The following is a 60,948-nucleotide window of genomic DNA, read 5'->3' on the forward strand; positions in this document are numbered from 1 at the left end:
TATGATTCAGAGTTTGGCGACATCCTTATCATACAGAGTTCCGTTGGCTGAGTTGGGGAAAAGTTCTCAATAGAGTTTTTGAGCTCAGCAAAGAAATCTGTCAGTTCATGGTGTGAGATTATTATATTATCTTATGCCACGTTATACCCCTAATTAAAGATAGTGAAATTATTATGTAGTTTTAGTTTGCATTATTCTCCTGACTTTGAAGAAGGTGACAACTATTACAGTTATTAAACTGATTTGTATTACATTAGACTGCTGATTTATTGTGAATGAGTGATATTGTTTTATGATGCATTATACTGCTGAGGTATAAGAAATACTGTTTTCAGAGAGTCATGGCCTTATTTGTCTGATTAGAAGAGAACAGAGCATACCGGAGAGGTTTTCTGCCCCATCTCATCAGGAGGAGATAAAACAGGGAGCCAAGGCCGTCACTTAGGCGCCGTAAGAGAGAAAGAATGTGAATGTTTAGGTTTTATGACTAGGTGGAGGGGGGCTGAAGCTATAAGAATGTGAGAAACACTCAGACGCTTCGAGATCAGGCGGACACCCTCCCGCGCTCATCTCCCCTCCGGATGGTTTATGCTCAAAAGTGTTGAATTGTATGGAATAAAAGATTGTTGATTGAGCATTTATACACCGAGTATTGTCCTTCCTTCAGCCCAAAGATCAAAAGAATTGGGAGATTTAACAATGGACATGGCATGTATGATGCAGTGAAGGCATTTCAAGTGAAGCTGTCACAAATGCACCAGTGCAACCTGTCTCACTTTCCCTGTTGCCAAGTAATGTTGAACCAAGTCGGCGCACTTTGCTGATAAACTGAGCGCACTGAGTTCGCGGCGCTTTGGTGACTGTGAAGCACAAAAAGAGAATTTCAAGCTTCTTCTTTACGTGGAAACTGCACCTGTGCAGATTCAGATGGAGCTGCAGTGTAATGGTACACTCAAGGCAAAGTACGACACTGAATGGCCTGCACAGTTTATTAGTTCCATTCCTGCAGCAATGCCCCAGCTCCGTCTACATGCAGCTCCAACCTTGTGTATGTTTTCATTTATTTTTTCTGGGGTTTTTGCAGCATGTTCATATTTCTAACTTGCATAATTTTGACAGGATATATTTTTATGAAGATCAAAACATTTAAAGTTAAAGTTGATTTTTTAAGTTTATTTATTCTGGAATAAAATTCCTGTCTGTTTTTATTCATATTTCTGTTTAAAAAACATGGTTTTAGTGTGTTCAATAAATGTTTATCTTGTTTGGCCCGCGACCTAAAGTGTGCCTTGAGTTTTGCTCCCTGTGCAGTTGAGTTTGACACCCCTGGTGTAGAGGATGGAAATCAGCCAGGACAACTCATGAAACATCTGCAGACATCTGGTTGAATTCAGTTGTGTACATCCACAGAGAGCAGCAGGTCAGCTGATCACATCCTGTACATTAAGAGCATCGACTGGAGCTCTCAATAGAAATGATTGTGAGCTGTGACTCTTTTCCCCACACTGAGCCACTACAGCTGATTTTAGGGTTGAATCCTGCTGAATCCCACTTTAACCTCTTCCCTGCCCATTTTCCTCTTTAGAGGCAAAGTCACCCTCTACAATGTAGGCATTGTATTATTACATGAATATTACATTACATTAATATAGCACAAGGTTCAGTTAGTTTTGCATAATATATATATCAGTACTTCATCTTTTACCCCTTTAAGACCTACCATAGAACCAAGAGCTTATGTTTATATTTTTACTAGAGATGGCACGATACCACTTTTTTATGTCCGATACCATAAATTTGGATATCTGCCGATACCGATATGAATCCGTATTTTTTAATCAACAGAACTGTTTTTTTTTAAATATCTTGCTGTTTTTGTATAAGTTCATACTCAAGTTAAAAAACAAAACACTAAAGCTATTCTGTTATACCTGTATGCAAAAAATACACAGCACCCAAATATTTCATAGTTCAGTAATAGTGATCAATCTAATACACTTAATCCTACTCCATCCTCCCTATTCTGGTATTTTAAGGAGTAAGTAACCTAAATAATAGGGCTCTAAAACTCCCAGCAAAAAAAAAAAATAGATAGGGAATCACCCACCCTCCACTTCATGATGCTTAATCAACATAATCAACTTTAATTTGATGCAGTGTGAAAAAAGATTCACAGAAATCAATTATTTTTCAAGAATAATTAAATAGATTCAACATCTTTCTTCAACAGAATTGCAGACTGCACAGATGGTACCTTCCCAAAGGAAAAAGTAGTAAAGCTTACTAGGGTATATTAGGCTTAGTTACTATATACAGTCATGGACTTCTATACATTTTACATCAGATTAAAACTTTGGGTGTAAGATTCAGATAATTATTTATTAAAATCTAGACATTTTAAATGAGAATAAGAAAGAAAAGGATGTCTTTGTGCCCCCTTTTCACTGTTAATGCCCTATCGGCCACCCTGGCTAAACTTTGCTAGATCCGCCCCTGCACAGTTACCAGCCGTCAGCTAGAAAAGGATCCTGGTGTAGAAAGTAATATTAAATAAATTCTAACAACAGCTTATCAAGGTTAAACGTGCTGCTGTTGTTCAGCTGCTGGTTTCCTCTTTCTGGCGCGAAGTGGGCAATAAACAAACAAGAGAGACGGACTCGCGACAGAAAAGCCGATCAGCTGATCATGATTTCATGACTGAAGTAGCAGCAGGAGAGGGAGGGAGAGAGAAGAGGCAGTCGCTCCATATATGTTCCATCGCAGGAATGCTTTACAAACATTCAGAGACGAACTTACACACTTGCTTTACTTCTCTCTGGGATAACTTCCTCGGAGATGAAATGCCGGATTGGTAGCGAGGCTACAAATACACACAGCCGCTCTATCACGTGAGCACACTGCTCCGACGTGCTACGGTTATGAGCCGAGTTACGCCATGTCGCAAGTTTTGTGAGGTGCTTTTTTGAAATTTAATGGATCGGATTACATTTTTTATTTCTCTCCGATATCAGATCCAGTAATTTACGTCAGTATCGAACCGATACCGATACGTGATATCGGATCGGTCCATCTCTAATTTTTACATGCCCTTAATGCAGGGCTCTAGAGTGCGACCAATTTGGTCGCAAATGCGACCTGCGAACTTTATATGCAGAACATTGTAGAATATTTTGAAGGTTATCTGCTATAAAAAGCCAGACAAGGAAAATCTCCTTCATGTTTTTCTGTGTTTTATTCTCAGTTACTTTCACACAAAGGCATCTGCTGTGATGTTCACAATTCTGATGAAGTCAGTACTGATAAATGATCAGAATTATAATATTTCTGACTGTCTGAGGCTAAGTTGCATCGAATCGGGACTTTGAAAACCGGAATCGAATGGATTATAGAAATCAGTGATGATACCCAGCCCTAGTGAGCAGCCTAGGCACGACAGAAGTGGATGTAGCTGTAATAGGAAAAGAACTATTGCTAACTTTTCTGTTAAGTTAAGGCCTGATCCTTCTGAAATTCATAGCCAGTGCTCTGACACGGTGTCATCAATCTTTGAATGCTGAAAAAGCACAGTGTATCCAGAAAAACACATTATATTATATAAATTATTATAAAATTTGTGTGCGCCTAACTTTTGTGCTGGTACACCTAACTTTTTAAAGTTAGGCGTACCGGCAAAAAGTTAGTCTAGAGCCCTGCCTTAATGCCATTTTGGGGAGCATTTCAAGTTGCTATACATCAATATGACCATTATATCCCAAATGTTAATAATATCTATGCATTAAGTCCATAGTAACTACATAAAGTGCAAAAAAACTGCAATAAAATACAAAAAAATTTAAATTGTTTTTGTTTTGTTTTTTACACATATTTGTAGTTAGAAAATTGTATCCCTCAAAACTGTAAATTTAAAAAAGTTGCACATTGTTTCCAACCACAGGAAATTTGTTTTTGAGCATTTTTGAGGAAAAACAAAAATAAATATTATAATGCAAATTTGCAAACAAACAGCATGTGCATCAAAATAAACTATTACCAACAGTGCAGTTTGAGTTCTAAGCATCCCAGAAACAATACAGAAAAGAATAAAGTCAAACATGACTTTTAAAAACACCAGTATAGGTGTCGCTGAAGGCAGGTTTTGGCAGGTAAAGTCGGACATGTGATAGTTCGCGCTGGCATCTATTCCAACATAGGAAGTGCTATGAACAGCAAAGCGTGTTTCTGGTATATTATGTTTTTTTGCTGCAAGTGCTTTTTATGCAATTTCTGCAAATACATATGTGGAAGGAAACGTGACCTAGGGCAAGCTGATGGCATAAGATGTAAGTACAACTATTCCTAAATAAAATAATTGTGTTAGCTTAAGTGCAGTTCTACCGGGATTTTAAAATTGTTACGCAAAACGGAGCATTCCTGCTCCAATAGGCCTTAAAGGGTTAATGGAGTATTTCTTAACACTAGTATCTGTCACCTTCTTTGTCGAACTCATTGTTTTCTCTGCAGTGGCTGAGCTGAGTCCAAGTAGCGTAAATGTTCCCCTGCTGCTCCATCAGACTCTTCTCCTCCTCCTGATCAGCTGGGACACAAAACAGAACTTTGTTAGGCTCCACACTGCACTGAAGAGTCAAAGTGTCTCATATGTTCATCTGAGAGCACAAACAACAAATTTTAGCTTCCCTGGGTGAGCAACTTGTTTAAAACATACACAAAAGGTTTGAGCACCGATACCAAATTCAGCAGTATGGCACACCAGTACCAGGAGAGCAATTCCTCTTTAAAAAAAGCCCTGGCAAAGAACAAAAACAGAACAATCGATGGACCTGCATAAACGAGTACAGTGTTTCCCAACCACTGTGCCGCGGCATATATACGTGTGCCGTGAGAACTGATCAGGTGTGCCGTGGAAGATTATCCTATCTGAGTGGGTGTAGAAATCTGAGCCATGATCTGAGTAACCCTCATCACTCAGTCACACTCCGATTCTCTACTTATATCAAGTCCATTGCACTACTTTCAAGCATTCTGCAACCTGTCCTCTAATTTATTCTTACTGTCTTACTATTTATATTGTTTTCCATGCACAGTTGGTGTGGAGCACCCACAATTTAGTTGAATATGTACAAAGACAATAAAAGACTATTCTATTCTATTTTAAAAACTCTGCAGTACTTTTAAAACACAGATCCCCTCTTGGGGTTCGAGGCTGTATTTGTTTTAAAAATGAATCTCTGGTATCTCTGGCCTATCATTATTATTTTGCTAACAGTTAATCAGGCTCATTTACTGAATACTGATCAGAATTTATCAAATTATCTTTGAAATGATTCTAACAACAGGCCTCTCAGAGTGAGGCCAGTTTTTACAATCACATGCCCTGTGGGCTGACACAACTTTGCGCTGATAAGACAAAGGCAGCTGTGTTTTAGTCTGGAATACATTTATTTTTTACCTTTCTTTTAAATTGATTTCATTATAGCACTTTTACCGCCAACATATTTGGATTTTTTGGCGCTGGAAGTGACCTTATATTGATGATGGCTGGCGTTAGCTAGCTAGCTAGCTAGCTTGGATAGCACGCTGCATTCAAAAACTATGCAGGTGCCACACAGTGACAGAGATGCTAACTAGCGCTTAGTAACAGACTAATAAAATAATAGAAACTCTGATTACACTTAGCTAATTTAAAAGCTTTCTTCTAATAATAACACTGTTTTCTTCTCTGTGTTTCATTAGCATTTGTTAATATTTTCTTGTAAATTAGTTTATAGCAGCTTGACTTGATGTAGAGGCTTTTTCTTTCAACTGGTTCACAAATAACTGACAACAGAGACCGAGGAGAGCAACAGAAAACTTCACTCAGGAGCTAAATTCAAGATTGACTGAACTCAGATCAAAGTTACCTTAGTGCTTCACTTTAGATGAGGAAGAAAAATAAACTAAAACACAAACACAATGAAGCGGGAACTTCGCGGCTTCTTCTTCTTTGGGGTTTTTCTTTGGCGGTTAGAGCTTTAAGGTGCATTACCGCCACCTGCTGGACTAGATGGTTCTTAAACTAAAACTAGACATTTAAAAGTATTTTAATAAACAATAAAAACAAAGACAAAATGTTTCAGTGTGTTATATTCATGAACATAAACATCAGATGGCTTCAGCTTACGCTTACCCCCATTTATTTAAGAGATTTTGCTCTCTGCAGGCGAGGATTTTTTGTTTAGAGGATCTTTGTAAGCCTGTATTTACTTTAAAAGAAGGGAAGCACTTCTTCATTCTACAGAAAAGGTGACACATTACAGATGAGTTCATAAAAAGTGTCTCTGTCACTCTTTCAAGGCTCTGTCACTTTTTCTTTTTGACTGGAACAGCATGGTAAAGTAGGCCTAGGCTGCCATCTTGTGGCAGTGTGTTGTTACTACAACATATGAAATTGTGTTTCTATTGGAAATATAATTCAGCACCACTGAGCCGCTCTCTCAGTTACAAACTGAACCTGTTTCTTAGACATATAAATCACCAAGTACAGTGAAGCTTTTGGTTTTGTAAAAGTGTTTCTTATTCTAAATGCATGTTGATTTTTATCAGGGTGAAGAGCAGTTAGCAGTGCATTCATGGACATCTTTAAACTATTATTTGAAGAATCTTTGGTGATGATGGCATGAACTAGAAGCGCGAGCTCCAGGTGAGACTGCACAGAACAACAAGTGTCCTTAAACTGCATCAACTGATGACTTCTCACAATTTTATTCCACTGTGTGTTTTTATCATTGAACGTTTCTGTCTTCAGGTTTCTCTCAGACCAAGATTGAATGTGATGACAAGGGTGATGAATGGTGTGACATGTGCTGCTGGCCCACAGAACCAGGTGAGTAAGCTGTCCATGTGCTCTGCAACAATGAGGACATCCAACACTCTCAGTTAAGATTAGTTTTCATGATTGTTGCCTCAAGGCCTGAGATCATGGTGGTGGGCTTGTGATGGACACACATGGCTGAAACCTCTCCTGTAGAGGCTAAGCCCAGGCTTGAAACCACTGGGGTGTTCGTTGGCGGGGGTGACGCGATGTCACTGGTATGCATGAATTTATTAAACTTGATACAGTCCAATAACTCCAGCCTTACTCATCTTGTCCTTCAGATTCTTTATTTCTAGGATTTAACAGCAGCGCAGCGGTCACAAACTGTTTGCTTCCTCCCGATCAACAACACAGCTGCCGCTAATTACGTGTGTCTACCTTAAATATCTTCACAAACTCAAAATGTGACCTCTAGCACCAAACGCTTGCTGCAGTTCTTGGTGTCAGAGGTGACACACAAGGTATAGCACAGATGTCGTTATACTGCTCCAGCTGTGTATTGCTAGCTGTGGGGAGGCTTTTTATCTTGTTTACAGCATCTCTCCTGAGCAGGAAGCTCTGCCAGCCCAGCTCGGCTCTGAGCCAGACGTTATAGTATGAGTGGACCAAGATGATGGTGCTTCCCATCATACTCCACTCGCCAAATACACTCTCTGATGCACCACAGCACACCGCAACCTGGTGAGGTAACAAATCACTGACAGTGAGGCAGAGACAGTGCTGATGCATTACATGACAGTGTTGGTTTACAGTCAGAACTTAGCAAAGAGTTGCTGTACGTGTGTGTGACACATACCAGAACCTCCAGCAATCTGTAGGTCCCATTTACACAATATATGACTTCATCCATGTTCTCCACTGGAGCTTTATGAAACTCCTCCACCATGAAGAGAACAACAGGTCAACAGAGTGCCAAGCACCTGGCGGTAGAGTGTTTCAGAGTTATTATGGAATTAAAAAACAAGCAAATATACATGTTTAATTATTATTGGCCTGAACTGTTTGGGTAGAGCAAGTTTAAACTATTTAATTTAATGTTTTTGCACACTGCGATGCGGTTGTGTGTTACCTGGAGAGAGGTGAGGATTGAGGAGGAGATGATGATGAGAAGCCAGAAGTCCGTGTGGAAGAACTGGCAGATCATAAAAGCCATGTACGCTGGAAAGATCAGCAGGAAGGGACAGAGAGAAACTGCACGGAAGTGCTTCCACAAACTCCTACGGGACGGGCAGCAAAACCAGCGTATGAGAAAGCAGTCAGGTTGATAACAGGCTTTGCAAACACACATTCAGTCAGATTACATTTATTGATGTCAAAAAGACAAACTGCCTGTTTAAGAATGAAGAAAGAAGGACAGTACACCGTAGTATTACTTAACTTATGATGTTAGCATGAGTTGTACTGATGACCATAAATAATGAATTCTGTGATAATTAACTAACTGCCCATAGTTATTAATAGTTGTTTATGATCAGTACAAAATAAAACAAACAGTGGGACACAGAGTTTTCTTAAAAATAAACACATGAAAAAAGTCTTTGGTATATTATCTTAATTGCCTCTAGATGCTCCCAGGGCTAGGACTCAGCTATCTCCAGCATGGACTGCAGGATGGAAGCAACAACAATAAAGAGGATGATAGAGAGGAGGAAGGCTCTGTGGATGACCTGCAGCTCAATGAGGCCAGTTTGGACAGCAAGGATTAGCAAGGTGATCCCTTCAGTCATCCCCCTGCACAGAGAGGAAACAAATTAGAGCAACACACCACAATTATATGCCTTGGCTTTGCACTCAAGTTGGAGATCATATACACGTTTATCCAGACTTGACCTTTGGGTATACAATGTCAATTATTTTATCCTATTAGACAGTTGTGTGAAATGCAGACATCCTTAAAGAACAGTGTAGTAGCGGCCGGTAATAAACCAGTCCTCATAAAGGAACAGTGCTCTTTAATGAATTCAGCACAGACTTTACATCGTAGAGGTAACAGGGAGACACAACAAGTTATCAGTTAGCCATCTAACTATACTCTAACTCTAAAACTTTTCCAACTCCACTTTACTCTTATTTCACGACACCACCCTCTAGTGGTGCAATATGGTACGATCATTACAGGACAACATCTCCTCTCTCTTTATGAAAAGAGTTCACCAAATAGCGTAGTACAGAAATAAAGTAATTCACTGTTTAGCAAGTCACACATACACTTGTGAACTTAAATGTCGCAATAGTTATACCATCAGAATACTACAACTAGCAAAGTTTAATAAGCCTGAAACTATATTGCACTCCTACGTAAAATGAAAAGAAATTATTATTCCAGTTTTTCCATGACAATTTTTTCTTAGTGCATTGGTGGCAGAAAATCAGTTCTTTTTAAACTCAAGATAGAACAAGTAATAACATTTCTCTAATGTTCTTTTTCAAGCAACCTATTATGCTACAATATAGTCTTTGTGCCAGCGAGGCTTGTACTTGACGCGTGGCAGTCTTCTGGCAGTAGGTGAGCCAGTCTGAGTGTGGTGCAGCCTAGCAGCTCAGTAGGTAGAGTGGTGGCCCCATGATCGGAAGGTCGGGGGTTCGACTCCACTGAACGGCTACCCTGAGGTACCCCTGAGCAAGGTACCGTCCCTACACACTGCTCCCCAGGCGCTGCACTGGTGGCTGCCCACTGCTTCACTGGGTGAATGGGTTAAATGCAGAGGAATTATTTCCCTATGGGGACTAACAAGCTCACTTTACACTTTACTTACTTTTACACAGTGTCAGCGTTCTTTTCAGTCACTGGGCGACAGCGTGCTAGATGAGTGGCATTCCAACTCTTTCCATCACTCAGCAAGAAGGCATTCAAGCCTTTGGCTTTTGTTACTGTTACAGGAGGGGTAAATCTGGGATGTCCTTTGGGAACATGGTGGGGTTTCCTTATCCTCACACTCTCTCCTGGTAGAAAAGAAGGTTTCCGTGCGTGACGCCTACCATCAGTGTAACGTTGCATTTTCAACTGATATTTCTGAACTGAGTGACGTGCAACGTATCCAGTGGAGACACAGCAGGAGGCAAAGGGAGTACATCCAGTATAGTACGCATCTTCCTGCCACACAGGAGTTCTTAGGGAGAGGGAAGTAGAGGGAAGTAGTTGCATGCGGTGTTGCACAGTAAACTTGAAGCCAATCCAGCACAGTCGCCTTCCATGGTTTCGACTGCTGGATTGATGTCTGGATACAGGTGCGGAGGGCACGATGAAACCGTTCGATTGCTCCGTTTGCAGCTGGGTAGTAGACAGCGTAGGCTTGAAGCCACTGAGGTGGTTGTTAGCGGGGGTGACGCGATGCTTCTGGTATGCATGAATTAATTAAACAGTCCAATAACTCCAGCAGTACTTATCTTGTCCTTTTTGGTCTTTGTTCCAAACATTTTAAGATAAAAGCGCAGCGGTCACAAACGTTTTGCCTTCTTATGATTAACAACACACCTGACGCTGATTACGTGCGTCCACCTTAAATACCTTACATAAACCTACCATACAGGAACTTAAAAAGGTGGAATCCTCAGTGGTGCTTGGTGCCACACCCTCAGGGACTTTAATGTTATATAAAAACACTGGCAGCTCAATATCTGCCTCAGTCACTCTCCCTGATCCAGCTGAGTCACCAATAGGAAAAATCTGCTTTTCACAGGAACTTGGTAACAGCAATAAGAGAATACGTAGTTTATTCCAAGAAGATATCGTCTCTCTCCCATATATAACATCTTATTGGAACCGATATGTTCCAGATATCAAGTGGAAGACAGTCTGGATGGTCCCCCATAAATATTTGATTGTAAATGAGGTGAAAGAAGTCTCATTTAAAATTCTACATAAATGTTATCCAGCCAGTCACTACATGGTCAAATGTAAAAGGGACATAAATACTAATTGTACTTTCTGTGGGGATCATCCAGAAACTGTGACGCATCTTTTTTGGTACTGTTCTTTTACACAGAGATTCTGGAAGGAATTTAGCAGGTTTGTTATTGTCCATATTTTAAGGGAGTTTTCTTTACGATGGGAAAATGTTTTATTCTGTTTGTTTAAGTTCCCCAAGAAGTATGAGAAATGTTTTTTATGATGAATTTGTTCATACTTTTAGCTACATTTTTTATCCATAAATGTAAGTTTACTAACAAAACACCATATTTCTGTCATTATTTTAAGGATGTGGAAATGTACATACAATCAATATCAGACTCCACCAACACAAAGGCTCTCAAAACAATACATGTATGTGTATTCTTATAATTGTTACCTTTTTCTTTTACTCTTGGCTTTTTGTGTTCATGTTCTGTTGTTTTGTATACTTCATCTGTTCGTATGTTGTATACTCATTGTTTGTTAAATAAAGTTTAAAAAAAAAAGAAAAAACTTAAAAAGGTTACCTCTAGCGGCAACATGAGGTATCAACCCAAAAATGGCTCCTACAAAAATAATGTCTTCTTTCAACTGGGATTAAGATTGTCTCATTTCCAGCAGGTGGCACCACAGTCCTATAACCCTCATAGAAAGTCCTTGTATCCTATTATTATAGATGGTAGATTTATAAATGGCCTGTATTTGTATCGCGCTTTTATAAAAACAATGAATGAATTTCCTGCTGCACTTAAGATAATATAAAGATATAGAATCAATAGCAGCCAATCCTAAATGGGCCTGAAAAATAAAAATATGTTAAAGACACAAGTGATCAAAGTAGAAGTACCCATCACATAATATAATAAGAATAGAAGAATTGGCCTGCTATTTACAGCAACATACGTTTCATGGTTTTATTAATAGCATGAAACCAAACAGTAAAACCCAGAGATAGTGCTGCTTAATACTGAATAGAAATTAGACTGGAAGAACTGGAAACAGAAAATAATGTGGACGGTGGACAATCCGGTAATAATGTCTCAACTGAACACAACACAACTGATCCCCAAGGATTTACAGTGGAGATCATTTAAAGTTACATTATGCTTACCTTGTGTCTGCTTCTCCACCCAGCTGTTGATGTGGACCCTGGCCTCCTCTGCATTTCCTTTGAAGTCCACAGACTCGAGCTCAGCGTTGTAATGCTTTTTGGTGCCTTTTAAAAATTCCTGGAATTGTGAAAATAAGTCACTCGAAACAGATTCAACAAACTACGGAGACTTCAATCAAGTTCAGTCACTGTGTTAAAACATTTTCAGTCCTTTGGATGCAGTTGAAGCTTGAACTAACCAGTCAGCCTTTGTCTAATAAAAGATTAAAGCAAATAGCTTGTTGGATGCCAATTTAAGTAGCCAGCATAGAAAAATACACAGATTGTGGGTAAGCTGGTTTGTAACGTTTCGGTTCAGATGGCAGCAGTTTTTGCTGACAAATGTAAGTTTTAGTATTTCTAAGTATTAATAAATTACTGTTTTACTTCTTTATATATTTCTTTATACTATTTGCAAATATTTTAAAAGTTTAATCTGCTGTGATGACTGGAACACAAAGGAGAGAAATGGTGCCTTGTCTCTTGTTATGAACTGTAAATAGCTAAGTGCTTAGAGCAGCTGGTCCTAGCACACTTCAAATCCTGTCTCCCCCCCACCCTGGACCCCCACCAATTTGCATACCGCCAGAACAGGAGCACAGAGGATGCAGTCTCCATCGCACTGCACTCTGTCCTCTCACACCTGGACAACAACAACACCTACGCCAGAATGCTGTTTATAGACTTCAGTTCAGCATTCAATACAATCCACCCCTCACAACTCATCAGGAAACTGACAGACCTGGGCATCAGTTCCCTCATCTGCAAATGGTTACTGGACTTCCTGACCAACCGCCCCCAACATGTCCGGCTGGATAACCGCTGCTCATCTACCATCACAATGAACACCGGTGTACCACAAGGCTGTGTGATGAGCCCTTTCCTCTACTCCCTCTTCACCCACGACTGCAGACCTGCTGATGGTTCCAACACCATCATTAAGTTTGCAGATGACACCACGGTGATTGGCCTCATCAGTGACAACGATGAGGCCGCCTACAGGGAGGAGGTGGATCGTCTGGCTGAGTGGTGCGACACAAACAACCTGCTGCTTAACACCGAGAAGACCAAGGAGCTCATCGTGGACTACAGGAGGAATGCTGACCCACATCCACCCATCCACATTAAGGGGACGGCTGTGGAGCGTGTGAGCAGCTTCAAGTTCCTGGGAGTCCACATCTCCGAGGATCTCACCTGGACGACCAACTGCTCCAAGCTGGTCAAGAAGGCTCACCAGCGCCTCTTCTTCTTGAGGACTCTGAGGAAGAACCACCTGTCCTCAGACATCCTGGTGAACTTCTATCGCTGCACCATCGAGAGCATCCTGACCAACTGTATAACAGTCTGGTACGGGAACTGCTCTGCCTCGGACCGGAAGGCGTTGCAGAGGGTCGTGAAAACTGCCCAGCGCATCGCCGGAGCACCACTTCCTGCCATAAAGGACATCTACAGGAAGCGGTGTCTGAAAAGGGCTGGGAAAATCATCAAAGATCCCAGTCACCCATCACATGGACTCTTCACCCTCCTGCCCTCTGGGAGGCGCCACAGGAGCCTCCGGACTAAGACCACCAGGTACCGGAACAGCTACTTCCCCACAGCTGTCAGACTCCTGAACTCTGCCTCCTGACATCTGACCCACGTTAAACTCATGCACTGAACATACACACCCCCACAATGGACAACTGTACCCTCAAACACACAATAATAACATGGACTGAACCACCACTCACAACCACTAGCACTTTATATAGCCTCTGTAGAAACTATCTACACCCTCACTTATCTTAACTGCACTACTGTATAGCTCTGTGTAAATAATCATTCTGTACATTCAATAATCTTTAATCCTACAACTGTTTACAACTTGCATAGTTGCCGGGGATTCCCATGATGCATTGAGTTTTTCCTTTCCAGTCACCTTTCTCACTCACTATGCATTAATAGACCTCTCTGCATTGAATCATATCTGTTATTAACCTCTGTCTCTCTTCCACAGCATGTCTTTATCCTGTTTTCCTTCTCTCACCCCAACTGGTCGCAGCAGATGGCCCCGCCCCTCCCTGAGCCTGGTTCTGCTGGAGGTTTCTTCCTGTTAAAAGGGAGTTTTTACTTCCCACTGTCGCCAAAGTGCTTGCTCATAGGGGGTCATATGATTGTTGGGTTTTTCTCTGTATCTATGAAGCGCCTTGAGGTGACTTTTGTTGTGATTTGGCGCTATATAAATAAAATTGAATTGAATTGAATTGAATTATCTGAGGAAGAAGCAGAGTTGGTTTGTTTCCAGCTGAAATCATCCAGGCTCAGGAATTTGAATCGATCCACATCATTTCTGCTTGAACTAGAGAACATGAGTGTCGACTTACATTTGGTCTGTGAGACACATGTCATAGTGACAGTATTTGGGTTAATATGGCATTACTCACCCTGGTCGCATTTCTTCAATATCAGGCACCAAGTTCAGGAACTCGTTCTTTTGCAGCCCGCGCAAGGTAGGAGGTCTCCAGAGTGGGAACCATCGGGAAGTTTTCACAGTCTGAGCAGGAGGGACTGGAGGCACGTGAGCTGTTCTCAGGGGTCCTTTAACACAAATCACACCAAGTTAGAATCAAATAGATAACCTGTCAATAACCGTTTGCAGATCGAGGTCAATGTTCCTAAAAATATGTTTACTTCTGGCCCATGGAGCCACAGCGGGAGTCCGAGAGAGAGGGGCAGGTAGAGGAAGGGGTGAGGGTGGCACTGCTGAAGCTCGTCACGGATGGATCACGTCCGATCGGTGAGATGAGAGAAAGCTGAAGTGAAACAACAGCAGGATGAGGTAGACGTCAATATAGGAACTCCCTGATGTGACACAGAAAGGCTATTTTTTTATTTCTTTGTATTATTTCTCACCTTGCAGTCACTGATGCTGTTCACCAGCTGCTTGTATTCAGTATTGAAGGTGTGTGTCAGAAGGCGCAGGCACTACAACACAACAGGAACAAGACCGATCAGCTCCGAGCAGAGAAGGAAGAAGGCAGCAACAAGAACGCCCACTAAGCCCACGTTTTTCTCACCTTGGTGGTCAGCTCCTTCTCACGCTTTCAAAGGTGGTGCTGGAGATCTGCGAGGAGGCGGAGGTGGACGTGGACAGAGTGCCGGAGCTCACGCTGGGGGACAGAGACTCACTCAGGGACTTGGTGGTGGGAGCTGTTCCCACGGGAGCCGCCTCTCCCAGAAGGTGACGGGTCTTTTCCACCTGGACGAAAGATGGGGGCGAATGTGAGGTGGGGAGAAGAGGGGAGGTTAGTCATGTAAAGTCTGTACTCTAAGAAAAAACTTTTTAGAATAGCACTTTGGTCTTTGAGTTGAAAAGTCATTTTTCCCTCAATGATATTAAACAGATTTATTTCTTTATGAATCTTTTAAGGCCCCACCTCCTGCAGCTGCTCCATCTTCTCCAGCTCCCACTGGTGCTCTAGGATGAGGCTATCTCCTCTGGGCCTCCAGCCGGCCAGGTTCTCCTCTCCACGCACATAAGCCACTGATGTGTCCAGCACCTTCCTCCTCCTCCTCTGCATCCCTGCTCAGGACATGAGCCCTCATTAGGATGAAGCTCTCCACAGAATTATGATAAAACAGCTGCCGTTCTTTAAACATGTTTCATGGCCGCTCACCTGGGCTTCCAGTGTCAGACATCTTACACAAGCTCAGCTCGTAGATCCCAGTCACTCGGTTGTTATAATGAAGCAGAAGTTTTGAACAAGGAAACTTTGTAACGAAATGCCAACGACCGCCTGTCTGTTTTCAGGGCTGTATTTGAAGCCATGCTCCAATCAGGCAAAGTTTTAAGTGTTGCACATTTCGATGGGTTTCTTTCAGCTGACATAGTTTCCATTTGGGTCATGTGGTGTTAGATACCCCAGCGTGTGGTCATAGGGTGAAGAGCCCGGACGATTAGTGGGATTTTAGGTGTGGTGTAAAAATGACGCTGCAACTTTAAAAACGTTGTTGCTTTAAGGATTAACGTACAACCATACTTGGGCTGAGTTTGACACTGGTTCTCTTCAGTAATTAAAATAGCTTTAACACATGATAAGATCAAATGTCAGCTACACTGTGACAGTCGAGGGGCCACACTCAGATATATTTATTCGCTTGTTCTCTTTGTGTGATAAGAGTTTCCATCTGAATTTAACCCCTGTGTGGGGCTGATCTTTCATTTCATTTTATTTCAAGCTCAGATTCTTTGCCTTTGGCACATTTTCTGTGACGAGACTTCAAACCATTCCCACCGTCCTTATTAATCAACATGGTGAAGTGATTCTTCGCAAGGTGATGGGATAGGAAGAGTTTCAGAAAATGAGGCCTTTTGTCTTTATTGGAGAGGTCAGTGCAGACAGGACGGATGGGGGGAAGGCGAGGGAGGAATGACACACAGGAAACGGTGTTGGTCAGACCCAAAGACATGCGTGGGCAGTGAGGACTCTCACCTTCAGACTCACTGTCTAATCAGTCTGACAGTGAGTCTGAAGACAGAGCAACCCAACACACGTTACTATGTTCATCATCATCATCATTGTTTATTTATATAGCACTTTAAAAACACACAAGGCTGACCAAACTGCTGAACAATAGAAACATAATAGATACCATAAGAATAATAAATACGATACAATAATAAACATAGCGAAAAACAATAAAATACAAGTCAGTCAACCACTGAGTCAAAAGCCAGTGAATAAAAATGCGTTTTCAATCTGGATTTAAAAACCAGCACTGATGTCGATTGCCTAATGTGAAGAGGAAGATTATTCCAAAGCTTAGGAGCCACGATAGAGAACGCTCGGTCTCCTCTCAGTTTCAGCCGTGATTTGGGGACTGAGAGCAACAGCTGCTCAGCTGACCGGAGCGAACGAGTGGGGACATAGGGCTTCAGCAGGTGCCAGACCATTTAAAGATTTAAAAACCAATAAAAGAACTTGAAAATGAATCCTAAATTCAATTGGAAGCCAGTGCAGGGAGGCCAAGAGTGATGTTATCACTAAGCAGGACATTAAATCAAATTAATGAGACACCAAAACAAGAGCTGGAGCCCAAGACAGCCATGAAGTCACAGTGTACACAAATACACAAGAAACACAGAAACCAGCTGGGTGGATGTGGCTCGGGAACCTTCTGTTACCTTGAACGTCGGTGTTTTGAACGCTGGCTGCTCCAGTCTGCTTGTATTTGTCCAAGATTTCCCCTCATATCAATCAATCAATCAATCAATCTTTATTTATAAAGCACTTTTCATACAGAGAAAATGTAGCACAAAGTGCTTTACATAGTTAAAAGCAGCCCACCCCACCCTCCAACTCACTCCCCACACTCTCAATACACATATATCCCCCCACCCACAAACACATACACACACGCGCACACTTAAAGAGTAAAAATTGGGCTGGGCTCGCATGAGCCAAGTGAGGAAACACTATAACAGGGAGCCGTCTGCACCGGGAGCCGGTCACAGACCGCAGCCTCCAGGCTGGGCACACAGCAGGAGGGAGGCAAAGGAGCCCCCCAGCCAGGCTGAGAGGACCCCAGAGACCCAGCAGCCACGGTCAATAACAGCCCCGGTGCAGAGAGCGCCCTCCGAGGAAACACTGGAGATATGACGCAATACAATATATATAGGGTAAAATGATAAAATAAATAAGAACAGGATACAATATAAATATTGTTGGGGGAAAACTCTGTAAAAGACCCAGGAGAAATAAAGACACAATGAGACAAAGTTACTTTCTTTATCAAACGTGTACACGGGTGAGCTGCTAAGAACAACTCACACCATGCACAGTGGCTTGGTAATTTTTATAGGCACAGAGCACAGAGACAGTGAGAACAGGATAACAAATAATAAACAGATAAAATAAAACAACTCCATATATGGTGCTAGTCTCGTCAGCAGAGAGCTAGGGAAGATAAAACAATCTAAAACAATATGTCCCAGAAACAAGATGTGTTTGCTGGGAAAGTCTAAAAAGATAATTCTAAACTAATCTAACCATAGGGAGAGGGCAGACAAAAGGCATCTTTGTACATTTAAAAGAAGGTAAAGAAACATAGAATCATTTTTCCTGTAACATTCCCTCCTGTTTCAACTTATTTTAAATGTATACAACAATTGTCTGTGAAGGTTATTTATTAAGTATCTTAAGCAATTTTTTAATTTTCAAAATGTCAGCATAGCAGAAATGGAAGTCATCTGGTCTAAAGAATAAAACAAAAGAAAATAATAAAAAGAAAAACATAGTAAATGAAAATCATAGTAATTGAAATAACAAGTGGAATAAACAAGAAAAAATAATAAAACTACAAAAAATAAAAGATAAAAACCTTATATTTTAAAACGAAAACTACAAAAAATAAAAGGATGAAAACTAAAATGAAAACTTTGTATTTAAAAATGATGAAAACTTCATATGTAAAATGAAAACTTCAAAAAAAATACAAGGATGAAAACCTTATACTTAAAATGATGCAAACCTTAAATTGAAAACTTTATATGTAAAATAATGAAAACTTCATATTTAAAATGAAAACTTCAAAAAATAAAGGATGAGAACTTCAAAAAATAAAAGGGTGAAAACCTTATATTGTACCTGCATAAACTACTAATGTGTTAATCAGTGCATGATCACTTGAAAAAGGCAGAAGTCATTTTTAATCACCACGTCATTCATTAGCAGTTATTACAAGTTCTCCTCTAACAGAATTGCAACGGGATGCTGTTCTTCTTTAGGCACGGCAACATAAGCAGTCATTGTAGTTGTTATCATCTTTGAAATCATTACTCTTAGACATGGCGGTGTAGCTGCTCCAGATGTGTGGTCAGTGACATATTTTTGCAGAATGGACAAATTCTGCAAAGTTTCATAAATGTCTCCTCCAGTTTCGTATCCATCAGGGATAAAAGTGCAACATGTTTCCCCGATCAGCTTGCAAACTCCTCCTTGTGATGCTGTTAGCAGGTCTAGTGTCAGTCTTTTCTGCAGCACCATCGTTCTGATGGCCTGCTGTTCTCCTGCTAAGGCGGTTCCCAGGGTCTTAGTCAAGTTGATGTGTCGTAGCAGAGCATATCGGTTGATTTCCACATGATCCCGCACCTCGGCAACTCCAATGCCGGGGATCAAGCTCTGTAAGAATTTCACTCCTCCTCAGATGCGAAACTCTGGTTCCTTTACTGCTTGGTGCCGTCCGTGCACATCCTGTCTGGTAATGAGTCTTTGTTTGTAGTATCATTCGGTAGCTGTAGTTGGAGCGACAGTTGAGGCTCATCAGTGTCGCGTTACTGGCACAGGTTTCGTTGAGTGAACAGTCCATACACTTCCTCTCGTTCCTTGGTGGGCAGAAAGTGTATATGTATTTGCATAGCAGTCAGTTTTATTATTCAAGTAAGCTGTAGTGTTCATAAACTGCCACCAGAAATTAGTGGCATAGCCATGGGGAAACTTGGTGTACTTTCCTTTGTCATACAGTGTCTGCCTTTTCTCCATATAACGTGACTTATTGTCCCTCACGGAAGCAAAGATGAGGAGCCCGGCCATGGTCAGGGCCGCTGCAGTTGTTAAGAGCCACCACCTCATGACGACGGGACACACCCTCCTGTCGCGAGTAGACCCCCCGGCCAGGAAAGCTGACCCCTCCACCGGGCGAGATCACAACAAGTGGGCAAGCCTGCCGTCAGCTGTGTTTAGATGGCTTCACTTACTGGCTCTGATGGATGCAAGATGGTCGTTCCGCAATTTTGCAAGCTCCAGTTTTTCCTTTGGAGCACTTTGATCAGAACCCAGTCACCGGGCTGTGATCTGCAAGACACTTGATAGACATCATTACATTCTTCGTCATTTACAATCATCTCTTTATTTTCCTACAACTTAGACATACATTTTGCTACTGAAATTGTATCTGCCTTTTTCACTGGGTAGATTTCTGGCCACTTTGAGAATACATCTATAACCACTAGGGTGTATTTTTACCCTTGGCATTCATTTAGCTCAATAAAGTCCATATGGATTGTGTGGTCTCAGGTTTCCCTGAGCATTATATTTTTGACACGTCATGCATGTTCTGACAAATTGTTTTGCTGAGGTTTCAAAATTTACAGTGTAGAATTTACAGTGTAGAAAGAAATGAGAGTTGACAATACTGGTCAGTCCCCCCGTTGACAAATGCGTACAGCCATGAGTCACTAATGCCGCCATTTTGTGGAGGAATTTTGGCAACACTGGCTTGCCATAACACATCATTAAGTCGTTTGTCAGAACTGCACCGTGTTTTAGCCATTTTGCCTGCTCTGCTGTGCTTGCTGCTTTTGTTCATTTTTCAACACATCCAGTGGAATCTGATGTGTGTTCACTGCCATCAATGTGATGTTTGTCTTTTGTGCCGCCTATTTTGCTGCTCTGTCAGCAAAATTGTTGCCTGTAGTAATGAAAGAGTCAGTAGGCGTTGTAAGAGGTTGGCATGCTGGTTTGCCAGTTGGTGTAATCATTCCTCTGGTTTTCCAGATTTTTTGCAAAATGATGCACAGCAGAGAAAACATACTGGCTGTCTATATAAATGGTTATTTGTTTATCTTTGTGTATTTCACATGCGCAACAATCTCGTGTGAAGTGACCTTCCTCTCCACGGTTCTAGCAGGCGTTGTCTCTATGTTATCTGCTGTTTCTGCGTGGCTGTCTGCAGCCTTGGTGTTTGTGACTTTGCTCGCCTCTCTGTTCCTGATAGCCACCTGCGAATTAGTGTTTTAGTCTGTTGTCAACAGTCAGCCTTATTTTTAAGTTACAGAATGCTTCTCCCTTTTTTTGTTTTTTGTTTTTTTTTGTTTGGGAGAATAGATGCAACTCTACATTTTCACTTAAGGCAGTTTTAGATAATTTCTAGTTCTTCAAACAATGCATGGATCTCACACATTTCAAACTTTCAAGTTAGGGTTGTTTCCCATTTATACAAATATATATATTTAACTTTGCATTGCTCACAGCTCATAGCTCACAGCTCTAAACCTAGGCATTTTTCAATCATATGCCTAATCACTATGTGTCACTGTGATTCTCAAGTATGGTCACAAGTTCGTTTAAATTCGTTTCCAAAACCAACAAAATAATCAAACAAAAACAAAAAACATAAACGTGTCAGGACACAAAAGAAAAAAGAAAAATGCTGCCACCCGAACAAGGCAGAAGTCTGCATATGTTGGCTTGTAATAGCATGCAGCTTGTAACATACTAGACTAATGTGCCTGTGTTAATTCAGCTCCATATTATTGTGTGAAGTTTCACTGGGTTGGGAGTGGTTTTGTGTGTGTCACATTTTTGGTGAGCCAATGGCTGGAATGAGGTTGGACTAATTAGAGGCAGGTGTACTTGATTGCACTGATACACTGGTCTACTTATAGCCCACACTACAACCACTGCTGTTTTGTTTTGTCTCTCTGTGCAGGTATGTAATGTGATGAAATCAGATATGATTGGGATGGATTGGTTTTGCGCTATGAATTTTATATTAAGTGTGTCGTTTTGTCTCTCTGTGCAGTCCAGGGCCTATTATATGCCACAGCCTAAAGGCAGCTGGGTTGCAGAGGCTTGAGTGACCACTGACTATATGCTTGCAGGGTGGTGGGTCTCCAAGGACAACTTCTAACCCTGTTAAAGGCAACATGTGGGGTGCAACTTGGCTGTGTGGCATAGCTGGCTCTGGCCTTGGGACTGTGTGTTTTTATACAATTCATAAGTGGGACACTGGACTGTTCTATCTTTTATCTCTTGATATATTTTTTGTCAATAAATTATCTTTTAGAATTTTATTGACTGACATCTTTTTGCCCACGACTGAGACGGTTGGTCAGACCTAGAGTCTTTCTTTGGGTGTGTTACAGCAGCTTCTGCTCTAAAAGAAACAAAAAAGAAAAAGAAAAGAAAATGTGTAACATGCTCATCAGCTTAGCAGTGTCTACATATTTAATTCAGCTTCTCAATCCTGTAGTTGTAGCTGTTGTCTACAGGGTTTTGCTTATTGGTTGTTATTATAGGTGTGCTCTATATCTCAGCAATGTGTCATTCTAGGATGATAGGTTTCAAGCTGGTCAAGTGCCTCTATGCACTTCATTAGTTTAGTTATTCTCTGTATTGTCTTCATCTCACATGTCATTACACTGAGTTTCAGCAAACCTTAAGCTTGATGCAGACTACTGCTTAACAATTATCCACCTCACATCATAACCGATTAAGGTGCCTCTTCATATTAATATTATGTCATTGTTAATATTATCCTCTTTGTCTTATATAACAGCAATAGCATAATATTTTATTAGTGTGTACCACTATACTACTCCTGAGCCAATTTGTTAGTTAGGATCAGCTTATTCAGCAAACAGATAATTTAGAATTCATCCAATCTGCGGTCACATTTGTTCTCTCTGTTGCATGGCGGACCAGGCAGTTCTATTATAATATATTATATTTTATTTTGTATCCATCAAGGGCTTCAGATGACCTGCAGAATCATCCTTTTCCCAGGGTGGAGACAGTTACCTTTTCACACACTGTCCTTGGCTGAACAATGACACAGCCTTAATATACCTTATTTATTTTATTAAAATATTTTCGTGTGAATTATTTGCTTTATATTCATTTTATACATGCTGGGCATGGTCATCATGCCAACTGTGTTTCATTGTTAATATCACTTTACAGGTTGTTATCCTTGCTATTATTAATTTCAAATACTCTAAAGATCATTTCTACTGTAATTTTCCCTTTGTTCATCTTTATTTCGTACTTTTTATATTTATATCTACTCAGTGGGGTCTGTTTTCAACCCTTTTAAACTACTTCAAACTACTTTGATCTCTAGTTTTCACCTAATAAGGGATTATTATGTTCTTCCTGAATGGGTGATGGTTTACTAAAAGGATTGTGGGAACTGCACAGTGTCTCGTCTTCTGGTTTTACTAAACTGGCAGTTGGATTCTGTTCTCCCGACTGTTTATATTTTGTTTTCTTAAATCTCTCAGTTTACAGACACTGTTTTTGTCCGGCGTCTGGACTTTTCTTTTCTCACCACTGCTCGTCAGCAGGAGTGAGTTTTAATTTCACTTGCTTGATTACCCATCTTATTTATGTATTTACTTATTTTTGTTTAAGTAATATATACACAATACAGCTGCTATCACCTTCGCTGGTATTAGAGACGAGAGTGGTTGCTCACACGCCCTTCTACTTTCGGACTATTTCCAAAAGCGGTGTGAACTTTACGAGACGGAACTCGACCGTTCTCTCAACTCACCAGCACGTCAGTGAACAGCAGTAAAAGAAAAACACAGTAGGAGCAGCTCAGCAGCTCTTATCGGACCGTGAAAATTCAGCTTGCTCCGTTAGTTACAACAATACACACGCATACATTCACATTCACACTTATTCGCGCGATCGGAACCCTTATAATAAAGGGGAGCTGCCAGTCTTTCTGTAGACGAGCTACTTATTCCCTTGACCCAGCTGGGGGAGCTACCCAGAGCTCCAAACCTAACCCACAAGAGTGGGGAGCTTCCAGTCGACGAGCTCCAAGCTACCAGCCGACGAGCTACTTTAAACCCACAGAAGTGGGGAGCTTCCAGTCGCGACGAGCTACTTTCGCTATTTTAAATTCCCTGAATTTAAAATACGTTTTTACGCAAGATTGTGTCAGTGTGTCTGTATCTACCTGGTCAGTGTCGCCGGGTCTGGTCCACCTCGATCGGGCCCCACCACCGTGGGTCGCTTTCTAAGAACGTTGGCCAAGACTCGAATTTAACGCCCTTGGTCTTTGACCACACACCTAGTGTGTGGGCTGTCGACAGACGAACAACGTGGACTGGTCACGGAGATGGGACACGATGGAGGTGCTCCGGCTCCGAAGGACCAAGAAATGTTGGGGGAAAACTCTGTAAAAGACCCAGGAGAAATAAAGACACAATGAGACAAAGTTACTTTCTTTATCAAACGTGTACACGGGTGAGCTGCTAAGAACAACTCACACCATGCACAGTGGCTTGGTAATTTTTATAGGCACAGAGCACAGAGACAGTGAGAACAGGATAACAAATAATAAACAGATAAAATAAAACAACTCCATATATGGTGCTAGTCTCGTCAGCAGAGAGCTAGGGAAGATAAAACAATCTAAAACAATATGTCCCAGAAACAAGATGTGTTTGCTGGGAAAGTCTAAAAAGATAATTCTAAACTAATCTAACCATAGGGAGAGGGCAGACAAAAGGCATCTTTGTACATTTAAAAGAAGGTAAAGAAACATAGAATCATTTTTCCTGTAACAAATATAAATAGAATAAGAAGATTAAAAAATGAATAAGAATAAAATCAAACAAATATTAGGTAAATCCTAAATTAATAATAGAATAACAGGATAGAATAAATAAGCATAAAATAAATAAACGCTAAGTAAAAGCTAAATTAAAAAGGTGGGTCTTGAGCCTGTTCTTAAAAACATGTACGTTCTCTGCGGCCCTGAGCTCCTCCGGCAGGCTGTTCCACAGACGAGGACCATACCACTGAAACGCTGCCTCTCCGTGAGTATGTGTCCTGACTTTAGGGACAATCAAAAGGCCAGTACCAGAGGACCTCAGGGTCCGCGAGGGTTCGTATGGTAAAAGCAGATCTGAGAGATAAGAAGGCCCAAGACCATTAAGACATTTAAAAACCAATAAAAGAACTTTAAAATCGATCCTGAAACACACGGGGAGCCAGTGCAGCGATTCTAAAACCGGTGTAATGTGGGCCTGCCCTCTGGTCTTCGTCAGCACACGAGCTGCCGAGTTTTGCAAGAGTTGTAAAGTTGAAATATTCTTCTTAGGAAGACCAGAGAGCAGGGCATTACAGTAATCAATGCGACTGGTAATAAAAGCATGCATCAGCATCTCCGTGTTGGCCCGAGAGAGAATAGGGCGGACTCTGGCTATATTTTTTAGATGATAAAATCCAATTTTAGTTACATGTTTAATATGTGGGATAAAACCAAGCTCAGAGTCAAAAATAACACCCAGGTTTTTCACTTGTAGCGAAGGACATAGTGAAAAGGCCTCTAATTTAGACAAGAGTTTCTCTCTCTGAGCCTCAGGACCGACAATTAAAACTTCAGTTTTGTCCTGGTTAAGTTGTAAAAAGTTTTCTGCCATCCAAGATCTTATATCCAAGATACAGTTAAAGAGGGCATCCATTTGTCTGGTGTCATCAGGAGACACGGAGATGTACAGCTGCGTGTCATCAGCGTAACTGTGGAAGTTCACTCCATGCCTCCTGATGACACCGCCGAGAGGGAGCATATACAAATTAAAAAGTACAGGGCCTAGAACCGACCCTTGAGGCACGCCACATGTCATTTCATGGATCTTAGAGGAGCATGTATCCATACTCACCATAAAAGTTCTGTCAGAGAGATAGGAAGTGAACCAGCTGTGTACAGCACCAGAGAGGCCCACCATGTGTTTCAGTCTGTTTAAAAGAATAGCGTGGTCTACTGTATCAAAGGCTGCGCTTAGATCCAGTAGCACCAGGACTGAGAGCTTTTGGGAGTCCCAGTTACATCTAAGATCATTTAAAACCTTTAGGAGAGCCGTCTCTGTGCTGTGGTTCACCCTAAATCCAGACTGGAATATCTCCAGGATCTGTCTATCATTGAGAAAATCAGTAATCTGAGTAAAAACAAGTTTTTCTAAGACTTTACTTAAAAATGGTAAGTTGGATACAGGTCTGTAGTTATTAAAATCATTACAATCCAAATTGCTCTTCTTCAGAAGGGGCCTCACCACCGCCGTTTTAAAGGCAGCAGGGAAGACACCCAACTGAAGAGAGCAATTCATCATGCATAAAAGCTCAGCCTCAAAAAATCCATAAAGTGTTTTAAAGAGTGAAGAAGGAATTGGATCTAAAAGACATGTGGTGGGTCTCACTGTGGAGAAAACCTTCTGAAAGTTCTCAGCATTAACCAGGACAAAGCTGTCCAGTGTCTCCTCAGGTACAATCGAGCCCTCAGATGTATTTAAAATCATATCACGATTAGATAAAATACCAGATCTGATGGCGCTGATTTTTCCCCTGAAGTGGTCTGCAAACTGCTCACAGAGCGAGTCTGTGGGGGTTCTTTGGGAGCTGTTAAAGTCAGGGTTAAATAAGTGATCTATGGTGGAAAAGAGGACCTTGGGATTATTTTTGTTAATACTGATTATTTTGGCGAAGTATGAATTTCTTGACTTCCTTAATGTATTATTGTACACTTTAAGTTGCTCGCAAAATATTTGATGGTTGATAGTATTTTTATTTTTCCTCCATCTCCTTTCTGCTGCCCTGCAATTTCTTTTGAGTTTTTTCACTTCTTCGTTTCTCCAGGGTGATGAATGTTTTACGTTAATCTTTTTGGTGGTGAGTGGAGCAACGGAGTCAAGGCTTTTCTTCAGTTTGCTGTTGAAATAACTAAAAATCAAATCGCAGGATGCAGGTAAAATCACAGGGGGGCATTCGTCTAAAACCCTGGTAAAATTTGCAGCCACTTCAGAGGTTAGATAGCGCCTCCTCACAGTTCGCACCGAGGTCTCCCGCTGAATAAAACCGGTGATGTTAAAAAACACACAGTAGTGGTCAGAGACAGCCAAGTCAACAACAGAGGACACGCTGGTGGACAGCCCATGGGTGATGACCAGGTCCAGAGTGTGTCCTCTGTTGTGAGTCGGCTGCGTGACGTGCTGGGTAAAATCCAAACAGTGAAGAATGTTTAAGAATTCTTTTGATGCAGGGTCAGAAGGATTATCTATGTGCAGGTTAAAATCACCGGTTAAAATTATCATGTTATATTTTGAATGTATGTTTGTTAAAAATTCTGAGAATTCCTTGATAAAAGCAGCGCTGTCTTTAGGTGGTCTATAAACTGTGGCAGATAAAACTGGAGGGCTGCTGAAAACAATAGCATGGAATTCAAAAGTGGTAAAATGATCAAGTAAAATTTGTTTGGTGGTGAGTGTGTTGTTGGCTAAAGATGCAGTCCCACCACCTCTCTTACCACTTCTAATAGAAAAAGAGAAATTAAAATTTGGTGGGGAGGCCTCAGTGAGAACAACTGGTGCATCCGAACCCAGCCATGTTTCAGTTAAAAATAAACAGTCAAGTTTATTATCTAAAATTAAATCATTAATAATAAAAGACTTGTTCGACAGAGAGCGTACATTTAAAAGTGCCATACTGATTGAGACTGGTGGATTTTTGACAATAGAGTTGGATGGATGTTGATATTTTTGAAGAGGCCGGAGGTTATTAATATTTTTGGAGTTACTGGATTTATGATAATTCTGTTGCTCTCTGTTTGTGATTATGACAGGTATTGTGTTGACTGTGGGAGAGAAAGGTCCTAGTCCAGAGTTTTGTGTATTACTGTTAAAAGTGGAACAAATATAGGAGCTGGGACCAGGGGAACATCAGTCAGTGGCAGACGGATCAGCAGGTAATGTCAGTTTGGGGTAGTGACAGGGCGATGTGCGGGAGTGCTGTACGCCAAATGCCAAATTGGCGGACAGCAAACGGCGTCCCCAGGCGTTGAGGTGGAGCCCGTCTGCCCCAAAAAGATGCCTCCTCTCCCAGAAGGCATCAAAGTTGTTAATAAAACCCACGCCGTGGGAGACACAGGCGGAGGAAAGCCAGGTGTTAAGGCTGAGCAGCCGGCTGAAACGGCCTATCCCTCTGCCACAGGTGGGGGTGGGCCCAGAGATAAAAGCACTCACCTGCAGCTGACCAAGGAGGCTGAAGAGTTCGAGGAAGTCCAACTTCAGCAGCTCAGATTGCTGTTTGGGGATGTCATTGGTGCCGATGTGGATGATGAGCCGGTTAACCTGTGGGTGGGATGCCAGAATGTTGGGAATTCTGTCCACTATGTCAACAACAGTGGCTCCCGGGAACGACAGCGTGAGCGCCCCCCTCATCCGCACGTTCCTGACGATGGAATCCCCGAGGACCAGCGTGGAGAGAGGAGGTGCCACTGGGGGCTGTTGGCCATCTGAGATGCCCGCGCCGCGACGCCGGGGGTGTTCAGATGGAGATGCGCCAGCCGGACTGCGTGAGTGACTCCCAGGTAGCCGCGCTTATGGTTATTTTTTCTTTTATTAAACTGATCACACTCCTGTTCATGAATAGAAAAAAACCCCATCAGTGTATTTTCACTTAAACAAGCAGCTGTTTTTTTTGCATTAAAGTTATATAAAAATGTAACAGTGCAAATTCCTCGCTGACAGTTTAACCAAAAGGCATTTCCAGTGGAAAGTAGCCGACATATCCTCAGCATAACCATGTATAATATCCACAAAACCTGAGAAGATTGGAGAGAAGGTAGGTGAACTCTGCTGGGATCTGCGTTTAACAAAGTGTCTAAAGACGAAACAAAGAAATCTTTCTGTAAATGTTCAGATGCACAGACTGGACTGAAAAAGAGTGAAAAAGCAGCTAACGTCCAAAAATAAGAAAACTTTGAAAGAACTCCAAAAAAACCTGGAGAACTTTTGCTCAAAAAACAGTTTTGTTTTTTTTAAATTACAAGGCAATCTGACAAAATGTCATCAAATGAGACTCAAGACTTCTGCAGGTCTCTGCCATGACTCAATTTTTTTTTTCTTAACGGCAGAAACAATTGTTCCTTTTTTACTTTGTTTCTATTTTCTCTTCTTGTTTTTATCTGTTGAACAACAAACAACATTCATGCTGATTCACATAATATCCTGTCTCTACTCTCTGGGATTTCCTCGTAGCTCTTTGATGCAAAGAACATCCATCAAACGCTCCAGCTTGTGCTCAACATCATCGTGAACGGTGAAGGTACTCTGACGAGAAAATACTCAGTCGACCTTTTGGTTGATTTGTTAAAGAACCCCAAAATAGCTGATTACCTAACAAGGTATGCAGATAATTCACAGCTCTTTTCCTGAATAGCTGCTTTAAAACTCTGCTGAAAGCCTTTGTCCATTTCCAGGTATCCCCACTTCTCGGCATGTGTGTCTCAAGTGTTAGGACTGCTGCATTCGAAAGACCCAGACCCTGCAGCCAAGGTGAGAGACGACAAATATGATAACCCACACCAGCTGTGCTTAACTCTGTAAGTTCCCAGTATTCCCTGAAACCATCACATGTGACACAGTTTACATCAGACGTGATGCAGCTGACGTCAACACTGACCTTCTTGTGGTAACAGAGACTTAAAAAAATAATAATAAAGCAACAAAGTGGGTCGCTCTTTGACAGTAAATTCCAGTGCGGTCCACTCCAATCTCCTCAGGCTGACTCTCTTCTAGGCTCTCCTGACTGTTCCCTTTACATGTTGATGATGTGTCTTGTAAATCTGGATCCCTTTCCAGCAGGACGCTCCTCTTTTTCAGACAGTACCTCAGCTGCTCTCTCTCCTGACAGTCAGCTGTCCACCTCTGCATGGCCAGTCGAGCCAGCGCCGGCATTTGAGGCAGAGCTCGGAGCAGAGCGGGCAGCCAGGCTGAGCACGGAGCAGAGGTTGAAGGTCGCAAACTGACATCCACGTCTTCCAGAGAGCCCAGACCTCCTGCTGCAAACAGACTGCACCAACCGTTGTCTCCCACCAAGCTGTTGTAGGACAGATCCAGTGCACGGAGTGAGGAGAGACAGCCCCGTCTGCACACGGCAGCTGCACAGAGGAAGAGGACCCATTGATAACTGATCACTTTATGCCTGTTCACTTTACTGTTTTGTTCACAATGTTTCTGATGGAGACAAAAATAACACCGAATAGTTTCATTGTTTTGTTTTATACGACAGCTACAGATGCTGGCAGCATGAAATAAATGAAAGAAATATCAATTTCCTTCAGGCTTTACTTGTCTTAATATACATTTATGCAGCCTAATGATCCACTACAGACCAAAAAAGAAAAAGTATAATGTCATTGTGTGTTAGTTACCCAGATGTTGCATGTCATCAGTGGTGAGCTCGCAGCTGCAAAGACGGAGCTCGCTGACGACTGATGGCTGCAGAGCATCCAGCAGGAGCGCCAAGTGACCGCCAACCACTTTACACCAGGAAATATCCACCGTGCGCAGATAGGACACCGCCAGGGCTGATGCATAAACACAAAGTTTTCACCATTTCAGGCTAGAGGGTGGAAGAGGTATTCAGGGAGAATGACTTGAAGGAAAACTTCTATAAATAAACAAGTGTGTGTGTGTGTGTGTGTGTGTGTGTGTGTGTGTGTGTGTGTGTGTGTGTGTGTGTGTGTGTGTGTGTGTGTGTGTGTGTGTGTTACCCAGAGCAGTGAAGGACTCGTTGCTCATGTAGCAGCTGTTGAATGGCAGCCTCCTCATTTGTGTCGCAGGGAGGGCGGAGACCAGCAGGTGGACCACACCTCCCACTTCCTTATTGGATGACACATCAAGCTCGGTCAGTGCAGTGAGAGAGGGCAGCACCTGGACTGAAAAACAACGAGTCACATGACTGCTGCAGCGAGCATGCGTGTGAGATTGGTAGCAACTGACTCAGAGCCTCTAGATCATCTCGCGTGAGGCAACACAGGTGGAGGTCGAGTCTCTCCAGGTGTGTGACGTGAGCCAGGTGAAAGGTGAGGCGGCTCAGTCCACCAGCTAGAAGCAGCTTTACAGTATATTAATCAGAACAATGCTGCTCTCTAATGTATCTTGGTAAAGCGCAGAAAAATCTAATGTTTTATATGATACAGTGTGATTTCAGTAACATATCATAATGGAGGCTTCAGCAAGTACTTACGAAGGAAATCTTTCCTCTGCTCTTCAGTTAGTTCATCAAATACCTCCCAAAACATCTGTATGGTGGGGTGGCAGTCATGATATCTCCAACCATAACTTGTGTTCTGAAAACAGTGAAAATGACTGTTATAATCATAGAGTTTGTAAGGTCAGGCATACACTATGTTGCCAAAAGTATTCCCTAACACATCCAAATCATTCAATTAATGTGTTCCAATCACTTCCATGGACACAGGTGTATTAAATCAAGTCCCTAGGCATGCAGACTACTTCTACAAACATGTGTGAAAGGACGAGTCGCTCTCAGGAACTGAATGAATTCCAGCATGGTAATGTGATAGGATGCACCAGTGCAACAAGTCCAGTCATGAAATTTCCTCGCTATTAAATATTCCATAGTCAGCTGTTAGTGATATTATAACAAAGTGGAAGTAATTGGAAATGACAGCTAGTCAGCTGATGCTAAGGCTCATAGTGCACTTAAGTCACCAATATCTGCAGTCTGCTGTTGTTACAGATGTCCAAACTTCATTGGTTTCCATGGCTGAGCAGCTGCATCCCAGCCTTACACTGACAAACACAATGCAAAGCGTCAGATGGAGTGATTTAAGCATCTCAACACTGGACTCTAAAGCAGTGGAGATGTGTTTACTGGAGTGACGAATCACACTTCTCTGACTGGCAATCCGATGGATGTGTCAGGGTTTGGTGGTTGCCAGAAGTACTTGTCTGACTGCACTGTGCCAAGTGTAAAGTGTGGGCATGTGTGCACATGGCTGGGCACCAGTGCACAATACAAGGTCCATAAAGACATGGATGAGTGAGTTTGGTGTAGAAGAACTGGACTAGCCTGCACAGAGTCCTGACCTCAACCTGATAGAACATCTTTGGGATGAATTAGAGCAGCAACTGTGAGCCAGGCCTTCTCCTCCAACGTCAGTGTCTGACACCACAAATGCACCTCTGGAAGAATAGTCAAAAAATTCCCATAAACACACCTAAACCTTGTGGAAAGCTTTCCCAGAAGAGTGGAAGCAGTTATAGCTGCGAAGGGTGGGCTGACTATTATATTATACTATCATACAAAAGTCTGGATTAAGACTGAGATGTGACTCAAGTTCATATTTGTGTTAAAGCAGCCGACTGAATGCTTTTGACAGTATGCAGTACACAGTTATTGTGCTACAGGACAGCTGTGAAACTACAGCCTGTGTCTGTTTGGCTGACTGTACCTGTTTGAACTTTTCCCAGTCATGCACGTCCTGGCCGACCAGCACTCCCTGCAGCTCCTCTGGTCAAAACAGCCTCACCAAATCCTGCTCACACACCAGGAAGAAGCCTCGCTTGAACTCCTGGAACAGATTCTCCACTGATGTGTTGAAGGCATGATTCACATAGGCCTCCACAAACTCCTTCCTGTTTAGGAGGGAAAATGTTAAATTAGCAAACATTTCACAGAGACAAAGGTGCTGCAGATGAACCTCACAAACACTTCATGTTTTATATGCTTACTTATTTTGACCTGTCAGTGGCTTTCCAGGAGTTTGAGGATCCAGGTCAACATCTGTTCCATCCCAGATTATCTGTAAATTAGTTATAAATCAGATGAGTTTAGCTGCAAAACCTGAGAATGAGACAGATTACTGATCATCTTCTATAGTAAAACACATACCAAAAGTCCATGTAGAGATTATCCAGAACATCATCTTCATAGTTAGATAAGATATAAGATAATTTTTGATTTTTTAACTTGCGAATAATCTTTCTTGCTGTAAAATGATCAACTTCAAAGCCTTCCCACATTCATGGGTATCAACAACTGCTTCTCTCCTCCTCAGTATGTTACCACTTACCTGAATACGCCACACCAGCAAACTGACAGTAGTGGTTACACTTACTGATGATCTAGTGCACTTGATTAGCACTTGGCTAATACTGACCCTCTTAAATAATTATGGAAATAGTCTTGGATGTCTTAGTTTTTGAAACATCTGAATTTCGGCTCAGTGTGTGTTAAATAAATAATGACCTGGTATAATGTGTTCTGTGCTGTTCATCTGAGGTTGCATTTACCTCATATTAAGACCTACTAAGGACCTGATTGTTTTTAATTATGTCCTGATACATAAAACCTGAGAGCTCACATAACTGCATATGCTCAGAATAGACAGCACACATGGATACAAATTACTGCCTTGCAGCAGCAATCTTCAGACCATCACTATGAGCTCCATACAAGGTTACACTGTTCCTGTTATTAACAGCAGGGGGGACTATCAGCCACAGACTGGGAGCCAGATATGCTCTGCTGGTGCCTCATTGTTACAGAGGAAAGACTCTATAGTGAGAAACAGCTGAGGGGGAAACACTGATCTGGAAACGTCTGAGTGTTACAGAGGATATACATAGCACTGTGGTTCAGTGTCACACAATCACAAACAAATACAGCAAAGTACTAAAAAGGGTGTTGCCTCCAAAGATTGCTTTTACTGGTTTGGAGCTTAGGAGGCTTAATAACAACAGGCATGAATGAAGACAGATCAGAACAGCTGTTTGATCACAGCATCCAGTACCAACACAATCATCCACACTCAAGAGCCTGTTGGCTTCAGAGTCAGCAGCTGAATGTCTAAAATATCAAATGTCATTTTTGGTCCATCAGCTACAGCATGAACTGCTTAAAGTGAGAAGCAGCCTGAAGCCCGACAGATTCATCTTTCCAGACTGAAAATATCTCAGAGTGAACCGAGTGGTGCGTTTTCAGGGTGATCTCACAAAGTCAAATCCCTTTAATGATGTTCTGTCCTGTCTTCCTCTATCAAAAGCACACAAACACTATAAAACATTGTTTCGGTGCTTTGGGGTTTTGTTTTCTACACAGAGGTATAGCACGACTAGACCCTAAAGGCAGGCTGCTCACCTACAACCAGCTCACGAACATCTTTCCAATGGAGCTCGCTGCCTTTCTCGTGGATGAGGGTCACTGTGATCCTCCGCTGGATCCCCTGCAGCAAACATAACAGGAGCTCAGGATCACAGTGAGCACAGCTAGAGCAACATTACGCTTTAAAAGAAGATATTCAACTGTGTACAAAGGAAGCAGTTACCACTGTGTGAGTAATAAGGAAACAACATGTGCACCAATCCTGTACCTGGTGCAGCAGGTAGGTACCATGACAGGGCAGGCCTCCACTGTGATCCACGATGGCTGGGATGTACCTGTGCATGGAGGGAGGAGGTGACACAACATCCCAACTTATAATATTCTTCCTGGAGATCATTTTTATGGTTCCTTTAAAGCTTGTGCGTGAATATAACACTCCAGGTGGATACTCACTCTCCAGTGGGCTCCAGCTCGCTGATCTCAAACCAGACCAGCAGGTCGTACTTGCTGACACACTGACCCAGGTTGGATTTGGTGATGGTGTTCAACTTGGAGGCTGCAACTGGCACACACACACACACACGCACACACACACACGCACACGCACACACGCACACGCACACGCACACGCACACGCACACACACACACACACACACACACTCAACGTTAACAAGTGGGAATTTTTCTGGATTTAAGAGAAGGTGAATAAAAGTGAGCAGTATTTACTACATGCTTTGGGTGACTAAATGGAGGATGGATAGGTGACATGAAAACACTACTGACCCTTTATACTGAGCCAATAGCTCACACACTTCTATTAAATCTGTCTAAAGAGCCAGTAATCACAGAGGATAGATACTGGAAGAAAACTGAAATGTTAGGAGGAACTAAATCACACATTACAACACCAGTGGCAGCACCCTGCTGTCTCACACATCGGGATCACGGTCCTGTTGAAGCGGGATAATTGCTAAAGCTCACAGTTGCATTCCTCTATACTCAATATGATCGAAAAAACTATTTTAACAAACAATTAAAAAAGGAACAAGTAAAAGATCTACTATAGCCAAAAGAAGACCATTTACAGACTATAGCCCTGTCAACAAGTATTTGCCTCCTTTCTCATTTCCTATCTTATTCCATATTTGTCACACTTACACCTTTCACATCAATACATTTATAACATTAGACAACAATGTCTAATATTCAACGGCAGTTTTCAAGGGCAAAACGCTATCCAAACATACTTGGTCCTATATGAAAAAGTAATCACACAGAAAACCTGATACCTTGTGTGTCACCTCTGACACCAACAGCTGCAGCAAGCGTTTGGTGCTAGAGGTCACATTTGGACTCTGGACCTCTGTGGAGTGTGCACATGATCTCATTACTGTCTAAAAATCCAAGGAGTGCTGAATCATTGAAAAATACACAGTAACAGGTGTGTAGCATCGCTAACTAGGTAGCAACAAGCCTCTAATTGGATAATCCAAATTGTCACTAGGTGTGAATGTGCAAATGAATGTGAGTGCGAATGGTTGTCTGTCCCTATGTGTTAGCCCTGCGATAGAGCGGCGACCTGTCCAGGGTGTACCCTGCCTCTTGCCCTATGACAGCTGGGATAGGCTCCAGTGACCCCCGCGACCCTGAAAAGGATAAGCGGAAGCGAATGGATGGATGGAATTTTTCTTCCTTTATGCTTACAGCCACGCTCTTGACACAATCAGGACAAAATGCCATGGCGACTGTCCCTTGGTGACCTTCTTGGTTACCTCATTGCAGATGTTTTTCTATATTGCATAACTACTTTGGAATGATGCATCAAAAATAAATAAATAAATGAATACATGCCAAAAAAAGAAACATTTGTTTTAATGTGGGGTTTGAAAAAGCCCACCTTTTGAATTATAAGCCGTGAATAATGACAGACTTTTTCTCATTATTTGGTAAGGATTAAGACGCACAAAGAACCAGTAATTCTTGCCCTTCAGCAGTCACAGAGGTTTAAACCATGCTGGTGAAATTAGTGCCATTATCTGACAGGGAGAGGAGCTGCAATATTTTCTATATGGCTCCAAGAGTGATAAAATGCCTCACAGCGATGTTCATAAATGTCAGTCATGCCCTGGCAGAGAACTCCACTGCTGAATTAATATTATATGTCAAACAATGCTCCATCCAGTTTTATGGGTTGCATACACAGTCTGAGCCTCCAGTCACGCAAACCTGTCCTGGCTTGTAGAGTGAAGCCAGACTAGATGCTAATGGAGCTCTCTAATACTTGAATTTTAGTCAAGCTTGCAGCTTTCTTCACTATGTTGTATAATGCAATGAATAACATGAACATTTTTAGTAAGGTTTGTTTGCTTGTTAACATTTTTCCCTTTAATGTTTTCATTAATAAAATCCAACCTTGAAGCATAACAAACCAACCTTCTACTTTCTTAAGTTCAAGCAAGTCTACAGTTTAAATAAAGGTCTAAAGTCACAAATATTATTCTGACAATAGAAATCCTAGAATAGTGGTAACACTCTGAATACACATGCCAATATAAATTTATCTCGCTGTCATGTGTTATTTTGCCGGGTTGTTTCCTCCCGTTGCCATGTAAACACAAAATAGTGTATATATATGAATATTTTCAAAAAATGCTCTGTGAGTTCCACATCATAACAGTTATTTACTGAGCAGCTCAGTTAGAACTTGCCACTCACACACTGAGCAGCACTCACTAACTTTCTATTTCTAAACAATTTGTTCACTTTTTATCTCAGGCATGTCTGAAAAGACATCAGATAACTTTTTCCATCGCTTTGAAGATTTGATTCAGAGAAAGCGCACAGGTGGAGATGTAAGTAACTAAACATACTCATTCTTGACTTCTCTGCTGATCAAATGTAAATGTTTCTGAGAGATGTGTTATATTTTGCTGCTTTGCACAGTGTAATTTTTGTGTAAGACAGAGCAACTGTCAGCGCTTCACCACAGAGTCCAGGATCCTGGACTTTCACAAAGCTCAGAGCAGTAAGACAAATGTGTTCTTTCAACAGGCAGACACATTGCATATCGCACAGAGACCCAGAGATTATGCTGTGCAACTGCCACCTTTACCTGAGCAATGCGCAGGCTCTCCACAGAGAGTCCAGAGAAGCTGGAACTGTTTGGATGACCCCTTTTGGAATCAGGAGGACCCTGAAAGAAGTCTGAGTAGCCTCAGCTCTGCAGACACACACACACCAAGTGATCTGAGGGCCATTCCTTTCATTGTTAGTCCTGTTGAGATGACACCGCTCACTCCAGTTCCTCCACCTCCTCGAGCAGCTTGTCCATCGCAATTGCGGTTCAAAGGTGATGCTTTTCTTTAGTGGTTACACCTGCTGTTAATCAGTTAGTTTAGATTTTAAAATTTGACACTGTAGATTATCTATTTTAATGCTAAATTACACATTCTTGCTGTCCATTCATTTTATATGCTTTTTTGAAGAAAAAAAGAAAACAGGAAGAAAAATGTTTATTGTTGTTTTTGTAAGATGTCAATTTGTAGTTATTTAGTTATTTTTTGTCTAAACAGACACGAAGTTCATTCGTGGAATAAGAGTCTTGACAGCAAAAGACAAATTTGGGCCTATTTTGACTCCAAAACCTCCAACAGTTCCCATACCGCAAAAACGAGGACCTCGGCCTGGGACGCTGCTGCGCCGTGCAAAAGTCGTCCCTATAGACGGTAAGTGGTTTTCCTCAGTAACTGTAGAAGATGCTGAATAATCAAACTTTAAATTAAGAGATTTTTTAAAAAGATTTTAATGAACAATTAATCACTGCATCATGCTTCGAATTAGAAGAAATGACAGTTTCTTTTTACTAACCTCGTTGATTATCAGACAAGAAAGCAGACAGTCAGTGCAGTCAGAATAATCCAAGAGAGAGCAGGGTCAAACTCCCGCCTGTAGCTACACCTGTAGAGAGCCTGTCCCACAGCTTTAGTCTGCTGTCTTCATTAGAACTTTAAAATGAATACTAGATCTACTTCTACTGAATGGAGAAAAGGTTCCTGAGAAGAGATTTAATTTTCAGTATCTAAGAAATTTGAGGCGTTTCTGAAGGTACTGTACTGTTAGAGCATCTTAACATAGAGTCCTTGAATACTAGGCAGTTGTAGAGGATGAGTTACTCTACTTTAAATGACTCCCACCCCTTATTGGAGGATTTCAGCTTCTTCCTGTGGGACAGAGGTTTGCAGCCCCTAAATGGAGGCGAAGCTTGAAGAAACAGCTTTGTCCAAGCTGCTATTTTGTTGTCGTTGTAACAAATGACACATGTTTTTTTTTCTGTATTTTTTAAAAACTGTATTTATTTATTTACTGTACTTATTTCTCTATTTATGACAGTGCTTTTATCTCCTTTTTGCTGTTTTATATGAATTTATCAGTATAGTGTTGTCTAGTTTTAGAAGCTGTGATTAGGACGTCTATTTAAATTTGTTGATTAAAGATCATAATTAGAGATCATAAGCTGCCTTTGATTTAGACATGTCTGATATTTTTGTAAACACAAAATAGTGTATATATATGAATATTTTCAAAAAATGCTCTGTGAGTTCCACATCATAACAGTTATTTACTGAGCAGCTCAGTTAGAACTTGCCACTCACACACTGAGCAGCACTCACTAACTTTCTATTTCTAAACAATTTGTTCACTTTTTATCTCAGGCATGTCTGAAAAGACATCAGATAACTTTTTCCATCGCTTTGAAGATTTGATTCAGAGAAAGCGCACAGGTGGAGATGTAAGTAACTAAACATACTCATTCTTGACTTCTCTGCTGATCAAATGTAAATGTTTCTGAGAGATGTGTTATATTTTGCTGCTTTGCACAGTGTAATTTTTGTGTAAGTCACTGTAGACAGAGCAACTGTCAGCGCTTCACCACAGAGTCCAGGATCCTGGACTTTCACAAAGCTCAGAGCAGTAAGACAAATGTGTTCTTTCAACAGGCAGACACATTGCATATCGCACAGAGACCCAGAGGTTATGCTGTGCAACTCCCACCTTTACCTGAGCAATGCGCAGGCTCTCCAGAGATAGTCCAGGGAAGCTGGAACTATTTGGATGACCCCTTTTGGAATCAGGAGGACCCTGAAAGAAGTCTGAGTAGCCTCAGCTCTGCAGACACACACACACCAAGTGATCTGAGGGCCATTCCTTTCATTGTTAGTCCTGTTGAGATGACACCGCTCACTCCAGTTCCTCCACCTCCTCGAGCAGCTTGTCCATCGCAATTGCCTGTTTTCTCTGCTAAACATTCAGGAGCAGGTCGGTTCAAAGGTGATGCTTTTCTTTAGTGGTTACACCTGCTGTTAATCAGTTAGTTTAGATTTTAAAATTTGACACTGTAGATTATCTATTTTAATGCTAAATTACACATTCTTGCTGTCCATTCATTTTATATGCTTTTTTGAAGAAAAAAAAATCAGGAAGAAAAATGTTTATTGTTGTTTTTGTAAGATGTCAATTTGTAGTTATTTAGTTATTTTTTTGTCTAAACAGACACGAAGGTCATTCGTGGAATAAGAGTCTTGACAGCAAAAGACAAATTTGGGCCTATTTTGGAAAAACTGCAGCATTTCCAGGATGGGATTGTAACCTCACCTGGACACACAGTACCAACCAAAACATTTACTGCAGTAAAGCCTTTGACTCCAAAACCTCCAACAGTTCCCATACCGCAAAAACGAGGACCTCGGCCTGGGACGCTGCTGCGCCGTGCAAAAGTCGTCCCTATAGACGGTAAGTGGTTTTCCTCAGTAACTGTAGAAGATGCTGAATAATCAAACTTTAAATTAAGAGATTTTTTAAAAAGATTTTAATGAACAATTAATCACTGCATCATGCTTCGAATTAGAAGAAATGACAGTTTCTTTTTACTAACCTCGTTGATTATCAGACAAGAAAGCAGACAGTCAGTGCAGTCAGAATAATCCAAGAGAGAGCAGGGTCAAACTCCCGCCTGTAGCTACACCTGTAGAGAGCCTGTCCCACAGCTTTAGTCTGCTGTCTTCAGACGACTGGTAAGAAACGTAGTAAGGAGACATTAAATACTGCACAGAAACAGTGCTGCATAATGTGGCTGTGTTATTTGTGGTGTTCCTGAAGTCGTGTTCAATGTTGTGTTGTGTAAATATAGGATTAAGAAAAGACAGGGCTTGCAAACTATTCAGTCTCTGGCAAAGCACCACTCGGACATCCTGAAGACTAAACTACATGAAGTGTGTCTGGTCCTCATTGAGGAGGTATTGCACACTTTATGTTTCTTATATGCGTTTCATGCAGCTAGTTTCCCTTCAAGTGCATACTACAGCCTCAACTGATGATTTTCACTCACATTTTAGGTGAAAAACCAACGCTCAGCAATAGCCTTTGAGGCCATACATGCCATCAATGAGCTCTACATTCAGCTCAAGAGAACAATGGACCCAGAAGTTGAAACAACAGGCCGAGCTCTATTGCTGAAGCTTGCAATGACCAACAACAACTTTCTACATCAGGAGGTCAATCTGGCGCTTGATGCCATGGTGGAAAATTGCAGCCATGGACAGATTCTGAGCGCTCTGTTTAACACAGGACTGACGTAAGAGGAGAGAAGAAGCTGTAGTGATTTTATTAGAAGACATGAAAGAGAGATCATGTTCACTGAGTTGTGTGTCTAATATTGTCCTTGCTCAGCCATCGCTGTGTTGCAGTGAGGAATAGCACGGCTCAACACCTGCACCAGCTGGCTGACAAACTTGGAGCAGCCGTCACCCTGAAAACAGGAACCTTCACTGAAAGATTTCTAATTGCTGCCTCTAGAATGGCAGGGGATGCTGCACCTGAAGCCAGGTGGGTACTTTTAAATGGGTTTGAAGTGCATCAATGTTTTATTTTCTGTGAGTTTACACAATTAATGAAAATTAATGACAACTGTAATCTTCCACAGGTACCATGGGCGAACAATCATTGAGAAACTGACCCTTCACAAGGACTTTATGAATTTGTGGGTGAAGATTGTCCCTGAAAAAGACAGGCGTCCTGTGGAGAAGAGCCTGAAAAAGACAGGCGTCCTGTGGAGAAGAGCCTGAAAAAGACAGGCGTCCTGTGGAGAAGAGCCTGAAAAAGACAGGCGTCCTGTGGAGAAGAGCCTGAAAAAGACAGGCGTCCTGCGAAGAAGAAAGAGCTTAGGGAGTTCCTGTGTGTCCAGTTGACGGACAAGGGGACGCACAGGTGGAGATGTAAGTAACTAAACATACTCATTCTTGACTTCTCTGCTGATCAAATGTAAATGTTTCTGAGAGATGTGTTATATTTTGCTGCTTTGCACAGTGTAATTTTTGTGTAAGTCACTGTAGACAGAGCAACTGTCAGCGCTTCACCACAGAGTCCAGGATCCTGGACTTTCACAAAGCTCAGAGCAGTAAGACAAATGTGTTCTTTCAACAGGCAGACACATTGCATATCGCACAGAGACCCAGAGGTTATGCTGTGCAACTCCCACCTTTACCTGAGCAATGCGCAGGCTCTCCAGAGATAGTCCAGGGAAGCTGGAACTGTTTGGATGACCCCTTTTGGAATCAGGAGGACCCTGAAAGAAGTCTGAGTAGCCTCAGCTCTGCAGACACACACACACCAAGTGATCTGAGGGCCATTCCTTTCATTGTTAGTCCTGTTGAGATGACACCGCTCACTCCAGTTCCTCCACCTCCTCGAGCAGCTTGTCCATCGCAATTGCCTGTTTTCTCTGCTAAACATTCAGGAGCAGGTCGGTTCAAAGGTGATGCTTTTCTTTAGTGGTTACACCTGCTGTTAATCAGTTAGTTTAGATTTTAAAATTTGACACTGTAGATTATCTATTTTAATGCTAAATTACACATTCTTGCTGTCCATTCATTTTATATGCTTTTTTGAAGAAAAAAAATCAGGAAGAAAAATGTTTATTGTTGTTTTTGTAAGATGTCAATTTGTAGTTATTTAGTTATTTTTTTGTCTAAACAGACACGAAGGTCATTCGTGGAATAAGAGTCTTGACAGCAAAAGACAAATTTGGGCCTATTTTGGAAAAACTGCAGCATTTCCAGGATGGGATTGTAACCTCACCTGGACACACAGTACCAACCAAAACATTTACTGCAGTAAAGCCTTTGACTCCAAAACCTCCAACAGTTCCCATACCGCAAAAACGAGGACCTCGGCCTGGGACGCTGCTGCGCCGTGCAAAAGTCGTCCCTATAGACGGTAAGTGGTTTTCCTCAGTAACTGTAGAAGATGCTGAATAATCAAACTTTAAATTAAGAGATTTTTTAAAAAGATTTTAATGAACAATTAATCACTGCATCATGCTTCGAATTAGAAGAAATGACAGTTTCTTTTTACTAACCTCGTTGATTATCAGACAAGAAAGCAGACAGTCAGTGCAGTCAGAATAATCCAAGAGAGAGCAGGGTCAAACTCCCGCCTGTAGCTACACCTGTAGAGAGCCTGTCCCACAGCTTTAGTCTGCTGTCTTCAGACGACTGGTAAGAAACGTAGTAAGGAGACATTAAATACTGCACAGAAACAGTGCTGCATAATGTGGCTGTGTTATTTGTGGTGTTCCTGAAGTCGTGTTCAATGTTGTGTTGTGTAAATAAAGAAATAAAGACAGGGGTTGCAAACTATTCAGTCTCTGGCAAAGCACCACTCGGACATCCTGAAGACTAAACTACATGAAGTGTGTCTGGTCCTCATTGAGGAGGTATTGCACACTTTATGTTTCTTATATGTGTTTCATGCAGCTAGTTTCCCTTCAAGTGCATACTACAGCCTCAACTGATGATTTTCACTCACATTTTAGGTGAAAAACCAACGCTCAGCAATAGCCTTTGAGGCCATACATGCCATCAATGAGCTCTACATTCAGCTCCAGAGAACAATGGACCCAGAAGTTGAAACAACAGGCCGAGCTCTATTGCTGAAGCTTGCAATGACCAACAACAACTTTCTACATCAGGAGGTCAATCTGGCGCTTGATGCCATGGTGGAAAATTGCAGCCATGGACAGATTCTGAGCGCTCTGTTTAACACAGGACTGACGTAAGAGGAGAGAAGAAGCTGTAGTGATTTTATTAGAAGACATGAAAGAGAGATCATGTTCACTGAGTTGTGTGTCTAATATTGTCCTTGCTCAGCCATCGCTGTGTTGCAGTGAGGAATAGCACGGCTCAACACCTGCACCAGCTGGCTGACAAACTTGGAGCAGCCGTCACCCTGAAAACAGGAACCTTCACTGAAAGATTTCTAATTGCTGCCTCTAGAATGGCAGGGGATGCTGCACCTGAAGCCAGGTGGGTACTTTTAAATGGGTTTGAAGTGCATCAATGTTTTATTTTCTGTGAGTTTACACAATTAATGAAAATTAATGACAACTGTAATCTTCCACAGGTACCATGGGCGAACAATCATTGAGAAACTGACCCTTCACAAGGACTTTATGAATTTGTGGGTGAAGATTGTCCCTGAAAAAGACAGGCGTCCTGTGGAGAAGAGCCTGAAAAAGACAGGCGTCCTGTGGAGAAGAGCCTGAAAAAGACAGGCGTCCTGTGGAGAAGAGCCTGAAAAAGACAGGCGTCCTGTGGAGAAGAGCCTGAAAAAGACAGGCGTCCTGCGAAGAAGAAAGAGCTTAGGGAGTTCCTGTGTGTCCAGTTGACGGACAAGGGGACGCACAGGTGGAGATGTAAGTAACTAAACATACTCATTCTTGACTTCTCTGCTGATCAAATGTAAATGTTTCTGAGAGATGTGTTATATTTTGCTGCTTTGCACAGTGTAATTTTTGTGTAAGTCACTGTAGACAGAGCAACTGTCAGCGCTTCACCACAGAGTCCAGGATCCTGGACTTTCACAAAGCTCAGAGCAGTAAGACAAATGTGTTCTTTCAACAGGCAGACACATTGCATATCGCACAGAGACCCAGAGGTTATGCTGTGCAACTCCCACCTTTACCTGAGCAATGCGCAGGCTCTCCAGAGATAGTCCAGGGAAGCTGGAACTATTTGGATGACCCCTTTTGGAATCAGGAGGACCCTGAAAGAAGTCTGAGTAGCCTCAGCTCTGCAGACACACACACACCAAGTGATCTGAGGGCCATTCCTTTCATTGTTAGTCCTGTTGAGATGACACCGCTCACTCCAGTTCCTCCACCTCCTCGAGCAGCTTGTCCATCGCAATTGCCTGTTTTCTCTGCTAAACATTCAGGAGCAGGTCGGTTCAAAGGTGATGCTTTTCTTTAGTGGTTACACCTGCTGTTAATCAGTTAGTTTAGATTTTAAAATTTGACACTGTAGATTATCTATTTTAATGCTAAATTACACATTCTTGCTGTCCATTCATTTTATATGCTTTTTTGAAGAAAAAAAAATCAGGAAGAAAAATGTTTATTGTTGTTTTTGTAAGATGTCAATTTGTAGTTATTTAGTTATTTTTTTGTCTAAACAGACACGAAGGTCATTCGTGGAATAAGAGTCTTGACAGCAAAAGACAAATTTGGGCCTATTTTGGAAAAACTGCAGCATTTCCAGGATGGGATTGTAACCTCACCTGGACACACAGTACCAACCAAAACATTTACTGCAGTAAAGCCTTTGACTCCAAAACCTCCAACAGTTCCCATACCGCAAAAACGAGGACCTCGGCCTGGGACGCTGCTGCGCCGTGCAAAAGTCGTCCCTATAGACGGTAAGTGGTTTTCCTCAGTAACTGTAGAAGATGCTGAATAATCAAACTTTAAATTAAGAGATTTTTTAAAAAGATTTTAATGAACAATTAATCACTGCATCATGCTTCGAATTAGAAGAAATGACAGTTTCTTTTTACTAACCTCGTTGATTATCAGACAAGAAAGCAGACAGTCAGTGCAGTCAGAATAATCCAAGAGAGAGCAGGGTCAAACTCCCGCCTGTAGCTACACCTGTAGAGAGCCTGTCCCACAGCTTTAGTCTGCTGTCTTCAGACGACTGGTAAGAAACGTAGTAAGGAGACATTAAATACTGCACAGAAACAGTGCTGCATAATGTGGCTGTGTTATTTGTGGTGTTCCTGAAGTCGTGTTCAATGTTGTGTTGTGTAAATATAGGATTAAGAAAAGACAGGGCTTGCAAACTATTCAGTCTCTGGCAAAGCACCACTCGGACATCCTGAAGACTAAACTACATGAAGTGTGTCTGGTCCTCATTGAGGAGGTATTGCACACTTTATGTTTCTTATATGCGTTTCATGCAGCTAGTTTCCCTTCAAGTGCATACTACAGCCTCAACTGATGATTTTCACTCACATTTTAGGTGAAAAACCAACGCTCAGCAATAGCCTTTGAGGCCATACATGCCATCAATGAGCTCTACATTCAGCTCCAGAGAACAATGGACCCAGAAGTTGAAACAACAGGCCGAGCTCTATTGCTGAAGCTTGCAATGACCAACAACAACTTTCTACATCAGGAGGTCAATCTGGCGCTTGATGCCATGGTGGAAAATTGCAGCCATGGACGGATTCTGAGCGCTCTGTTTAACACAGGACTGACGTAAGAGGAGAGAAGAAGCTGTAGTGATTTTATTAGAAGACATGAAAGAGAGATCATGTTCACTGAGTTGTGTGTCTAATATTGTCCTTGCTCAGCCATCGCTGTGTTGCAGTGAGGAATAGCACGGCTCAACACCTGCACCAGCTGGCTGACAAACTTGGAGCAGCCGTCACCCTGAAAACAGGAACCTTCACTGAAAGATTTCTAATTGCTGCCTCTAGAATGGCAGGGGATGCTGCACCTGAAGCCAGGTGGGTACTTTTAAATGGGTTTGAAGTGCATCAATGTTTTATTTTCTGTGAGTTTACACAATTAATGAAAATTAATGACAACTGTAATCTTCCACAGGCAGGTACCATGGGCGAACAATCATTGAGAAACTGACCCTTCACAAGGACTTTATGAATTTGTGGGTGAAGATTGTCCCTGAAAAAGACAGGCGTCCTGTGGAGAAGAGCCTGAAAAAGACAGGCGTCCTGTGGAGAAGAGCCTGAAAAAGACAGGCGTCCTGTGGAGAAGAGCCTGAAAAAGACAGGCGTCCTGCGAAGAAGAAAGAGCTTAGGGAGTTCCTGTGTGTCCAGTTGACGGACAAGGGGACGCACAGGTGGAGATGTAAGTAACTAAACATACTCATTCTTGACTTCTCTGCTGATCAAATGTAAATGTTTCTGAGAGATGTGTTATATTTTGCTGCTTTGCACAGTGTAATTTTTGTGTAAGTCACTGTAGACAGAGCAACTGTCAGCGCTTCACCACAGAGTCCAGGATCCTGGACTTTCACAAAGCTCAGAGCAGTAAGACAAATGTGTTCTTTCAACAGGCAGACACATTGCATATCGCACAGAGACCCAGAGGTTATGCTGTGCAACTCCCACCTTTACCTGAGCAATGCGCAGGCTCTCCAGAGATAGTCCAGGGAAGCTGGAACTGTTTGGATGACCCCTTTTGGAATCAGGAGGACCCTGAAAGAAGTCTGAGTAGCCTCAGCTCTGCAGACACACACACACCAAGTGATCTGAGGGCCATTCCTTTCATTGTTAGTCCTGTTGAGATGACACCGCTCACTCCAGTTCCTCCACCTCCTCGAGCAGCTTGTCCATCGCAATTGCCTGTTTTCTCTGCTAAACATTCAGGAGCAGGTCGGTTCAAAGGTGATGCTTTTCTTTAGTGGTTACACCTGCTGTTAATCAGTTAGTTTAGATTTTAAAATTTGACACTGTAGATTATCTATTTTAATGCTAAATTACACATTCTTGCTGTCCATTCATTTTATATGCTTTTTTGAAGAAAAAAAATCAGGAAGAAAAATGTTTATTGTTGTTTTTGTAAGATGTCAATTTGTAGTTATTTAGTTATTTTTTTGTCTAAACAGACACGAAGGTCATTCGTGGAATAAGAGTCTTGACAGCAAAAGACAAATTTGGGCCTATTTTGGAAAAACTGCAGCATTTCCAGGATGGGATTGTAACCTCACCTGGACACACAGTACCAACCAAAACATTTACTGCAGTAAAGCCTTTGACTCCAAAACCTCCAACAGTTCCCATACCGCAAAAACGAGGACCTCGGCCTGGGACGCTGCTGCGCCGTGCAAAAGTCGTCCCTATAGACGGTAAGTGGTTTTCCTCAGTAACTGTAGAAGATGCTGAATAATCAAACTTTAAATTAAGAGATTTTTTAAAAAGATTTTAATGAACAATTAATCACTGCATCATGCTTCGAATTAGAAGAAATGACAGTTTCTTTTTACTAACCTCGTTGATTATCAGACAAGAAAGCAGACAGTCAGTGCAGTCAGAATAATCCAAGAGAGAGCAGGGTCAAACTCCCGCCTGTAGCTACACCTGTAGAGAGCCTGTCCCACAGCTTTAGTCTGCTGTCTTCAGACGACTGGTAAGAAACGTAGTAAGGAGACATTAAATACTGCACAGAAACAGTGCTGCATAATGTGGCTGTGTTATTTGTGGTGTTCCTGAAGTCGTGTTCAATGTTGTGTTGTGTAAATAAAGAAATAAAGACAGGGGTTGCAAACTATTCAGTCTCTGGCAAAGCACCACTCGGACATCCTGAAGACTAAACTACATGAAGTGTGTCTGGTCCTCATTGAGGAGGTATTGCACACTTTATGTTTCTTATATGTGTTTCATGCAGCTAGTTTCCCTTCAAGTGCATACTACAGCCTCAACTGATGATTTTCACTCACATTTTAGGTGAAAAACCAACGCTCAGCAATAGCCTTTGAGGCCATACATGCCATCAATGAGCTCTACATTCAGCTCCAGAGAACAATGGACCCAGAAGTTGAAACAACAGGCCGAGCTCTATTGCTGAAGCTTGCAATGACCAACAACAACTTTCTACATCAGGAGGTCAATCTGGCGCTTGATGCCATGGTGGAAAATTGCAGCCATGGACAGATTCTGAGCGCTCTGTTTAACACAGGACTGACGTAAGAGGAGAGAAGAAGCTGTAGTGATTTTATTAGAAGACATGAAAGAGAGATCATGTTCACTGAGTTGTGTGTCTAATATTGTCCTTGCTCAGCCATCGCTGTGTTGCAGTGAGGAATAGCACGGCTCAACACCTGCACCAGCTGGCTGACAAACTTGGAGCAGCCGTCACCCTGAAAACAGGAACCTTCACTGAAAGATTTCTAATTGCTGCCTCTAGAATGGCAGGGGATGCTGCACCTGAAGCCAGGTGGGTACTTTTAAATGGGTTTGAAGTGCATCAATGTTTTATTTTCTGTGAGTTTACACAATTAATGAAAATTAATGACAACTGTAATCTTCCACAGGTACCATGGGCGAACAATCATTGAGAAACTGACCCTTCACAAGGACTTTATGAATTTGTGGGTGAAGATTGTCCCTGAAAAAGACAGGCGTCCTGTGGAGAAGAGCCTGAAAAAGACAGGCGTCCTGTGGAGAAGAGCCTGAAAAAGACAGGCGTCCTGTGGAGAAGAGCCTGAAAAAGACAGGCGTCCTGTGGAGAAGAGCCTGAAAAAGACAGGCGTCCTGCGAAGAAGAAAGAGCTTAGGGAGTTCCTGTGTGTCCAGTTGACGGACAAGGGGACGCACAGGTGGAGATGTAAGTAACTAAACATACTCATTCTTGACTTCTCTGCTGATCAAATGTAAATGTTTCTGAGAGATGTGTTATATTTTGCTGCTTTGCACAGTGTAATTTTTGTGTAAGTCACTGTAGACAGAGCAACTGTCAGCGCTTCACCACAGAGTCCAGGATCCTGGACTTTCACAAAGCTCAGAGCAGTAAGACAAATGTGTTCTTTCAACAGGCAGACACATTGCATATCGCACAGAGACCCAGAGATTATGCTGTGCAACTCCCACCTTTACCTGAGCAATGCGCAGGCTCTCCAGAGAGAGTCCAGAGAAGCTGGAACTGTTTGGATGACCCCTTTTGGAATCAGGAGGACCCTGAAAGAAGTCTGAGTAGCCTCAGCTCTGCAGACACACACACACCAAGTGATCTGAGGGCCATTCCTTTCATTGTTAGTCCTGTTGAGATGACACCGCTCACTCCAGTTCCTCCACCTCCTCGAGCAGCTTGTCCATCGCAATTGCCTGTTTTCTCTGCTAAACATTCAGGAGCAGGTCGGTTCAAAGGTGATGCTTTTCTTTAGTGGTTACACCTGCTGTTAATCAGTTAGTTTAGATTTTAAAATTTGACACTGTAGATTATCTATTTTAATGCTAAATTACACATTCTTGCTGTCCATTCATTTTATATGCTTTTTTGAAGAAAAAAAAATCAGGAAGAAAAATGTTTATTGTTGTTTTTGTAAGATGTCAATTTGTAGTTATTTAGTTATTTTTTTGTCTAAACAGACACGAAGGTCATTCGTGGAATAAGAGTCTTGACAGCAAAAGACAAATTTGGGCCTATTTTGGAAAAACTGCAGCATTTCCAGGATGGGATTGTAACCTCACCTGGACACACAGTACCAACCAAAACATTTACTGCAGTAAAGCCTTTGACTCCAAAACCTCCAACAGTTCCCTCCCATACCGCAAAAACGAGGACCTCGGCCTGGGACGCTGCTGCGCCGTGCAAAAGTCGTCCCTATAGACGGTAAGTGGTTTTCCTCAGTAACTGTAGAAGATGCTGAATAATCAAACTTTAAATTAAGAGATTTTTTAAAAAGATTTTAATGAACAATTAATCACTGCATCATGCTTCGAATTAGAAGAAATGACAGTTTCTTTTTACTAACCTCGTTGATTATCAGACAAGAAAGCAGACAGTCAGTGCAGTCAGAATAATCCAAGAGAGAGCAGGGTCAAACTCCCGCCTGTAGCTACACCTGTAGAGAGCCTGTCCCACAGCTTTAGTCTGCTGTCTTCAGACGACTGGTAAGAAACGTAGTAAGGAGACATTAAATACTGCACAGAAACAGTGCTGCATAATGTGGCTGTGTTATTTGTGGTGTTCCTGAAGTCGTGTTCAATGTTGTGTTGTGTAAATAAAGAAATAAAGACAGGGGTTGCAAACTATTCAGTCTCTGGCAAAGCACCACTCGGACATCCTGAAGACTAAACTACATGAAGTGTGTCTGGTCCTCATTGAGGAGGTATTGCACACTTTATGTTTCTTATATGTGTTTCATGCAGCTAGTTTCCCTTCAAGTGCATACTACAGCCTCAACTGATGATTTTCACTCACATTTTAGGTGAAAAACCAACGCTCAGCAATAGCCTTTGAGGCCATACATGCCATCAATGACCTCTACATTCAGCTCCAGAGAACAATGGACCCAGAAGTTGAAACAACAGGCCGAGCTCTATTGCTGAAGCTTGCAATGACCAACAACAGCTTTCTACATCAGGAGGTCAATCTGGCGCTTGATGCCATGGTGGAAAATTGCAGCCATGGATGGATTCTGAGCGCTCTGTTTAACACAGGACTGACGTAAGAGGAGAGAAGAAGCTGTAGTGATTTTATTAGAAGACATGAAAGAGAGATCATGTTCACTGAGTTGTGTGTCTAATATTGTCCTTGCTCAGCCATCGCTGTGTTGCAGTGAGGAATAGCACGGCTCAACACCTGCACCAGCTGGCTGACAAACTTGGAGCAGCCGTCACCCTGAAAACAGGAACCTTCACTGAAAGATTTCTAATTGCTGCCTCTAGAATGGCAGGGGATGCTGCACCTGAAGCCAGGTGGGTACTTTTAAATGGGTTTGAAGTGCATCAATGTTTTATTTTCTGTGAGTTTACACAATTAATGAAAATTAATGACAACTGTAATCTTCCACAGGTACCATGGGCGAACAATCATTGAGAAACTGACCCTTCACAAGGACTTTATGAATTTGTGGGTGAAGATTGTCCCTGAAAAAGACAGGCGTCCTGTGGAGAAGAGCCTGAAAAAGACAGGCGTCCTGTGGAGAAGAGCCTGAAAAAGACAGGCGTCCTGCGAAGAAGAAAGAGCTTAGGGAGTTCCTGTGTGTCCAGTTGACGGACAAGGGGTTGTTTGGTGAGCCGGGTCCTGCGGGGGAGGTTGAGCTGGGGGCTGTTGCTGGTGTTTCTGCCTTACACCTTATTGCGGTTTGCCCTGCTCTGAAGAGAAAAGAAATGACCAGGGAGGGTACATCTCCTTCCCCAATAATCCTTCTACAGACAAACTCTCCTACCTGGGGGGAGGTGATGGCACCCGAAAATGATAAAGTAGATAAGGAGTTTAAGCCGTTTGTGTCAAACGGCTTTGTTTCCTTGATAGGAGAAGATCGGCGGACTCCTGTCAGTATTTTGCGAGACACTGGTGCGAAACAGTCGCTCATTCGTGAGGGGGTCTTACCGTTTTCAGCTCAATCCTGTTGTGGGGCGGATGTGTTAGCCTGGGGAGTTAGGATGTGTGTAATACGGGTTCCTTTACACTTGGTGCAGCTTTCATCTCAGTTTTTGTCTGGTGAGGTTAAGCTTGGGGTGCGACCCCAGTTACCGGTTGCAGGTATTGACATCATCTTGGGAAACGATCTAGCTGGCGGCACAGTTTTTCCGTCGCCAGAAGTAGTTGATATACCACTTACAGATAACAGTGGTTTCGATCGTGCCACATCAAAGGCTGTTCAAACCGTCAGTGTAAAGACATTTAGGCAGAGGAGAGGTGCGAGTGGATCCCAGCAACAGCAGCAGCAGAATAGGAGGCAGCCCAAGGGGACGAGAAGAACAAATATTCAAACCACAAGGGTCACTGAAGCCACCATGCAATCAGACCCAAGTAGAGTCACTTTTCAGGACAGTCAGCAGCAAAATGCTGAAACCAGGCCACCTGCTAGAAAAAGACAAGGACCTCGACGGCACAGGAACCGCAGAAGAGGCCAGCTGATGGTGGCTAATGCTCCATCTCCCACCCCTTAAATTTGACACAGACTTTGATTTTGATTCCTCCAACGCGCAATTCATTAAGGAGGCGCTTGAGAAGAAGTTACAGGAGGGGCTGAATCTAAAAGATGGGAATTCTGAGGGAAGAGAAAAGGTGGGGTTGCAGCTGAGTTCGGGGGAGGATCATTTTGGTCCAAAGTGCTACTATGACAAAGCAAAGTCTTTCTTTGACAACATCTCATCTGATAATGGGCTCAGACTGACGTGGGCAGAGGAGCGAAAGTGCAATCTGGAGACTTTTGGTGTCCCTGGGCGGTTCCTGAGGGGCCAAGGATTCAGAGGTGGACGCCAGTGTTTTGGGGGCGGGTGCAGTGCTCGTGCAGGAGGATGGAAATGGCATTGACCACCCAGTCTGTTTCTTTTCTAGAAAATTTCTAAAACAGCAACCAGCGCCTCATGCGTTGGTCCTTACTCCTACAGGATTTCAACATTGAGATCCGATATATAAGAGCTTAGAGAATGTTATGGCTGATGACTATCCAGAGTTGGGACCAGGAAGCAGAGTTGCAGTCTTACACGCTTCTCTGCAGCTTCTCTCCTCCTGCTACCCCCCCAAAAACCCATCTCCATAGAGACTGTGTCAGCTTCCAAAAAGACAAAAAACAAACTAAAAACCAGCAACAAACAACTTAAACATAAACAATCACAAAGAAAGAACAATACAGTATCCACATCTGAACCAAAGAGTAAAACAGTGAAATGTGGATTATTAAATATTAGGTCTCTCTCCTCCAAGTCTCTGTTAGTACATGACTTAATAATTGATCAACAAATTGATTTACTCTGCCTTACAGAAACCTGGTTGCAGCAGGATGATTATGTTAGTTTAAATGAATCAACACCCCCGAGCCATTCTAACTACCAGAAATCTCGAAGCACAGGCCGAGGGGGCGGTGTGGCAGCAATTTTTCACACCAGCCTATTAATTAATGAAAGACCAAGACAGACTTTTAATTCATTTGAAAGCCTGATGCTTAGCCTCGTCCACCCCAGCTGTGAAACTCAGAAACCAGTCTTACTTGTTATCATCTAGCGTCCACCTGGGCCTTACACAGAGTTTCTGTCTGATTTCTCAGACTTTATATCTAATTTAGTTCTGAGCTCAGATAAAATAATTATTGTGGGTGATTTTAACATCCATGTAGATGCTAAAAATGACAGCCTCAACATGGCATTTAATCTGTTATTAGACTCAATTGGTTTCTCTCAAAATGTAAAAGAACCCACCCACCACTTTAATCACACTCTAGATCTTGTTCTAACATATGGCATAGAAACTGAACATTTAACAGTGTTTCCTGAAAACCCTCTGCTGTCTGATCATTTCCTGATAACATTTACTTTTACAATAATTGATTACACAGCGGTGAAGAGTAGACTTTATCAAAGTAGATGTCTTTCTGAAAGCACTGTAACTAAGTTTAAGAATATAATCCACCCACTGTTATCATCTTCAATGCCCTGTACCAACACAGAGCAGAGTAGCTATCTGAACGCTACCCCAACAGAGGTCGATTATCTTGTTAATAATTTCACCTCCTCACTACGTACGACTCTGGATACTGTAGCTCCTGTGAAAACTAAGGCCTCAAATCAGAAGTACCTGACTCCGTGGTATAATTCTGAAACACGTACCCTAAAGCAGATGACTCGTATGCTGGAGAGGAAATGGCGTGTCACAAATCTAGAGGATCATCATTTAGCCTGGAGAAATAGTTTGCTGCTTTATAAGAAAGCCCTCCGCAAAGCCAGAACATCTTACTATTCATCACTGATTGAAGAAAATAAGAACAACCCTAGGTTTCTCTTCAGCACTGTAGCCAGGCTGACAAAAAGTCAGAGCTCTTTTGAGCCAACCATCCCTTTAACGTTAACTAGTAATGACTTCATGAACTTCTTCACAAATAAAATTTTTATCATTAGAGAAAAAATTACCAATAATCATCCCACAGATGTAATATTATCTACAGCTACTCTTAGTACCATTGATATTAAGTTAGACTCTTTTTCTCCAATTGATCTTTCTGAGTTAACTTCAATAATTACTTCCTCCAAACCATCAACGTGTCTTTTAGACCCCATTCCTACAAAACTGCTCAAAGAAGTCCTGCCATTAATTAATTCTTCGATCTTAAATATGATCAACCTATCTCTAATAATCGGCTATGTACCACAGGCCTTCAAGCTGGCTGTAGTTAAACCTTTACTCAAAAAGCCATCTCTAGACCCAGCAGTCTTAGCTAATTATAGGCCAATCTCCAACCTTCCTTTCATATCAAAAATCCTTGAAAGAGTAGTTGTCAAACAGCTAACTGATCATCTGCAGAGAAATGGCTTATTTGAAGAGTTTCAGTCAGGTTTCAGAGCTCATCACAGCACAGAAACAGCTTTAGTGAAGGTTACAAATGATCTTCTTATGGCCTCTGACAGTGGACTCATCTCTGTGCTTGTCCTGCTAGACCTCAGTGCAGCGTTCGATACTGTTGATCATAATATCCTATTAGAGCGATTAGAACATGCTGTAGGTATTACAGGTACTGCACTGCAGTGGTTTGTATCATATCTATCTAATAGACTCCAATTCGTGCATGTAAATGGAGAGTCCTCTTCACACACTGAGGTTAATTATGGAGTTCCACAGGGTTCAGTGCTAGGACCAATTCTGTTTACATTATACATGCTTCCCTTAGGCAGCATCATTAGAAGACATAGCATACTTTTTCACTGCTATGCAGTTGACACCCAGCTCTATCTGTCCATGAAGCCAGATAACACACACCAATTAGTTAAACTGCAGGAATGTCTTAAAGACATAAAGACCTGGATGGCCGCTAACTTTCTGCTTCTTAATTCAGATAAAACTGAGGTTATTGTACTCAGCCCTGAAAATCTTAGAAATATGGTATCTAATCAGATTCTTACTCTGGATGGCATTACCTTGGCCTCCAGTAACGCTGTGAGGAACCTTGGAGTCATTTTTGACCAGGACATGTCCTTCAACGCACATATTAAACAAATATGTAAGACTGCTTTCTTCCATTTGCGCAACATCTCTAAAATTAGAAATATCCTGTCTCAGAGTGACGCTGAAAAACTAGTTCATGCATTTATTACTTCCAGGCTGGACTACTGTAATTCATTATTATCAGGATGTCCAAAAAACTCACTGAAAAGCCTTCAGCTAATCCAAAATGCTGCAGCAAGAGTCCTGACAGGGACTAGAAAGAGAGAGCATATTTCTCCTGTTTTGGCTTCCCTTCATTGGCTTCCTGTTAAATCCAGAATTGAATTCAAAATCCTGCTCCTCACATACAAGGTCTTAAATAATCAGGCCCCATCTTATCTTAATGACCTTGTAGTACCATATCACCCTATTAGAGCGCTCCGCTCTCGCTCTGCAGGCCTACTTGTTGTTCCTAGAGTATTTAAAAGTAGAATGGGAGGCAGAGCCTTCAGTTTTCAGGCCCCTCTTCTGTGGAACCAGCTTCCAGTTTGGATTCGGGAGACAGACACTATCTCTACTTTTAAGATTAGGCTTAAAACTTTCCTTTTTTCTAAAGCATATAGTTAGGGCTGGACCAGGTGACCCTGAATCCTCCCTTTGTTATGCTGCAATAGATGTAGGCTGCCGGGGGATTCCCATGATGCATTGAGTTTTTCCTTTCCAGTCACCTTTCTCACTCACTATGTATTAATAGACCTCTCTGCATTGAATCATATCTGTTATTAACCTCTGTCTCTCTTCCACAGCATGTCTTTATCCTGTCTTCCTTCTCTCACCCCAACCGGTCGCAGCAGATGGCCGCCCCTCCCTGAGCCTGGTTCTGCCGGAGGTTTCTTCCTGTTAAAAGGGAGTTTTTCCTTCCCACTGTCGCCAAAGTGCTTGCTCATAGGGGGTCATATGATTGTTGGGTTTTTCTCTGTATCTATGAAGCGCCTTGAGGCGACTTTTGTTGTGATTTGGCGCTATATAAATAAAATTGAATTGAATTGAATTGAATTGATGCCCTCTCTAGGTCGTAAATCAAACATCTTTGTGTGGGGTTGGATGTTTGATTTTTTTTGGGTGGGGGAAACTGTTATGACCCAGTGATGTGTTTGTTGGTGTTGTGCCTCCCACCGGAGGATGGCTGGCGGTATTTTCCCTTTTTTCTCTCCTAGGAGGTGGACACCTGGGCGTGGCTGCTAGGTATCTGGGTGGAGTCTCTACATATCTTCGGACTGGATAATTGATGGACCACCTCCAGTACTTAACGTCCGGATGACAGTCACCTGGGAGTGCTTTTTGGAACCCCGTTGACTCGGTCAGTTGTGTGTTGTGTCATTGTAGTGCAGGCTGTGTGTGTGTCTGTTGCTGGTGTTTTTGCCCCACTGAAAAATCTCCCTTCTCCACCTAGCCCTTCTGCGGAGGAGCTGCGGGTAACGCTGCGCATTAAGGAGGTGGAGCTAAAGAAACAGCAGTTGGAGGTGGAAGCTATGCACTTGAGGATCAGGGCTCACCATCCAGTCACCATCCCCGCAGGCACCCTCCCCGGAGTCATTATCCCCGCAGTCGCCATCTCCGCAGCCACCGGCCTTGATGCCAGGTGGTGGCTTTGATGCGAGTAAACACATCAAAATGGTGCCGGCGTTTCGGGAAACTGAGGTGGATTCGTATTTCACAGTGTTTGAGCGTATCGCAGGTGCGCTGCACTGGCCAAAAGATGTGTGGTCTCTTCTACTCCAATGTAGATTGGTGGGGAAAGCTCAAGAGGTGTGCACCGCTCTTTCTCTGGAGGACAGTTTTGACTATGATATGGTGAAGGCTGCTGTCCTGCGTGCTTACAAGCTTGTGCCAGAGGCTTACAGGCAGAGATTTAGGGATGGGAAAAAATCCGCCAACCAGACCTATGTGGAGTTTGCCAGAGAAAAGAAAACTCTGTTTGATAAGTGGTGTCATGCTACAGCAGTAAAAACCTTGAATGACCTGGGTGAGTTGGTGACGTTGGAAGAGTTTAAAAACCAACTACCAGACACTGTGGTAACCTACTTAAATGAACAGAAGGTTACGACTCTCGCCGCTGCTGCTATACGGGCTGATGAGTTTGTGTTGACACACAAAGTGGTGTTTTCGGTTCCTGCTCACAGTTTTCCGTCTTCCGGTAGCCCGCCCAGATGGTCTCCAAGGGGCACCCGCCGTGCCATCCCCTCATCCATTGAGAACCGCGTGTGTTTTTTTTGCCATGAGCAGGGAGTTGTGTGTTGTGTCATTGTAGTGCAGGCTGGAGTATTCACGTGTACCTCTAGCCTTGCCATGTAAATAATTGTAAATAAGTTAACAAGTGGCGGTCACTTTTTGTTCCTTTGCTGTATAACTTTCATTGTCGCAGCCTAGTAGCCGTGAGAAGCCGTTTTCTTTTGTTGAACAAGTTTTCTCCTGTTTTTCATTAGATAGTTAGTTAAGTGACTTGTCTTTTGTTTTGGCTTCTTTTTATTTTGGTGTAGGGAAGAGTAGGGATTGTTTTATAGGGAGTTTTGTTTATTGTTTTGGCATTGCTCACTGCCGATGAAAATAAATGGCTGCTTAAATACTTGAAAAAGGTGTCGTTATTGGGGTTTGTGCGTGGGTGGGAAGTGAGTGGGGCAAACTATTTGTTACGTTTATTTACTTGCCGGGACCAGAACGTAACAAGAGCCTGAAAAAGGCTAATAATTACAGGCAGCAGGTCAGCATCCAGACTAGGCTCTCCTCTCCAGCAGGGCCTGGGTTCCCCAGATGTGACAATGCAAGTCCTGACGAGTACAGAGGAGAAGAGTGGCTGCTACAGTAGCAGCAGCACTCTGAGGCTAAGCTGGGAAAGTCGTTGGAGGTTCAACCATCATGACCACAGACAGTCCCAGTCGCTCTGCGGGAGTAAACTTCTCCATCTTCAGGACTACAAACTATTTCTCTGAAGGACAATATTATTTAGATTTACATTAATTATTATTACATCATTCTTATTATTACATTATTTGTATTATTTCATTATTATTATCACATTTTTAAGATCCTGAATGGACAATGAATGAATAAATCCCTTTTTTTTCATCTGAATTAAAACGGCACTTTGGTTGCACATATACAGTTTCTGTTTTTCTGGCAACAAATATTAATACATTCTTAGTTCTCTTGTTTTCATTTTTAACCCATGATTTTGAATTTTTATCAGGATTCAAAGTCATTTTTATAACATAAAGAAATATTAAATAAATACTAGAAAGCGAAAATTTCAGAAAAATTTTTAAGTCTGCCTATGCTGCTGCTAATCAGTGTAGTTTGCCATTCATACGGCTACAGAGAGCAAAAGTCAGCAGAGCAGCCATTCTCCACCATGAACTATGGTAAAAACAAACACCGCTCGCGCCTCACAGATGACAGCTTACAGTTTTGTGTAAAGATGAGGTGACTTCGTACAGCCCCGATTTGCAGACGCTGTGCACAGAGGTTCATGAGCAGAAGTCCCATTGTACCACGGCAGACCCAACAATGTTTGCATGAACACGCTTTGAAGCATTACGTTATGGACCACTTTTCACACATGGTTGGTGTACCCACACAGCCGGCTGTAGCTTTTCAACTCACAGCCCAACACACACCAAAAAAAAACCAGCCGAGAGAGCACAGACTTTACGCCCGTGGGTCCACCTCCCCTGCAGCGGCACTGCAGACCACGCCCTGCCACACACATCAAACACGTAAAATAAATATTTATGCACTTTTGCATTCACTTTTTGTTTTTTGTTATTTTTACACAGTGTTCTGAATGATTAACAATGGTCTACAGCCAATCTTGTGTATTATTATACAAACTTTGGTTGTAAGATTCAGATAACTATTTAATAAAAGGTAAATATTTTATATGAGAGCAAGAAAGAAAAGTATATCTTTGTGTCCCCCTCTCCCTGTTAATGCCCTACCTGGCCCCCTGGCAAAAGCTTTGCTAGATCCGCCCCTGCACAGTTACCAGCTGTCAGCTACACAAAAAAAGGAGCTTGGTGTTATTTGTCTCTCAGAAACAGTTGATAACTTTCCTTCAACTCATTCATGTCACCTAAAAGGTAAACCTGTTTCTCCATCACCAGTTCAGCTCTGATGATTCAGTAAGGACATCTCCTGGTTTCGACCAGCCCTTTTTTACAGCTGTGGCTCCAGCAAACATCAGCTGATACTAGAAATTAAAATTAAATGAATTCTAACAACAGCTGATCAAGCTTAACCGTGCTGCTGTTGTTTAGCGCAATGAACAAACGAGAGAAAAGCCGATCATTGATCAGTTTCATGATTGAAGTTTCAACAGGCGAGAGAATGACAGGGGAGGCTGTCATAAAGTTCAACATCAGTAACTTAGGTGCACACAGCTGTCGTGCTAGCTAGCACGCAGAACGAGTTATTGTAACTGTCAGCACAACGAAAATAAACTACACCTAAACTCGGTTTATATCTGACCCAAATAGAGTGCAGTTCATAACTTCTTACCTGAAATTCAGTTCACCTCACGCTCGGAGGAGCAGCAGCCTGCTTCTCCTGCCTTCGGTTTCCCTTATCCACGATTGAGCTCCACGTTAGCCACCACCGGTCGATCGGCGGCCGCCTCGCCACCGGTGTATGTGTCTTTCCCTGCATAGGAGGGTTAGTGGTTAATGTGCTGCCCATTGTGTTGGATTGTCAATGCAACCCTCTTCTCCCACTCTTCACACACTGATAGCAACACCGCAGGAGAAATGCCAGCACAGGCATCCAGTATCCATAGTTTCAGGTGCTGCACATCTCGTATCTTCACACCATAGACAATTGCCTTCAGATGACCCCAAAGATAAAAGTCTAAGGGGGTCAGATCGGGAGATCTTGGGGGCCATTCAACTGGCCCATGACATGACCAATCCACTTTCCAGGAAACTGTTCATCTAGGAATGCTCGGACCTGGCACCCATAATGTGGTGGTGCACCATCTTGCTGGAAAAACTCAGGGAACGTGCCAGCTTCAGTGCATAAAGAGGGAAACACATCATCATGTAGCAATTTCAAACATCCAGTGGCCTTGAGGTTTCTGTAGCCAAGTACAGGATAGGGTAGAGGAAATTAAAGTAAGATGGAGAGAATGGGCCAATAGCTAGATTCGTAGGAGGGATAAAGTGAGTTGCGTGGAGAAGAATGACTGGAGCCACAGGTAAAGTTGCTATGAATTGTATTAAACTATTTAGCAACAATTTAACAGCATTTCATGAACAGGAATGAAAACATAAAATAAAATACAGTGACAGCAATAATAATAACAGTCAGAATCCTATCTCAGCTCAGATATGTCAGTCTTGCCGGCTTAATAGTCAGTGTTCAGTCAAGTCAAATCCAATAGGTCAAAAGTTTGTGATTGGTGCGATTTCGTCCTACCGCACTGTTGCAATTGTTCGTGAGAGAAGAGCAACCTGCCCTTCTGGGCCAACTCAGAATGGCTGTGGTTCGGTTCAAAGGGAAAGGTTCGCCATCTTCCTCGTCAGGAAGAGATCCAGGTCTCACGATCCCATAAAAAAACCTAGCCTGTAAACAACAGGACTATTACTAATTCAGTTCACACTCTAATGATATACATGGCCATGTGTAAATAATGTAAGTGCTATAACAAAACAAGCACAAAACATTAATTCTAATTTCTAACTATAGTCTATACAGTGCATCTTAATCATGAATGCAATCTTTAAGTCACAATCAGCTTATTCTATCATCAATGTGCACATTTCTATCAGAAATCAGAAATAAACCATAAAATATGGTAGATTTTTTTTACAGTATTTCCCTTTAACTGAATTAAAGGAGCATTGCTTTACACTGCATAGCAATGAAGCAATATATTATTTACACTCAATGTACAGAATAAAATTATGAAAAGAATATACAAAAACCCACAGGCTGTAGTTTTACAGTATGTGGTAACGTATCAGCACAGTAAGAATACACACAGACATCTATCCAGTGCCGCTCGAGCATCAAATGTAACAAAATAAAGTAGATTCATGACCTTTAAGATCAACATTAACTTATTCCATCATCTAATTTTAGTGCATTTAATATTCAACAAGTAATACTAGAACATCATCAGCACACAAGCTGAGTGCTCAAAATGGCTGAACTCCGTGAGAAACCCCGTGTCACTACCCGATCCGTACCGGAAACCCAATCGGTACCCCGCATGCGCGAAAGGTTTCTACTTCCGGTCGTAGCGTTTTACGATAGTTAAAGGTCAGAGTATCTGTTAAGATGTTAAGAATAACAAGTATATCTTAAAATGTTTGCAATAATGAAGCATTTCAGTACAATGTAGACAAAAACGAAAAATAAAAAGATAGTTACGGATCAGGA

General features: G+C 42.1%; 5 protein-coding genes and 1 pseudogene across 9 annotated transcripts in view; 4 read left to right on the forward strand and 2 right to left on the reverse strand.

Annotated features, from left to right (window-relative positions):
* LOC145419227 (uncharacterized) overlaps positions 1-5,019 on the reverse strand; it is a 7,604-nt gene extending 2,585 nt beyond the window's left edge. Inside the window, exon 1 of the mRNA XM_080297702.1 lies at positions 4,469-5,019. Coding sequence (XP_080153828.1) covers positions 4,469-4,486 — 18 coding nt within the window. The 5' untranslated portion in view covers positions 4,487-5,019. The remainder of the gene's footprint in view (positions 1-4,468) is intronic.
* Positions 5,020-28,528: 23,509 nt separating this feature from the next.
* LOC145419228 (leucine-rich repeat-containing protein 31-like) lies at positions 28,529-30,739 on the reverse strand. 2 transcript variants are annotated; one of them, XM_026159623.2, is made up of 4 exons: positions 30,693-30,739; positions 30,217-30,325; positions 29,875-30,030; positions 28,529-29,601 (listed from the first exon to the last, which is right to left on the reverse strand). In XM_026159623.2, exons 2-4 carry the CDS (start codon positions 30,272-30,274, stop codon positions 29,144-29,146), a joined length of 672 nt encoding a protein of 223 aa, XP_026015408.2. In that variant the 5' UTR covers positions 30,275-30,325; positions 30,693-30,739; the 3' UTR covers positions 28,529-29,143. The 2 variants fall into 2 exon arrangements, with proteins under 2 accessions (XP_026015408.2, XP_080153952.1); XM_080297826.1 differs by lacking the exon at positions 30,693-30,739 and adding an exon at positions 30,446-30,615 and having other exon boundaries at positions 30,217-30,381.
* Positions 30,740-36,252: 5,513 nt separating this feature from the next.
* LOC145424137 (uncharacterized) lies at positions 36,253-40,697 on the forward strand. Its single transcript, XM_080297042.1, has 11 exons — positions 36,253-36,428; positions 36,628-36,925; positions 37,149-37,301; positions 38,289-38,365; positions 38,574-38,892; positions 39,127-39,366; positions 39,524-39,647; positions 39,764-39,869; positions 39,969-40,207; positions 40,303-40,458; positions 40,556-40,697. The coding sequence occupies exons 1-11, from the start codon at positions 36,354-36,356 to the stop codon at positions 40,695-40,697; spliced, it is 1,929 nt and encodes a 642-aa protein (XP_080153168.1). The 5' UTR covers positions 36,253-36,353.
* On the forward strand, positions 40,155-43,567 carry LOC145424218 (TOG array regulator of axonemal microtubules protein 1-like). The gene is made up of 10 exons (XM_080297328.1): positions 40,155-40,207; positions 40,303-40,458; positions 40,556-40,847; positions 41,056-41,386; positions 41,608-41,847; positions 42,005-42,346; positions 42,446-42,684; positions 42,780-42,935; positions 43,033-43,324; positions 43,533-43,567. The coding sequence occupies exons 7-9, from the start codon at positions 42,524-42,526 to the stop codon at positions 43,172-43,174; spliced, it is 459 nt and encodes a 152-aa protein (XP_080153454.1). The 5' UTR covers positions 40,155-40,207; positions 40,303-40,458; positions 40,556-40,847; positions 41,056-41,386; positions 41,608-41,847; positions 42,005-42,346; positions 42,446-42,523; the 3' UTR covers positions 43,175-43,324; positions 43,533-43,567.
* A 64-nt stretch (positions 43,568-43,631) lies between these two features.
* LOC145424217 (TOG array regulator of axonemal microtubules protein 1-like) lies at positions 43,632-47,124 on the forward strand. 3 transcript variants are annotated; one of them, XM_080297326.1, is made up of 10 exons: positions 43,632-43,863; positions 44,086-44,325; positions 44,483-44,606; positions 44,723-44,828; positions 44,928-45,166; positions 45,262-45,417; positions 45,519-45,778; positions 45,987-46,305; positions 46,539-46,778; positions 46,936-47,124. In XM_080297326.1, exons 1-7 carry the CDS (start codon positions 43,764-43,766, stop codon positions 45,658-45,660), a joined length of 1,107 nt encoding a protein of 368 aa, XP_080153452.1. In that variant the 5' UTR covers positions 43,632-43,763; the 3' UTR covers positions 45,661-45,778; positions 45,987-46,305; positions 46,539-46,778; positions 46,936-47,124. The 3 variants fall into 3 exon arrangements, with proteins under 3 accessions (XP_080153452.1, XP_080153453.1, XP_080153451.1); XM_080297327.1 differs by having other exon boundaries at positions 43,632-43,851; positions 45,987-46,317; positions 46,936-47,123; XM_080297325.1 differs by having other exon boundaries at positions 45,987-46,317; positions 46,936-47,120.
* Positions 47,125-50,043: 2,919 nt separating this feature from the next.
* LOC113016636 (uncharacterized) lies at positions 50,044-52,186 on the forward strand (annotated as a pseudogene). Its single transcript, XR_013905230.1, has 3 exons — positions 50,044-50,097; positions 50,193-50,348; positions 50,446-52,186. The product of XR_013905230.1 is annotated as an uncharacterized LOC113016636 (transcript).
* Positions 52,187-60,948: the final 8,762 nt, after the last annotated feature.

The sequence above is a fragment of the Astatotilapia calliptera genome, chromosome 23 (assembly GCF_964374335.1).
Source record: "Astatotilapia calliptera chromosome 23, fAstCal68.1, whole genome shotgun sequence".
Classification (NCBI taxonomy): domain Eukaryota; kingdom Metazoa; phylum Chordata; class Actinopteri; order Cichliformes; family Cichlidae; genus Astatotilapia; species Astatotilapia calliptera.

Bases quoted from the DNA above. Each gene is read 5' to 3' on its own strand.
- LOC145424217 (XM_080297326.1), top strand. From the start codon at position 43,764: ATGACACCGCTCACTCCAGTTCCTCCACCTCCTCGAGCAGCTTGTCCA. The intron at 44,607-44,722 runs GTAAGAAACGTA...GTGTAAATATAG, and splicing joins CTGCTGTCTTCAGACGACTG to GATTAAGAAAAGACAGGGCT. The intron at 44,829-44,927 runs GTATTGCACACT...CTCACATTTTAG, and splicing joins GTCTGGTCCTCATTGAGGAG to GTGAAAAACCAACGCTCAGC.
- LOC145419228 (XM_026159623.2), bottom strand. From the start codon at position 30,274: ATGAGGAGGCTGCCATTCAACAGCTGCTACATGAGCAACGAGTCCTTC. The intron at 30,031-30,216 runs GTAACACACACA...TTTATGCATCAG, and splicing joins CGAGTCCTTCACTGCTCTGG to CCCTGGCGGTGTCCTATCTG. The intron at 29,602-29,874 runs GTAACTAACACA...TCCTCTGTGCAG, and splicing joins TGATGACATGCAACATCTGG to CTGCCGTGTGCAGACGGGGC.
- LOC145424137 (XM_080297042.1), top strand. From the start codon at position 36,354: ATGTCTGAAAAGACATCAGATAACTTTTTCCATCGCTTTGAAGATTTG. The intron at 39,367-39,523 runs GTAAGTGGTTTT...GTTGATTATCAG, and splicing joins AAAAGTCGTCCCTATAGACG to ACAAGAAAGCAGACAGTCAG. The intron at 39,870-39,968 runs GTATTGCACACT...CTCACATTTTAG, and splicing joins GTCTGGTCCTCATTGAGGAG to GTGAAAAACCAACGCTCAGC.
- LOC145424218 (XM_080297328.1), top strand. From the start codon at position 42,524: ATGGACCCAGAAGTTGAAACAACAGGCCGAGCTCTATTGCTGAAGCTT. The intron at 42,685-42,779 runs GTAAGAGGAGAG...GTCCTTGCTCAG, and splicing joins CTGTTTAACACAGGACTGAC to CCATCGCTGTGTTGCAGTGA. The intron at 42,936-43,032 runs GTGGGTACTTTT...AATCTTCCACAG, and splicing joins GATGCTGCACCTGAAGCCAG to GTACCATGGGCGAACAATCA.